The 72,089-nt window shown below is 35.3% G+C and overlaps 2 protein-coding genes and 1 long non-coding RNA gene across 3 annotated transcripts in view; 2 read left to right on the forward strand and 1 right to left on the reverse strand.

Moving 5' to 3' along the window:
* The first annotated feature begins 7,806 nt into the window (after positions 1-7,806).
* LOC101262112 (uncharacterized) lies at positions 7,807-38,499 on the forward strand. The gene is made up of 7 exons (XM_069297959.1): positions 7,807-8,437; positions 18,885-19,123; positions 19,215-19,337; positions 19,533-19,649; positions 19,749-19,931; positions 37,772-37,913; positions 38,166-38,499. Exons 1-7 carry the CDS (start codon positions 8,017-8,019, stop codon positions 38,339-38,341), a joined length of 1,401 nt encoding a protein of 466 aa, XP_069154060.1. The 5' UTR covers positions 7,807-8,016; the 3' UTR covers positions 38,342-38,499.
* A 6,079-nt stretch (positions 38,500-44,578) lies between these two features.
* On the reverse strand, positions 44,579-51,092 carry LOC544309 (anion:sodium symporter). The gene is made up of 12 exons (NM_001247099.2): positions 50,884-51,092; positions 50,729-50,813; positions 50,524-50,641; positions 50,400-50,441; positions 50,147-50,323; positions 49,363-49,490; positions 47,552-47,633; positions 47,147-47,198; positions 46,914-47,011; positions 46,646-46,804; positions 45,086-45,175; positions 44,579-44,970 (listed from the first exon to the last, which is right to left on the reverse strand). Exons 1-12 carry the CDS (start codon positions 50,996-50,998, stop codon positions 44,893-44,895), a joined length of 1,224 nt encoding a protein of 407 aa, NP_001234028.2. The 5' UTR covers positions 50,999-51,092; the 3' UTR covers positions 44,579-44,892.
* A 19,770-nt stretch (positions 51,093-70,862) lies between these two features.
* The window catches only part of LOC138348399 (uncharacterized), a 9,966-nt gene continuing 8,739 nt past the window's right edge, over positions 70,863-72,089 (forward strand). Inside the window, exon 1 of the long non-coding RNA XR_011221001.1 lies at positions 70,863-70,979. This is a non-coding gene — a long non-coding RNA (uncharacterized lncRNA). The remainder of the gene's footprint in view (positions 70,980-72,089) is intronic.

Here is a 72,089-nt window from a genome sequence, read left to right on the forward strand (position 1 = left end):
GTACCTGAATCTGTAAACAGGTGTGGGTATCTTTCTTGCATATCATTCTCTTTCTCCCAAGTGGCTTCTTCAACGGGTCGATTCCTCCATTAAACTTTGATGGATGCAATCTCCCTTGACCTCAACTTGCGAACTTCTCTATCTAAAATAGCAACCGGTTCCTCCTCATAAGACAGATTCTCATCAAGCAAAACTGAATCCCAACGGATAATGTAGTTTCCATCCCCATGGTATCTTTTCAACATAGACACATGAAATACCGGATGCACACCGGACAGCCCTGGAGGCAAGGCTAACTCATAAGTCACCTCCCCTACTCGCTTAAGTACTTCAAAGGGACCAATATACCTTGGGCTTAGTTTACCTCTTTTACCAAACCGCATCACCCCTTTCATGGGCGAAACCTTCAACAAAACTTGCTCACCCTCCATAAACTCCAAGTCCCTAACCTTTCGATCTGCATATTCCTTTTGCCTACTTTGCGCAGCTAACAGCTTTTCTTGAATAGATTTCACTTTCTCTAATGAATCCCTCAAAAGGTCAGTACCCCAAGGTCTAACCTCAAATGCATCAAACCAGCCAATGGGAGACCTACATCTCCTCCCATACAATGCTTCAAATGGGGCCATATCAATACTTGAGTGATAGCTATTGTTGTATGAAAACTCCGCTAAGGGTAAAATGCTATCCCAATGACCACTAAATTCTATCACACATGCACGAAGCATATCCTCCAACACTTGAATCGTTCGCTCAGACTGACCATCGGTCTGAGGGTGAAATGCAGTACTAAGGTCCAACTAGTACCCAATTCAGCATGCAATGTTTTCCAAAACTTAGAAGTAAACTGCGTGCCTCTATCTGATATGATGGAGAGCGGAACTCCATGCAATCGAACGATTTCTGAGATATAGATTTTGGCTAACTTCTCTGCATTGTAAGTCACCTTGACCGGAATGAAATGAGCAGACTTAGTTAACCTATCAACAATCACCCAAATAGAGTCATACTTACCCATTGTCTTTGGAAGACCAACCACGAAATCCATTGCAATTCTCTCCCACTTCCATTCAGGAATGAGCATTCTCTGAAGTGTTCCTCTGGGCCTCTGGTGTTCGTACTTTACTTGTTGACAGTTTGGACATTTGGCAATAAAATCAACAATGTCGCGCTTCATTCTACTCCACCAAAAGTGTTGCTTTAGATCACGATACATCTTGGTTGCACCAGGATGTATAGAATACCTTGAACTATGAGCCTCTGTCAGAATAGTGTTGATCAAATCATCAACGCGGGGTACACATTCCCTTCCCTTGATTCTCAAAACACCGTCCTCATCGATTGTTGCTTTTTTAGCCTCTCCTTGCAGCACTTTATCTCGGACCCGGATCAATTTCTCATCATTAAACTGCTTTCCCTTAATCTTGTCAAGGAAGGAAGATCTTGCCTCCACACAAGCTAAAAATCCTCCCTTCTCATTTACTTCTAACCTCATAAGGTCATTAGCCAGAATCTGAACCTCTCTAGCCAATGGGCGTCTAGAAACTTGTAAGTGAGCTAGACTTCCCATGTTTCCCGCCTTTCTACTTAAAGCATCTGCCACAACATTCGCTTTTCCCGGATGATACAAAATAGTGATGTCGTAGTCCTTCAGTAGTTCCATCCATCTCCTCTGTCTCAAGTTCAAATCTTTCTGAGTAAAGACATACTGAAGGCTACGATGATCCGTGTAGACCTCACACTTAACCCCATATAAATAGTGTCTCCATTGCTTTAATGCAAACACTACCGTAGCCAATTCCAAATCATGGGTCGGATAATTACGTTCATGCACCTTTAATTGCCTCGAAGCATAAGCAATTACATTCTTCTCTTGCATTAGCACTGCACCCAAACCAGAATAGGATGCATCACAATAAACAATGAAGTTCTTACCTTCCACGGGCAAGGTGAGAATTAGTGCAGTAGTCAACAAGGTCTTGAGCTTCTGAAAGCTTTCTTCACACTCGTCCGACCATACAAATGGAACATTCTGCTTAGTCAAGTTCGTCAATTGGGAAGCAATGGAAGAGAATCCCTTGACAAATCGACGGTAATAGCTAGCTAAACCAACAAAGCTTCTTATTTCTGACACATTAGTAGGTCTTACCCAATTCTTCACTGTCTCAATCTTAGAAGGATCCACCATCACTCCATCCTTAGACACCACGTGTCCCAAGAAGGACACTGCATCTAGCCAAAACTCACACTTAGAGAACTTGGCATAAAGCTTTTTCTCCCTCAACATTTCCAATACAATTCTCAAATGCTCCTCATGTTCCTTCTTACTTTTAGAGTATATCAGTATATCATCAATAAATACGATCACAAAGAGATCCAAATATGGCTTAAAAATCTCGTTCATCAAGCTCATGAACGCAGCAGGGGCATTCGTAAGACCAAAAGACATCACTACAAATTCGTAATGCCCATACCTGGTTCAAAAAGCAGTCTTTGGCACATCCGTTGCCCGTATTTGCAATTGATGATAATCGGATCTCAAGTCGATCTTAGAGAAAACACAAGCACCTTGTAACTGATCGAACAAGTCATCAATGCGAGGAAGAGGATACTTGTTCTTAATAGTTACCTTGTTCAACTGCCGGTAGTCTATGCACATCCGAAAACTCCCATCCTTCTTCTTCACAAACAAAACCGGAGCACCCCAAGGAGATGCACTTGGTCTAATGAAGCCTTTGCTCAACAACTCTTGAAGTTGGGCCTTTAACTCTCCTAACTCCGCGGGAGCCATTCTATAAGGGGGTATAGAAATGGGGCGAGTGCCCGGTTCAAGATCAATACAGAAGTCAATATCCCTATCTGGTGGCATACCAGGAAGATCTGCAGGGAACACATCCAAAAACTCACGGACTACCGAAACCGACTCAATCGAAGGTACTTGGGTAGTATCATCCCTGAGGTGTGCCAAGAAAGCTAAACAACCCTTACTAACCATTCTCTTAGCACGAAGAAAGGAGACGATACGAACCGGATTGGAAGTGTAGTCACCCTCCCACACTAACGGATCTGTCCCAGGCTTGGCTAACGTCACAGTTTTAGCATTACAATCCAAAATCACAAAATTTGGAGAAAGCCAAGTCATACCCAGAATTACATCAAAGTCAACCATTTCTAAGATAACCAAATCTACATAAGTGTTTCTCCCCACAAAATTCACCAAACAAGACCTATATACTTTTTCAACTATCACAGACTCACCCACCGGAGTAGAAACACGAATAGGCATGTCAAGTAATTCACAAGGTAAATTTAGACCATTAGCAAATGAAGAAGATACATAAGAAAATGTGGATCCAGGATCAAACAATACAGAAGCCATGCAATCACAAACCAAAAGATTACCTGTGATGACAGCATCAGATGTCTCCGCTTCAGATCTCCCAGGGAAAGCATAACAATGGGCCCTTTCGTTTGTCTGCCCGTTGCCCCTACCATGTTGTGATGTAGTGGCTCCAGTTTGCCCATCACCCCAGCCGTTTTGGTGACCACCATTACCTCGACCACCACGTCCTCCAGAATGACGGCCTCTTCCATAACCACCTCTACCTCTAACATTTGGAGGTCTGTAACTCTGTTTTGGACAATACCTCTTAATGTGTCCAGTCTCCCCACATCCATAACATTCTCTGGATTCAAGCATAGGTCTCTCAGAGAAGTGTTGAACGGTTTGAGGTGGACCCCCAACTACAGTTTGTAGTGAAGACTGAATTGGTCGGACTGAGTAACCTCCGGAACCCTGTCCTCTAGAGTAAGAACCATTAAACTCACCTCCTTTTCGAAACCTTTTTGATGTCGATGCCATGGTGAAGTCATCTGGCTTCACTCCTTCCACTTCTACCACAAAGTCTACCACTTCTTGGAAGGATTTTGCCGTAGCCGCTACCTGTAAGGCTGAAATCCGCAATTCTGATCTCAACCCCTTCACAAAACGGCGAATCCGCTCTTGTGGACTGAAACATAGTTGGGTGGCATACCGGGATAATGCACGAAACTTAGCCTCATAAGCAGTAACCGACATCCTACCTTGCTCTAGGCTCAAGAACTCATCTCTTTTCCTATCCCTCAAAGTCCGGGGGATATACTTCTCCATAAACAAGCTAGAGAATGAGGCCCAAGTCATAGGTGGTGCCTCTGTTGGTTGACACTCAACATGTGACCGCCATCACATTTTGGCGTTCCCTTGAAACTGATAAGTCACAAACTCAACACCAAACCGTTCTACTATACCCATCTTGTGTAGTAGCTCATGACAGTCAACCAGAAAGTCGTAGGCATCCTCAGATTCAGCACCCTTGAAGACTGGAGGTTTCAATTTCAAGAACTTACTGAAAAGTTCATGCTGATCATTTGTCATTATAGGTCCCGTAGTCAACCGAGGAAACGTGCCTATTTCCAATGAGGCATCCATGCGGGGAGCCATAATAGCCGCATGTTGTACCTCCGGAACCTGAGGTGCTGGTGCAGAAAACACTGGAGGTGTCTGGCCCTGATCAGATAACCCGCTAAGATAAGCAAGAACCTGATTGATCATCTCTGGGGTAGGTTGGGGTGGCAATTCCTCATTTTGCACTTGTTCATTCTCCCCTTCCTCACCCTCTCTTACCACTTCTTCAGTCGGTGGAGGAGTCACCGCCCTAGCATCAGATGGGCTAGGTACTTGTCCTCTTCCCCTAGAGGACGTCCTCCCACGGCCTCTCGCCACTACTCCTCTTCGAGCTACAGCCCCAGTGGCTGGCTCAGACGTTTCTTGTCTTGCCGGTGTTGATGTTGGTGCAGTCGTTGCTCTAGTTCTAACCATTTGCGAAATAGAGTGAAGATGGTCAGATACCAATTTGTATCACCTAGATACCAATTGGACCCAAGTAATAGCACGAAAGAAAGAAAGAAAGAATGGAATTTTCCTAAAGTCTTATAGCCTCTCAAAGAAAAGTAAAGGCGTCCCCCTACCGTTCCTTAAGACTCTACTAGACTCGTTCTTGTGTGATGAGACCAACGAACCTAAGGCTCTGATACCAAGTTTGTCACGACCCAAATCGGGCCGCGACTGGCACCCACACTTATCCTCCTATGTGAGCAAACCAACCAATCTAAACCTTAACATTTCAATATAATATCAACAGAAAGTAATGCGGAAGACTTAAAACTTATTAAAAAAATCAATAACTATTATTATCCCCAAAATCTGGAAGTCATCATCACAAGAACATCTACTTCAAATTACTAAACTAAGAGTATTCTAAGAAGCTAAAACAAGTAAAAGCTAGTCCATGCCGGAACTTGAAGGCATCAAGACATGAAGAAGAAGATCCAGTCCAAGCTAGAAGCATTAGCTCACCCTGATATCCGGTGTAGTGAAGACTGGCTAGAATTACGGTTGGGTTGAAGACGATGACACGTTTGCTGCACTCCACAAATAACAAAGAAGAAAACATAAAAGTAGGGGGTCAGTACAAACACAAGTACTGAGTAGGTATCATCGGCCAACTCAAAATAGAAAACAGTATATATCAGATAACATCATAAAATCAACTAATATCCTTAGCATGCAGCATTTACAATTACCATAACCCTTGGTCACAACACCAAGCACATCAATGAGGACTCACGCCTCCTCATCATACTCATTTGGGAATTAGGTTCATTAGATTGAGTATATTAACATCTTTCAAGATTCATTATCTTTATTCCTCTCGTGTCGGTACGTGACACTCCGCTCCTCATATACTATCTTTGTGTCGAACGTGACACTCCGATCCTCATTCTATCCTGGTGTCGGAACGTGACACCCGATCCATATTCTATCCTGGTACCGGAACGTGGCACCCGATCCATATACTATCCTGGTGTCGGAACGTGACACTCCGATCCTCATATACTATCCTGGTATCGGAGCGTGGCACCCGATCCATATACTATCCTGGTGTCGGAACGTGACACTCCGATCCTCATATACTATCCTGGTACCGGAACGTGGCACTCGATCCCCTAATCTCACTACTTTCGTTCATCAAGCCTTCTTTTATACCAAGGCATCATCATTAACAAAGTAGATTAGGGTTTCTTTTCAAGATTTAGGATTCAATAGCTTCATCATGCTTATTATATCACAATTTCATAATCACATTCATGCAAGCATACAATTAAGCATATAGAAGGGTTTTACAATACTACTAATACATATCATTCGCTATTAAGAGTTTACTACGAATAGCATAAAAACCATAACCTACCTCCACCGAAGATTAGTGATCAAGCAAGCAATTTTCTCAAGATTTTGGCTATCTTCTTCGTTTCCCTCTTGTCTCGATCGATCCTCTCTCTCTCTTCTTGTTCTTTCTATTTTCTTTATTCAAACCCTCTTTCTTTTACCCTAATTAGCATATAATTAAGAATAAAAGATGGCAATAATAACCCACTAATTAACTTAAGGTTACCTCTTTTAACCCCCAAGTAATTAGACTTATTAACATTAACCCACTAACTTTATAATTAAAACAGGAATAGTCAAAAACGTCCCTTAAAACATTAAAGAAATCCGACTCAGCCTGGGATTACGCAGCCTGTGACGGCCCGTCGTGCCTGCGACGGTCCGTCCTGCTGCTCCGTCACAGAGTTCAGAGACTGAAATTTAATGAAGAGTCTGTGACAGCCCGTCATGCCTGTGACGGTCCGTCCTGCCACTTCGTCACGAAGTTCAGAGAGTCGATTTCAGTACCCATTTTTCAGAATTTCTAAGTGTTTTGGAACGAGACCCCCTTGACGGTCCGTCGTGGGGTCCATCGTTTCTGCCAGTTTTTCCAGAATCAAAGTCTGCCGCTCAAAAATGACTAAACAGGTCGTTACAGTTTTTCCCAGCAAAAAAATATGAATGGTGGTATCCATTTTTTCCGGCAAAAAAGATGTCAAGATATAATTTTAAATCTGAAAAATTAAAACAATGACAAAAAGAAATATGATAAAACAAACATATTAAGGCTTGAAATGTAAGGAATAAAGTGATGTTTGGATTTATTATTGCCTTGGAATTCTTATGTTAATGGTGGATTGTTATGAAGAAATAGGAGCAGGGGTGGTGCAATTTTGAAAAGGAAGATTTGAAAAGATTGTTATATTTTTTAAAAAAATAATGAGAAAAAAAGTTTGAAAATTTCTGATTAAATGATTCACGCGCTTATTAAGGCGTGAATCTCACTTTTTTGCCACATGTACACAACGTGTTTAAATGGTTCAAATTCAGAACAGTCCAGGTGTTCAATAGGTATAAGTCCTAGTTAAAGTGTTTAATGAAATATGTGGACAACTTTAAGGGGCCGTCTATGACTTAAGCCTTTAATATAAAACCTGGAAACAAAAAAAGTTAACATCACTCTCATTATGTCTTTGGTGAATGAATATTCACAATTGTTTTTTCATTTGGCCCACCATTAGTCATTAATTTTTGTTGTTCACCTGCTCCAAAACTATTGGATTATGCAAGCTCAATAAGCTTTCAGTTCCTCTCAAAAATATTTTTCGCAAATATTTTTCATCTATAATAAGTTAAAATTTTACTTAAAATTAAATTTCTTAAAAATAAAAAAATAATTTCAAATAAAAAAAATAAATTTCACGACTAATATTGTGTTCTTCACCATTGAACGCACTTTACTTTTATCTAATTACGGTTATCTCCACCACACCACATCCAAACTTTTCCACTCCGACTCTTATAGCATATTACGTATATTTTAGTTATTTATGGAACACAAAATAAATATACTGTAAATAACAAATCTATTTATTTTTCGAAAGATCTTTTCAAGAGAAAAGGCATAGCCATACCGAACTCAACACATCCTATGTAAGTGACATTTTTAATTTGTTCACCTATAATTCTTGGTCTTGCTGAATATCTAGAATCATCAAACAAAATAGCTGCAATCACAACCCAACAAGTAGCATGAAGTAAGGGCGTTTATGTCTTTTCATGCCATGAGAATAAGCCGGATCCGGTGGCAAAAGAGCGTGACCGGCGAATTAGCCGGAGCTCAGCCAGCAATGGCGACAGTGTTGCCTTGTACGACGGCGATCGACTGTAGTATAAAATACTCATCTTCCTCTCCACTCAGTTCTGTAGACCTTTCCCGATATTACTCCGTCAAACGACGTCTTCATATAAAAAACTCTTCGTCTTCATTCTCTTGCCATTGCACTCCAACTAGTTCTAATGGTGTTTTGCGATCTATAAAACCAGCTGTTGTTGGTAAAAATGAGGGGCATAGGAAGAAGAATAGGAAACATAGTCTGAAATCGTTGCTAGGAAGACGATCTATGGTACTGTTTGCATCAACGAAGATGAGGAGCATCATTTTGCTCAATGTTACTGCTATGATTTATGGTACGTCTCACAAATTCTACCTTCGTTTTTCTGAATCAAAGCAGCTATTACTGTACTTATTGATGCTGCTGTTTGTGCTTTCTACTGTTAATAATTACTCCTTTCAGTTCAAAAATGCTTTTTGTCTAGGCTATTGTAGAATACAACATTTAACAATAATACTATTGAAAATTTGGTTGCATAAATAAAACATTTAAAAAGATCAAATAGTTTAATGCAATTTGACTTCTTTAAAGTTGTGAAATTGTATAAGAATACAATTCTGTCAACCTTCTAGTGAAGTCTTAAAGTTGAAATAGTGTCTCCAATGGATAGAGAACTAAAATCTCAAGGGATAGCTACTTAAGTGAAATAGCTACTACGACTTCTGCTGTTGATGGTGTTTCTACTGTTATGGGGTGATGCTGGATTGTGCTATATATGGACCTTAAGTTTGAGGGAATCTTATGGATGTGACATGCTAAGAGGCAATTTTATATTGATGTATATGTGGTTATACACATGTGTGGTAGCATTATGTTGCTCTTGCTCCATTCTAGATGTGAACTTGTATGTGATGTTTAAGGCACGGGAGAATATTCAACCTTTAGGCAGTGGAGTTCTGATTTGAAGTTCAGTTTCTTTGTTTAGGGATTGGAATACCTATAACCAGTTGTTGGAAGGGTGATTACTCAACTCTTAGTTTTAGTTTCGTTGCCACATATGTAAATGTCTGAAATAATCAAAACATATTCAAACAAGTGGTCATGAACTTCAAAGTTACCAATTTCAAAAAAAGAAAAAGAATAAAAAGTGGGTCATGAACTTAACTAGTAACTTGATGTTTTATATCCGATGGACCCTCAAATATGCATTTTGATCTATAAATGGCACAAACATATTGAATACGGAAATTATTACGCACAGTTCCAATTCATGAAGTATTTTCCATCAGAATGTTCTACTTTTTCCATTTTATGCATGCATCCTTGTACTCGTGCAAAATTAGAAAACTTGCATCATTTATACTCTATGTTGGGTCAAGCCACAAGGAATTTCCTTATTCATTCTTTTGGTAAAAAAGATGAATAGGAAGTAACATTAGAAATTTAGAAAATTTCCTTCTTCATTGAATTTCCAATCTATACAGTGCATTCTATTTATACAACTGAATGATTAAGATAAATTATAAATAGAAAACTATTTACAATTGACACCACGTGCCCATTCCTAGTTTGGGTATGCTTAGTTAATCTTGTATAAATTTAGAGAACAAAAATGTATACACTACATTTTCTTCTCTACATCCAATTGTTTCTAGAATGTACTGGAGTCCTTAAGTGACTGCCACGTGGTTTCGATTTGTGGAATGGATGGTTTGGATTAACTCATGTTGCTTCGAAATGAAGACATGTTAGAAAGAAAAGACAGAAGAACTTCAAAGCTACAGAGTGTAGCTGTAGAGTTGTAGCTGCAAATTGCTATAGAATTTTCTGACTGGAATGACTTAGGGAAGGTCAAACTCATTGCTTATGTTCCACGTGTGACTTTCACAATTCAATTTGAGGTACAGGTGATATACGAAACAAAGGAGGTGAAAGAGATTGATTGTATGGAGTAGAAGGTGAATAAGATTGATTGTGAGGTATATAGAAAAGTTTGAGTAGAAGGAAGAGATCATAAGAATATTGCTCCTTACTGCGAAATAAGTTTCTTTTAGACCCATTAGATTTTGGATCAGTTGACAATAGAGGGTAGAGGTCACTGGAGTTCCATGCATTATGATTATTGCCTAATACCCTCTATGGATCCCTCTTGGAGTAGAGTACACTTTCAATGATGTTTTTCGAGGGAGAGCTCAAAAGCGAATAGATCACCATATCATGGCACATACTCCATGTTTTAAATTAAGAAGATGTAGCAACAGGTTTAATGATTGCTTTTCGTCAATATCACCAATTTTGTTTTCATGCGATAAGTGCTACAAAAATGGCCCAACAACAGCCTTGATAACCTTTTCCACCAAAGATAGACTTGACAAGTACAATTCCACGTGAGTTGGATGCGTGAAGAAAGTAAGGGTAAGTAGAATCAATGATGGCCACTTGACGCGACGAATGAGCTTCTTTTTTTTTTCCAAAAGAGGGTGCCATTGATGAAAGGTTGAACGGAGAAAGGAAAAAGAAGATGGGTAGGGAGGTAGTAGCTCTATTTTTTTGACTATAATGGAAGGGTTCCCTTGCATTTTAAAGTACGATTTTTCTCGGTTTACTATTTTTCTCTTCTTAATGAATTCAAGTGTGATTTGCAATGGTTGAGTAAGTTAAAATTTCAGTGGAATTGGAACACCCCTTTTTTGGAATGTTAAATTACTATAATACTCCTACTTAAAACACTCAATTTAGTATGTCTTTTATATTTTATATATATTTGTATTTATTTATATTGTATTAAAAGTGACAACTCTAATAATACAACAATAACTAAGCAATGAATTATAGGGAGGGAGGAGAACGTATATTTAAAAGGTGTAATTATGAGATTTTAGGAGTGACTTTTTATCATTACGCATCACAATTAATTTAAAAGGAGAAAAAGTCAAAAAAGGAGAAAAAAAGATAAATGTAGTCGGAGGCTATAGTGAACTGCCACATCTCCTTATCTATTCCTAATCTTTATATGATAAATAAATATGAATGTTTTGGGATGATGATTTCACAACTTTCAGTATGTATACAGTTAGTAATCATAAGAAAATTTACATCCATTATTCATAGATATTTATATTTTTTTTAGAATATAGAAACTTATACTTTATTATTTTATTTAGGCGAAATAGTTTGATGGACCCTTATACTTGTATGCATTTGTATTCTGAATTCGAACAATTGCAACGAAATCAAAGACGAAATTTGAGAATAAAAAATTGTTAGGTTTGCTCACTCTTGAACACTCAAACTTAAGGAATTCTTGCAACCTCTTAATCACTAGACTAAACCTTTCATTTTTATCAAGAGGTGTCAATACTTGTATATATATTTATTCAACCAAAATTTGATCATTATATACAATGTAATTTTCCTGCAAAGATGCGTAGCTTGACACCTTGGCAAGGTGGTTCCGCTCCTGCTCCTACTCAACACTTTGTTAACTAAACCCTTGAAGTCATTAAGATTCAATGTTTTAAACCCTTTTCTTGTTAGATCACTGTGTGTGTAATCCTACGTCTTGCACGTGTAATTCCATGTCCAATGACATGCAATAAATTAAATGTTAAGAAAATAAAGAACAATAAATATTTAACTTTTGTAAATTTTAAAATAGTCATGTTCTTCAATCTTCATATATATGCTCACAATTTGAGCATCAAATTCATGTCGGATAGATGGAATTCTTCTTTTTTTTTTGACTTGAAATTTTAACTACAAGTTCACTAACACAATTCCAAATAGCCCCAATCACAAATTTGAATTAATTTCATAAATTCATAAACCCATTTGTTGTTCTTCAAGCTTTCTCAAGCTCGATGTAGATTTCAACTTTTTCAATACCTAGTAGCCACCATCACCCTTTATGTTAATCCATATCATACCTAACCTCCTTTTTGAATCCAACTGACACAAATAATGGTTTCAACTATTAAAATAAAAAACACTAAGGATTTAAAAAAATGGGGGCTGAAAAAAGAAATTAGGGGCGGGATTTTGATTTTTTGCAATGAAGAGAGTGGGATGAAGAATAATAATAATAATAAGAGAGTGTATGGTGGGTGATATCTAAGAAAAAGAAGAGAATGAGTGTGGTGGGTGATTTTGATGAAGAAAAAGAGAAGAATGTTTAGGGTTAGGTATGAGAAGAGTGACGGAGAAGAAGAGAAATTGGGGTGGGGGACGGGGGTGGGGTGGAGAGGGCTAGTGAAGAAATAATTTTTTTGATTAAAAATTGAGTTTTCTAAAATTATAATGTTTTTGTATATAATATAGTGTATTTATGCCTTGGAAGCGAGTGTATTCACACATTTTTCCAACTAAGTAATATTTATATATTATGCCACATAGGTTTGGTAAATGGCCAGAGGGGTTTCAAATTTTGTGTTTCAATAAGTTTAAGGGTCCAGTTAACTAAGTATAGAGTAAGATGGTTCAAATACAAACTCATACAATTACAAGGGTCCATCGGTCCATGATTATTTACTTAATCTATTGGTTTTATAATATTGACATTATTTTACAAAATAGTGTACTACATGATTTGATGATATATATATATACACATACATACATACATATACATATATATATATATATACATATATATATATATATATATATATTTTTTTTTTTGAAATTGGCAAAATTGTATTCATCAGCATTAAGGATATGCTGGCCACCTCCAAAAGTGAGCAATTACAAGCTTCCTATCAACTCTACATCTTCTATACAAAGTAGTTTAAACCAAAGAAGTAGAGTTCCAATACAATTCCATTTTACTTTATGTATGGAATTGGACCTATCTTTAAAGCATTTCCCATTTCTTTCCTTCCATATTGACCACCATATACATGATGGTATTAATCTCCACCATCTCTTTTGACTTTTACTTCCTCCCCTCATAATCTAGCAACTCAAAAGATCCGATGTGTGCTCTGGCATTGTCCAGCTAGTGATTGTCTTGTTGAGGAAAAGGTTCCATAGCTGAGTGGTGAACTTACAATTTTAAAATAGATGCTTATTGGTTATCCCTGTTCTGTTGCAAAGAAAACACCTGGGAACTAGTTGTCTACCTTTCTTTTGTAAGACATCTTGTGTAAGACGAGCTCTCCTAATCACTCACCAAGTAAAACCTTTCACTTTGGCGGGCATGACACTCTTCCAGAAGTACTTCCAAGGATATTGTGTTCCCCTAGTCATCTCATGTATTCCGTTGTTATATGCACTTTTGACTGAGAAACCCCATCCGTGCTTAGCTTCCACAAGACCCTGTCTGTTGCTGCTGGGGTAATGGAAATTCCACCTAAAGTTCCTAGCAGAGCTACCACCCTCTCTATTTCCCAATCATTAAGCATTCTCCTAAATGATATGTTCCATCCCTGCTCTATCCAACAATCACACACTCTATCTTCAGGATTCTCACAAATGAGGAATAGATCTGGGAAAAGATCCTTGAGAGAGGCTTAATTAACCCATCCACCCTTCCAAAATTTTGTTTTGTTTCCATTCCCCACTTTGAGATATAGGTTTGCTTCCATCTGTGGCCAAAGATTTCTGATTGTTCTCCACACACCCACACCATAAGGTTCAGAAACATTCTCTGTACACCAGGGGTTTATTTCGCCGTACTTCGCTACTATAATCTCCTTCCATAGTGCTCTTTCCTCAGCAGTGTATCTCCACAGTCACTTCATCAATAAAACTCTCATTTTGCAACCTCAAATTTCTGATTCCCAGCCCACCTCTTTCTTTGCTGAGAAGCACAGTCTTCCAGTTTACTAGACAATAAACTTTCCCTTCTATATTTCCATGCCACAGAAAGTTCCTCCTTAGCCTGTCTAACTTTTCCACAACTTTTGCTGGGATTGGAAATAAAGACATCACATGGTGGGTAAGGAATCTAGAACAGAATTTATCAATATATACACACACACAAAATTGCTTCTAGAAATGTTGGAGTCCTTAAGTGAGTACCACTTGTTTCCAATTATTGAATGGAGAAGGCCTGGATGAACCATGTGGCTAATTTACTATTGAAAGTAGCCTTTGCTGATTGAGACTTTGAGATTGAGAGTTCATCTTCAGCATTCATTCTTTCATCTCTTTTCCGGGCAAGGTTCATTCAACTTCTTCAATTTAGGATAACCCTTTCGATTCCAGTGTAGCGCTTTTACACCAAAAAAATTGATTAATGAAAGATGGGAGATACAAAGAAGAATGAACTTCATCATAATCTGCAAAGTGGGATTCGGATCCTGCAATACAATTAATGGATAATTTTTCATTTCATGTGTAAACTTCAGTTGTAGATCATCTGTATTGACAAACTACAATTAATTCATTTTATTGAACTTCGACTCATTTTATTGTTAAATTGAACCTTAACTCTTTTTTTGTTGATAAACTGAACCTCAACTCTTTTATTATCAATTTACACAGTGTATCCACTTTTTTACGTGTGGGACTACTATAAGTAGCAAGTATTAGCTGCGCTAGTGATAGTGAAATTTGAATTGGTTATGTGTTGGCTTGATATCGCAATGAGTTTTAGGCAATTAACTTACCTACTTGCCATTGCCTTATGGCTCATAAGTAAATTAAAAATAAAAACCTCATACCTTTTTCTAGCTTGTGACATAAAGAAGGAAGGGAAAAAGGGAGCTAGTTTTGGTGGAAGAGAAGTAAAAGAGAGATTTATGTTGTACGTCCTGTCTAATCTGTAAGGTCTTAAAATATTTGTATGTGCTGAAGAGTCTCACATCAGCTGAAAAGGGTGGTCTCCTTATATGGTCTTGGGTAATCCTTCTCGCATGATCTCACTTTTGAGGTTGAGCTAGGTCCAAAATTCATTTCTAAACATGATATGAAAACATGACCCATTTTAGTTCTTGTTTACCAATGTTGAGCCTCAATATAAAATTGTCCTCACTCTAAATGTCCAACCTGGCTTGAGGTGGGGGTGTTGGGGAGTCCTTCACCGGATGCAAAAGGGATGAGTGGTCTCTTTATGTGATTTTGGGCAATCCTTCCCTCGTGAGGTAACTTTTGAAGTTGAGTAAGGTCTAAGATTCACTTTTTAACACCATGGAAGTGCGGGCGCATGGTGCATGTCATATTCGGTCAATGCTATTCAGATACTTTGACCAAGGTCCAGAATAAATTTTGGAAAAAGATTGAGAATTCAAAAAACTCAGCCACCTGAGATGGATGAACTTCGACAGCATTTTGATAGAGAGGGAGTAGGAATGAGCTAGGGTTGAGGTTTTGGTGTATTTTGTAGAGGCAGCGGCAGTATGATTAAATTGAGAATATAAAACTTGGGTTTTACAGAGATTTTTCGAAATGTCTTGTTTACCCTTTCTGGGCCTCCATGTTTCAACTAAAATTATTTTAACATCTGGGCCTAACCACTTCTTGTAACATTTTACCTTTCATGGGCCTAATGTTTCTATTTTAACATTTGGTCCTATTGATTCTTTTATGTATCACTTACGAACATGAAAGAATGAATGATTAAATTTGTTACGAAATATCTTCAAATTATAAAATATCTTTATAACTCTATCTTTCTAATGTTGAATGTTTTAGCCGAATCCTCGCATTCGTATATGTTAAAGTGTAACTGTCTAACCATCACATCTAAAAGCTTAAGCTTTTGGAGAGATCACACTTTTATTATATAATGATATTCCCAACGCGCCCCCTCACGTGCATGCATGATTCTTTTTCATGGGTCAAACACGTGAATTCTTTTTAATTTGGGTTGTGGTGAGATTCAATCTCAGAACCTCTGCCTGCTCTGATACCATGTTTAAGTGTGTAACCATCTCATCTAAAAGCTTAAGCTTTTAGAGAGGTCACACTTTTCTTATTTAATGATATTCTCAACCGTATCTATACACACATTATTACTCCTGATTTTTAAAATTTAAATTTTGCTGAATCTAACTCTCGGATTCGCCCGTCTCAGTTCTTAGATACCTACACCCGAGTCTGAGCAACATAGGTTTTTCCTCATCCCTTCCACATATTTTTTGAGAATGATAACTTTTTTTCCTATTTATCTACAGCTATACTACATCAAAGTAGCCCCCTCCAAAAGTATTACATACTAGACTGACTCCATGTGTGCTTTTTGTCACAAATAGTCTATAACATCAAAGTTCTTCTGCCTATACTAAAACCTCTTTCTGTTTACACCAAAAATAATTAAGAGCTATAATTCATCTTAAAATTCTGCAAATTGTTCTTGCCCTCAAAACATCTTTGATTCCTTTCTTTCCACATTGTGCACCATATACAAGCTAGGACAATCCTTTATCTCTCCTCCTTAATTGTAGTATTGCCTATATTGATCCAACATTTTAGGAGTTGTGCTATGTTTCTTGGTTTCACCCAAGTGATCTTCCTAAGGTTGCTGAATATTCTCCATAATTGATCTGTCCATTTGCAATGCAGAAAGAGATGGTTGACTGTCTCTGTCTGTTCCTCACACAAATAGCATCTTGAGCATAGTTGGAACTTCCTCTTCTTTATATTTTCTTGTGTTAGCACTGCTCCCTTTGCTAGTAACCAGGCGAAGCAGTTTACCTTGTATGGGATTTTAGGTTTCCATATCATCTGCCATGGCCAGAGCTCCATCCTGTCATTTGAATTTGAACGATTGAGATCTTTGTAAGCTGAATTGACAGTGAAAGCCCCTTTGCTGCCGATCTTCCACACAACCTTGTCTTCTTCCCTAGTTAGATTACTAAATTGTGCCATTGTATCATGGAAGGCCACTATGTTCCCCATCTTCCAATCATTTAAATTCCTCCTAAGATGTAAGTTCCACCCCGGTCCTGTCCATATTTCAGCCACAGTTGCATTGTGTTGCAAGCAGTGCATATAAGTCTGGGAATAATTGTTTCAGGGTTCTTTGGGCTATCCATCTGTCCTCCCAAAATGACACCTTCATTCCATTACCCACCTAGAATCTGATTCTAGAACGAAACAGAGACCAAAGATTTCTTACTGTTCTCCAGATACCACGTTCATATGGTGTAGTTACCATCTTTGTCATCCACCTATTCTCCATTTCATATTTTGCCCTAATCACCTCTCTCCAAAGCATATTCTCTCCTGTCATAAACTTCCAAAGCCATTTCAGCATTAGGCTTTTGTTTTGTTTCTTCATGTTCCTAATCCCCGTCCCCCCCTCTTTCTTGTTTTTTATGACCTCTTCCCACTTGACTAGATGAAACTTCTTTTTGTCTTCATTTCCCTGCCAAAAGAAATTTCTTCTCAAAGCATCTATCCTCTGTATGACCTTGTCTGGTGCTGGGAACACAGACATCATATAAGCAGGTATTGCATCTAGCACACTATTAACCATGGTTAATCTACCACCCCTAGACAGATATTGGCTCTTCCAGTTGGTTAGCTTCTTTTCTCATTTGTCTATCACTCCATTCCAGATCCCTATTGATTTGCTTTCCCCCCCCCCCCCCCCCCCCCCCCCAATGGCATACAATCCCTTCCGCATTTTCAAAAAGAACATAGTCAATGATAGGAACTTAGAAGTGTTTAAAGAAGTCCCCATATAGAGATCTAGAGATATAGTTTGCTGTAAAGCGAGTTTGATTGTTGAAAGTAACGAGACCACATTAAACCAAAATCATTGATCTCAGACTAGGGAAAAAATGGAAAATAAATCATTTCTGTGAGTTCTCATTGCTTTGTGTAGGCGACCAAGTAGGACAATGAAATGAAGTAGGTCCATTTCCTTTCCTTTCTATTGATTGAGACCTAGTCTCTCTCTTTGGTCTGTAGCCTTGGGTTATACACTTTTCCTTAAGACAGAAGTTTTGCCCACTTCAAAAACATGTATTCCGTCGAAGGCAAAGAGGTTTTCAGTAACCCTAGAGCTAGTTCAACTTGAAGACTGTCCTCTCTATATGGAATCCCCAGCAGTCCACAAAAGAAGGCAGTACCAAAAAACCTAGCATAAGGAAGGGGATAGACGATGTAATTGTAGAAAGAATCAAAATGAAAGTTGAGGATAATTCTTTTTTGACCTATATTCCTGATTACGAATCAAGAAGCCTTTATCACCAAGAGTGAGTTCTTCCTTTCATGAAATTAAGGAAATAAAATGTTTTTCATCTTGTCTTAGGTATGTAATTTGAAATTAAAATATAGATAATGTAGTTTTATATGGTTCTCTATCTCCCGAAAATCCATTTTAGTTAAAAATTTATGTGAGAAACAGTAAGATCTGATAATCAATCTTATCCGATCTTTTATACAGAATTTCAACGTTTGGTGAGTCGAGGGTCTTTCGGAAACGGCCTATCTACCTCCACGAGGTAGTAGTACAATCTGTGTACATTCTACCCTTCCCAACCCATTTAGTGGGATTCATGGGGTATGTTGTTGTTGTTAACAACCTCTGGTGAGATTTATATGCTCAACCTCAGTTTTAGTTAACTTGGGGACTTTAATGAAGGCTTGGGGGACATGCATCAGATATTGGTTATATTGGATTACTGATCTTGCAGAATGGCCATAAGGCCAAAACATTACTGATTTGCAGAACAGCCATCAGGCCAAAACATACTTCCTTCTCTAAGCTTCAGATGTTAGTGACATCTTAGAAGGTGAGGAAATATTGCTGACGTTGCTAAGTTGTAGTATATTGTATGCTAAGTTGTAGCATACTGTCTTCACCTTTTGGAATGACATTTTCATGGTTGCTGACTTGTTTGTCCACATTGCAGCTAGTAATATTTCTGTAGTCAAAGAAATTGAAGGAGTTGTTGATCCTGGCATCTTCAATGTTGTACGCTTTGCTTCTGCAGCAATACCCTTTGTACCTTTTGTACTCCGAACGAATGATTCTCGGACCCGTAATACAGGGATGGAGTTGGGTTTTTGGGTAAGCTTAGGCTACCTTATGCAAGCAATTGGATTGCTCACATCTGATGCTGGACGAGCTTCTTTTCTTTCTATGCTCACAGTAAGAGCATTTTCCTGAATTCATAATTTGATAATAAAGTATCTCCTGTTGCCGATGGTTCCTCCTTGCTGACTCCTGGTAAACTGATCAGATTATTGTGGTTCCTTTGCTTGATGGCATGTTAGGATCCATTATTCCTGCACGCACCTGGTTTGGAGCTCTCATGTCGATGATTGGAGTTGTGATGTTGGAATCTAGTGGCTCACCTCCATGTGTGAGTTCTTGTAAAATTCCCTAGTTGTCAATTCCACATATGCTTGTGATATGATTACCAAATAGTTAAAAAAAATTTGTCAACTATAAATAAATAGTTTTAAGCTTTATTATTCAAAAGTTGTTATTAGGCTGTTTGTTTCCTAACAAACTATGTCCATGTAAAAGTGTTCACCTGTATATATGAACATCTCAGGTTGGAGATTTGTTAAACTTCTTAAGTGCACTCTTTTTTGGGGTTCATATGCTACGAACTGAGCATATATCACGATGTACTAGTAAAGAGAACTTTATACCGCTCCTTGGCTATGAGGTTTGTTAAGGAATCGTGCATAACCTATCTTTCATCTTCTCGTTCGCCACTGTGATTTAAGTCTAAGTTCCCACATAATGTCTATATCTATTTCTTCAGATGTTGGTTGTTGCTCTTGTATCAACTTTGTGGTACTTTATTGGAGGCGCATTTTTCGGTACTCTAGCACTAAATCCGTCAGACTGGACATGGCCAACATTCTGGAGTTCAACATTGTCATTTCCCTGGATACCTGCTCTTTACACTGGCTTATTTTCAACTGGGTTATGTCTATGGATAGAGGTACACTTCTCTGTTTGCCTAAAAAGATATTCTTTAAGGTACTTTAAATAGTTGTAAATGAGAGCTGGCCTAAGGCTTTTCACGTTTGACTTCACCAAGTTTCAAATATTATGGCTTGAGGTCCAATGAAGATGGCGTTATGAACACTGATCCTTGTTGTCTTCTTCTTTTTTGTGTATGATATACTAAGTTGCTCGGACTCTTCACTTTTGGTGCCGCACCCGTGTCGTCACGACATGGGTGTGGGATCCGTGTCCAATTTGGTCAATCAATTTACTTTGACCGAAATCAATGGAGAAAGTCTGGACAATTTTAATGATTTCTATAATCAATACAAAAGCTAAGATGAAATTGAAAAAAATGGAATACCTTTTATATAGAAATTTCTATGTCACTCATTTTCCTTTAATCTCCTTCATCTCCTCAAGTTCTTGACATAATATCTCATAATTTAGGTTTTATAACTCTATTTTTAGATATTTTAATTATATTTAGGTGAATCCCCGCACCATATCCACACATGGATCCATATCCCCAAATCTTAAAAAATAGATCATGAAGGATCCGACCTCTAGATCTGCACCCGTTTTGGACACCCGCACTCGAGTTCGATATATATATATATATATATATATATATATATATATTACTTAAAGCATGAACAAGAAAAAGTTGAAAGTTGAATTACAGTTTTACCCCTTCTATAAATTAAATTGTTATAAAATATTTAAATATTTGATTGTATAAATTTAATTAAAAGGTTAATGACTTTTAGACTTCTAAAGATTAATTTCTAATCAAATATCTAATTAATTAATATTTATCATCTATAATCTATATGTATATAATAATTATATAAAGAAAATTAAAAAAAAGTTTTTACGTAAACTGCTATATTTTTCCTCTTCTTATAACTTTTTCCTTAACCCCTCTCATGAATAATATAATTTATGTGGATAAAGTATTATCCTTTATGATAAATAACGAAATTTAATAATTTAAAGGATGCAAATCTGCAAAATGGAGACACGTTAATAATGTCCTCTCAATTATTATTAAAGAATGACTCTATCTTCACAAATTTAAATTCATTAACGCTTAATTACGTGATAAGAATTTTAGTTTTTCTTTCTACATGGTTTGCTAATTTTAATTTTCTTTTTCATATTCTTCATTTATTTATTATTATTTGTTAATTACTTATTCAACTTTTTTACTCTTATTATTTGTAACTCTCATCTTTTCATATTCATAACCTCCAAATATTTAAACTAAAACTTTAAGATATCTTTTGATATTCCTTCTATTCTATCTATATAAATTCAACTTTTTTAATCTCATGAAACCCCTACCAAGATTATTAGGCTATCATTTTTATTCTATAGTTAAAGTAGATGAAGAAGGTTCTTGACTTTTGATAGGATATGAAAGGAGTCGATAAGAACTCAGAGAGTTATGTTCTAATTTTGTACTTATTATTTCATCTATACATACATTAGTGTTATAAGAATAATGCCTACATTGGATCTTTTCTTAAATCTGTTTCTTTTTGTCTTTTTTTTTCCTCCATCAGACTTCTTAATTTAGTTTTGTTTATGAATGTTTTATTGCATAAGTCTTTATTTTTATTTCGTAATTGTTACATTTTATTATTCATTACAATTTATATATATATTTCCATGAAATTTTTGTCATTGTAACGTATCTATAAAAATTCACATGGAACACACGTGGGAAGCACGTCCTCAGAAACTAGTATATATATATATATATAAAAGTGGCTTCCATGATTCTGGCATTTGTTTTGATGTGAAGGTGGATATGCTGTAACAGTAGTTTGCTCTGGTCAAAATGGTTTATGACACTAAAGTATACATTTCACTATATAAAAGGTGGTAGCTTGCCTACCGAACTGGGCCAAGCATGAGTGGAAGAGACTGAGAGGTCAGATTGCAAAAGCTCCCGTTGGTGTATTCTTACACTATAATGTAGATACTCTAGAAAGATATTTTGGATTTGGTATGGTTAAGAGTCAAGACGGTAACAGAGTTTAAACTTTGTATATCACTAGATATACATTTTCAGATGCTGATTTAAATAGTTGAGTTGAGTAAGCTGGTAGCTTGCATACTTATTGAGCCAACTATCCTTTTCATGAATGGGTAGCAGCTCTAGGTAATGTACATATTTGATACAAGTGTTTGAAGACATAATTAAGTAATTATAAATTAATTCTCTAACAACTTGAACTTTTAGAGGAGATGGTTACACAAACATGTTATCAGAGAAGACAAATGCTCAATTCAAGGCTCATTGCCATCCATTATCAAAAAAGAATTTCCACATTCTTGGCCCAAGAAAATGAGTTAGGCCCGCACATGAAGAGGTTGTTGAGAATGTGATTAACTAATCTCTCTCTTACATTTTAAGCGTTTAAATAGGACAATCTGATAGAAACTAAGATGAAACGATATGAGAATGAAACTTTACTGGATAAATGAAGTGCAAGAATCTTAAACGCTGCATTAACCAATGACTATGTCCATATGGGGTGGACAAATCTCCAGTTACAAAGATAATTATAGTACTTTTCTTCTGCATAATTCTCCCAAATACTTAATTATTTTAAACATAAAAATAACTCCTAATAGACAGAGAGAAGCAGTTACTGCTATAGATAACTGCTGCTTATAATAACTTCTGCTTATAACTACAATAGATAACTGCTGCTTATACATTTTATTCTATTTAAAATATAGAAATTAAGATAGATTATCTAACTGATCTGCAATGAGATCATAGTTCTCTCAACTCTAGCTTCTTCAAGGGAACGGTCAACCCATTGAACTAACAGTCCAAATAAAAAGCACCAGTTTCTTTGACCTGTCGATGCGCAAGAATGTTGGCAGGAGATATGGCGAGTTCCAATCATCAGTAAGAGGAAGAGGGGCTGGTGGTATAAAAGCTTGTTGACCATGAGCTGGATGGAGCAAAGATACATGAAAAATCAGATGGACTTTGGAGGAAGCAGGAAGCTCCAGGTCATATGCTTATAGGTCCAACACGTCATACAATATTATATGGTCCGAAAAATCGAGGTGACAATTTATTGCACAATGAGCCAAAGAACGTCGAGGTAAGCTGAACACGTAGAAAGACAATCTCTAACTTGAAAGGTAACATCTTGACGATGAGAATTAGCTTGTTGTTACATTCGAGTTTGAGCCTTTACAAGGTTATCCTTGAAAATTTTCAGCATGGCATCACGATTCAAAAGTTCTTCATAAACAAAAGGAGAAATGGATGGAGGGTCTCTACCATAAGCAACCTTGAATGGGGTAGTCTGTAGATGAGTAGAAAATTCTGCCCATGGTAAATAATGATTCCATGTATGAGGCTTCTCCATAACAAAGCATCATAAATACGATTCCAAGCATCTATTAACCACCTCTGTGTGTCCATCAGATCGTGGATGGTTAGATGCACCCATTCTTAGCTCCTGCGAGAAGTCACAGAGAAAGACAACATTTTTTTTTTTTGATAATGGTAACTTTACTTCTATATATCCACAGGTATACTACAACCATAGCGTAGTACCCCTTCAAAAGTTTTACAACTTACAACTTGTGATTCAGTTCTGTGCCTTAAAAAAGTTAAAAGCATCAAATATCTTCTGTTTGAATAAGTAGTTTTTGCTCACACCAAAACTAATAAAGGCCTAAACAATTCATTTCAAGATTCTGAATGTTGTTTTGAGTCCCCTCAAAGCACCTTTTGTTCCTCTCAATCCAGATTGACCACCAAATACATGCTGCGACGATCTTCCATTTTTCTTCCTTCTTGCTCACATTACCATCAATATTCCAGCATCTTAGGACGTCTGCAATGCTTCCAGGTTTCACCCAACTAATCCCTTTCCAATTGATGAACATCCTCCAAAGATGATCTGCCCATTTGCAGTGCAAAAAAAGATGGTTGATTGTCTCAGCTTGTTCCCCACATAAAAAACAGTCAGCGGTTAGTTAGTGACCCCTTTTGTTCAGGTTATCATGAGTTAACACTGCTTCGTTGGCCAGAAGCCAGATGAAACAGTTAACTTTGTTGGGAATTTTTGGTTTCCATATCATCTTCCAAGGCCAATCTCTTTCATTCACCACTTCTACATTTAGCTCCCTATATCCAGATTTGACAGAAAAAATTCCCTTACTGTTTCTGTTCCAGTCTAGTCTGTCCAATTCGTCAGTCAGATTATTGAAACTTGCTACTGAGTTATAGAATTCTATTGTCCTCCCAATCTCCCAATCATTCAAATATCTCCTTAGATATAGATTCCATCCTTGTCCAGTCCACATCATGGCAACTGTGGCTTCTTGTTGCTGGCTTAGAATGTATAGTTCCGGATGTTGTTGTTTCATTGTTAAAGCCCTGCCCACCTTGTCATGCCAAAAAGAGGTTTTCTGCCCATTTCCTATCCTCGCCTTAGTTCTGCTCTGCATCTTTGGCAAAGATTCCTAATAGCTCTCCAGACTGAACATCCATAAGGTGTTATGATATTCTTAGTCATCCAATTATCTTCCATACCATACTTTGCAAGAATGGCTTCTTTCCACAACATTCCTTCTTCAGTAGCAAATTTCCACAACCATTTCATCATCAGGCTTTGATTCTTCTTTTTCATAATCCTGATACTTAGACCTCCTGCTTTCTTGTTCACTAACAGCTCCTCCCACTTGACTAGGTGATATTTCTTCTTATCTTCATTCCCCTGCCATACAAAATTCCTTCTCAGGACATCTATTTTCTTGCTGACACTAGCAGGCATTGGGAAAGTGGACATCAAATAGGAAGGCAATGTGTCTAATAACTGTTTACTAGGGTTAGTCTGCCTCCCCTGGAGAGGTGTTGACTCTTCCAATTTGTAAGCCTCTTTGTACATTTTTCCACCACCCCGTTCCAAATTGTTGCGGATTTACTTTTAGCTCCCAAAGGCATTCCAGGATATGTGGTTGGAAGTTCCCCTACTCTTCCTCCTAATTTACTTGCTAGAGTATCTGTCTCACTGACTGTGTTGATAGGATATATAAAACTTTTATATGTAACCCAGATACTGCTGCAAAAATTATGAAGATGACCCTTAGTATCAGAACTTGTTCCTCCTTTGTTTCACAAAATACTAAGGTGTCATCTGCATACTGTAAGTGTGTTACTTCTAAACTGTTTGTTTCGCTCATCTGGAAACCTTTAATCCACATTTTCTGTCTTGCTTTATTCAGTAGATTGCTCATGCCCTCCGTTGCCATTATGAACAAAAATGGAGACAAGGGATCACCCTGTCTCAAACCTCTCTGCGATGAAAAGAATCCATTGGGTTCCCTGTTAATTAGCACTGAGAATTTAACTGTGCTAATGCAACGCTCTATCCACTTGATCCACCCAAATGCAAACCCCATCTTCTCCATTAGCTTCAGGAGAAAATTCCAATTCAACTGGTCATATGCCTTATGAATGTCCAGTTTGCACATAATTCCCGGTTTCTTGCTTCTGTCTAGAATCTGCACACTCATTTGCTATTAAGATTGCATCCATTATTTGTCTCCCTTGATGAAAGCCATTTGTTGTCGGCCTACTAGACCATGGAATATGGATCACTTTCTTTAATCTTTTTGCTAATAACTTTGCTATGATCTTGTACACTCCCCCAATCAAGCTTATGGGTCTGTAATCATTGGCTACTCCGCCCTCACTTTTTTTGGAATCAGCGCCACAAATGTAGCATTCAGGCTTTTTTTTTAAAAAAAAAAGCTTTCTCATGGAAATTCTGCATTGTAGCTACCAGATCCACTTTGATTGTTTCCCAGCATTGTTTGAAGAACTCCATAGAATAACCATCAGGTCCGGGGGGCTTATTTCCAACACATGCTTTGATTCTTTCCTAAACTTCTTGGGACCCAAACAGAGCCATCAATGCTAGATTATCCTCAACACTTATCCTAGGACAGTTCTCCATTTTAAGTTGTGGTCTCCATTCCTCAGATTCTGTGCATAATCTTTCATAATATAAGACTATCTCTTTTTTCACCTCTCTTGGATCCTCCACCATTACCCCCCAGACCCCCAACCCCCAACTTTCAACTTATCTATGGTGTTAAGTCTCCAGTGGATATTTGCAGTTTTGTGGAAAGCTTGTGTTTCTACCCCCCTCTTTTAGCCAAGTTGCCCTAGACCGCTGTCTCCATGCAATCTCTTTTTTTTTTAGCTATATCTTCAAATTCCCCTATGAGTGCTATCCTGGATATTATCTCTTCCTCCTTCAAGACTCTGCATTCCTGAATTCTTTCTATTGCTTCTAGTTGTGATAGAACATGTTGTTTTTGAACCCCCAAGTTTCCCTGCCTTGTCTTACTCCATCCTTCAATTTTACCTTTAGAGCTTTCAGTTTTGCCATTAGGATATAGTCAGGGCTGCCCTCGTACTTAAAAGAATCCCACCACTCCTTTACTCTTTCCTTGAAGCCTTCAGTTTGCAACCACCAGTTCTCGAACTTGAAATAAGACTTTGATGCTTTCCACTCTCCACATTGCAACATAATGGGAGTGTGATCTGAAGTGATTCTCTGTAGAACGTACTGCTTAATGTATCTGAAGCTATCATCCATCTCATTTGAGATGAGTATTCTATCAAATCTTGCTGCACTGTTATGGCTATCTCCTTTCTTCCATGTATACTTCTCTTCTTTCAAATCCAAATCTACAAGTTCCATGTCCTCAATGAACTCTGAGAAGTCAGTCATGGCTTTGTTGATTCTTCTGCAATTCTTCTTTTTTGATGGATGCCTAGTTGTGTTGAAGTTCCCACATAAAATCCAAGGACCTCAAAAAAGAGACCCCTAGCAGCCCCCATTTTCCCCCAAGTTTCCTCTCTTTCTTGTCTATGATTTGGAGCATATATGCCTATTAGGTGCCATTTTAAGTCTTGTGTTTTCCCTACAAGACTACAAGAAACCGAAAAAATTCCCATGCTGCTCAGTTTCCCTTCCCAGTTTCTTTTATCCAACATTATCACAATGCCTCCTCTAGTCCCGCTAGCTTCCAAATGAACATAATCTACCCACTTATTCCCCTAAATATCTCTAACAGCTTCTGTGATGTCCCCGCTCAGTTTGGTCTCTTGCAGACAAACAACATCTGCCTTCCACTTCTTCGTTATTGTCCTTATGAGAGCCCTCTTCTTGCCACAGTTAAAACCCCTCACATTCCATGTCACAACCTTCATCATCATTGATCATTGATTGCTAGATATCCCCCTGTACTTCTAGTTACATGGCTCCAAAAACGACTATCTGGTTCCAACCCTTTTAGTTCATACATCCCCTTCTTCTTTACAGTATCATGTGTCCCCTTGTTTAGTGACTTCTTGTTGTCCACTTTCAAGAATAACTCCTTCGCCTTTTGTTCATGACTTTTAAAGTCTACCCCAAGCTCTGTACTCAGTTGGATTATGTACTGCTGAATCCACTCCTCAGTAGTAACTTCGTGTGCACTACCCCCACCAAACAAAAGATTCTCTGTTGGAATTTACATATTTAGAGGAATTGCATCCTCCTCCACTGTCTCTGTTGTATCAGTCTGATCTTTTATCTGCCTGCCTGCCAAGTCTCCTCCCTTTTGCAATGTCTGGTTTTCCATTACTGGTTGTTCAACCTGGTCCAGAGAAATAGTCGTAACAGCCTTCTTTTTGTGTTGTATCTTTTTGTTTACTGAAAATATTCAATTTAATTGGTCTTAAATGGCCCGTTTGTTCAACTCTTCTAATAGAAGGCATAATACATATATTAGATCCTAAACTTGACTTCAAATTTTAACTTTGACATTCAACTTTCATAATGTACAAATAGACACTTTAACTATCCAGCTTTTAAATAAATAAACAGATGAGTCCTACATATCACAATACACGTAGAACACCATGTAGGACAAAAAATGATAAGTAGGATGACATGTAGGACATTTGCGTTTGTTTGTTCAACTTTATACAAGTTTAAGTGTCTATTTGTGCACACCCAAAGTTGAAGGGCATAAATGTGATTCGAAGCCAAGTTAAAGGGCATATTTATGTATTATGCCCTAATAGAACCCGCCACTGCCCATATTGGGCCCTTTTCTTTCCCCTGCTGCCCACTTGAAATTGAATTTGAAATTAATCCACTTTTTGAAGTTCCCACGTGTCCCCCCCCCCCCTCCCCCTCCCCCCTATATCTGTTGGACTTTTATCAACCCTAATTAGGGTTTCTAACCTCCCATTAACCTCTAGTCCGAAGCTTTATTTCTCTCTCTCCTTCATCACTTTCTCGGATTTGACGGTGACCGGTGACTCCACCCAGATCGGAATTGCGTATACATAACCATCACTAGTCAGTTCTATCTCTCTAGAAACTTTCTTCCCGTCTCCATGGATCTTGATTTGAGCCCAATGAAGATGGTTCTTAAGAGTTGTTTCCTCCTCTGTTTTGATGAAACCGCCGCACCGGTCGCCGATCTGCTTGAACATCTTATTCGACCACATATTTAGTGGTAACCCTAAGATTCTTATCCACACCCAGTCCCTCCTTACCTCTTCTGCCCATCATCCCGTGGTTGGCTTCCACCAACTAAGCTCCAGCTTCATCTTTTTCGAGATCCACTCTCCAGATTGGACATGTTCCACTATTTTCTTTGAGGGGAGTTCAAAGAGGAATTGTCCATCATTCATTGCGAAAACATTAACTCCAAGGGCATTCTTCCAAGTGTTGCAGGCCCACCTCCTCACATCATTTAGAGTTGGCAGTTCCTGTGTTGCCTGAAACTTGCCGACTAAACATCTGCTTAGAAGGTCCTTTTCTCCGGCTGTTGAACCTCCGACGATCCTTATATTATCATGGCTTGTGTGTAGCAATGCCTTCTTTGAAGCATCAGTTCTCCACCTGTTGTTGGAGCATGCCTCTTTGAATGATGAGTTAAACTTGGGCACCATTGATGTCTGAATCTGCTGTACTCTCTGGCTCGTATACGAACTTTGCCACTGTATGTGCTATGTTCCCCCACCCCCCTTTGTCTATGCTCTCTGGTGTAATAATGACTGATTTACTTTGACCTTGAATAGCAATAAAGCTTATGTATCTACCATTCTCATTGTACATAAGTGTGCAAAAGAATTCAGAGAAGTGATCCTTCATTCTCCATTTACTGTATTTCCCTGCACGCCTGAAGCTTTAATAAATACCGCCACCGACCACTTTAAAACTTTAAGGCTGATCGTAACACTCCGCATTAATTTCCTGCTGCGTTCCACCCATTCATACCAAGAATCTGCCCCCGAGCTGCATTTAGTGATATCGAATGACTTGAATCCTGCATTGTAATATATAATGTTGCCCTCCATTACTCAGTGTCCGGCACTATTGCCGGAAAAAGAGCCCAGAAGGCAGCCTAAACTATAGTACAAGCTTTTAACTCCTACGTCTTGTAAAATGTTCCTGAGAGCATTTTTTTAGAGTTCATTTCCAAAAGTACTTTCGGAAAGCACAGAGAAAGATACGATATCAATTAGATAGGACTGAATGAGGATGTCGTGAAGACGCATAACTTCTCCGCAAAAAAAAACATTAGCAACAATTTTGCCAGTATATGGGTGAGAAAGTGGGACGAAATGAGAATACTTGCTGAGACGGTCTATGATAGCCAAAATTGTATCAAAACCACCAGATTTGGGAAGTCCTACAATGAAGACAACTGAGACATCTTTCCAATATTCTATCTGGTATAGGCAACAGTTATAGAAGTCCAGCAGGTCCTACAACTTGGTATTTGGCTTGTTGACAAACCAAACAATTCTGAACAAGGATCTTAACATCATGCTTCATTCTTAGCCCAAAAAAGTTGGAGGAAAGGTGCTTCAAGGTTTTCAAATATCCTCACAAATCTGCATTAATAACCCTGTTAACCCAGGAAATCCACATAACTCCTTCGCATTGATTGGTACCGGCCACTCCAAGACAGCTTGAACTTTATCCTGATCTACACCAACCCCCTTTTTTGAAATCACATGACCCAAAAAAGAAATGTGGATTTGCCCAATAAAGCAATTAGAAGTTTTTGCATTGAAACGATTATCTTTGAGAAGTTGGAGAGCTAGTTGCAAGTGCCTGATATGTTGCTCAAAGGTCTGACTGTATACCAAGATGTTGTCAAAGAATACATGAATGAATTTGTGCAGATGTGGTCTTAACAAATCATTCATAGCACATTGAGACGTAGAAGGAGCATTAGTGAGACCAAAGGGCATAACATTTCCTTTGTAAGGGGAGAGTCTCACTTTTTTTTATGTTTTCCTAGAATTTGTAATGGGAGGAATACTTTCTTCTTAGGTGCTTAGGTTTTAGGTTTGATTTCTTGAATAGGGGGAAGAGTTGGTAACTTCAACAAGTTAACTTAGGGGTAAGAGTTGGTAACTTCAGCAAGTTAACTAACTCATAACCATCATAAGACCGGAGGTAAGGTTTATGTCCCCCTCTTTGCATCTTGCTTACTTCTATTTATGTTAAGGCCTGGGGTTGTTGCTCACCACCTGAACCCCTCAAGGATCGTTATTAAAAAAAGGGCATAACAGTGAATTCATAATGACCAGTGTGCAAACAAAAGCAGTTTTATGAATGTATGTGGAATTGACACGTATCAGGTGGTAACTAGAATGCAAATTAATCTTCAAAAAATAGGTGCTCATGCAACTTATCAAGAAGCTCATCAATATTTGGAATTGAATACTTGTATGTTATAGTGATTTGGTTAGAGACCTCTATAATCAATTCTCATACGCCAAGTATTGTCCTTTTTCTTGACGATAAGGACAGGGCTAAACAGACTGGAACTTTACCTTATAAAACCTTTTTGAAGTTATTCAGAGATTTGTTTTTCAATTTCTGATTTTGTAAGTACGGATAACGGTAGGGGCGGATATTGGGTGGTTATGAGTTAGGAATCAAAGGGATGGAGTGGAGTGTTGATGAAGTGGTGGTAGGGCAGTGGGTTATTCAAAAATTGATTCAAACTTATGAAGCAAGCTTTAAATGTCAATGGGTAGAGACTTACCTGAAGTATTATCAGCTTCCTTGGAGAAATATTGGAAAGCAACTGGTGCATATGATTCTTGTGGAATCCTTGAAGCTTATATCACTTCCCATTTAAATAATAGTCAAAAACATCGCATTCAAGTAACTTTGGATTGTATTTAAAGAATACGCCACTTAATTCAAGCACCAAATTTGCTTCTCCAACAAAGAAAGGATAAAATCTTGATCAATAGTTAATTTAGGGAATTTCACAACATGATATTGTCATAGACGGTTGCAACTTATGATATCACGCCAATCCGAACTCAAAGTAGGGCACAACGTCATCAAGCAACTGTCATTCTTCAACAATTTTTTGAGAAATAAAATTGTGGGATGGCCTACTATCAACCAGAAGCAGCACCTTGCGTGTTGTTAAAGAATGACAAAAGTCCCACATCGGTGGTTAATTAGATGGGTGGACTCCTTATAAGGCTTGAGCAATCCTCCTTCTTTTGAGCTAGCTTTTGGGTGTGAGTTAGACCTATTTAGAGTTATGGGAGATAATAGAGGACTTGGTATTTTGGGAGTTCCAATGTGTGGTGCAGCAAAAGAAATATAACAATTATCAAGAGAAAGTAGTCATTGTAGTCTTTCTACCGGAATTTTACCTTCACTTGGTGCAAGAAGTAATAGAAGAGTCCAACTTAAAAGATTTATTATTTCACCTTATGATCGACAATACAGGTTATGGTAGACATTTCTGGTTGTGCTGGTTGTTTACACTTCCTGGGTGTGTCCTTTTGAGTTTGGCTTTATAGGAAAACCAGTAGAACCACTCGCTAAGAGGGACAAATTAGTCAATGGATTTTTTTTTGCGATTGATATCATTCTTACCTTCTTCGTAGCTTTCTTGGACAGAACCACTTATCTACTAGTCGACGAACACAAAAAGATTGCTTGGAAGTATATGAGTACTTGGTTCTTATTTGATGTCATATCAACAATCCCTTCAGAACTTGCTGTGAAGATTTCCCCAAAACCTTTGTGGATGCGGCCTAAGGCCCGAGATCCGATGACCAACCACCCTGTTCTTGTCGAATGTGGTACTCGACTTGCGAACGTGGAGGCCAAAATCATTGGCCACCATGAATTCAGCTTGAGGCGCGAATGTGAAGAAGACTAGGTGTCTCGCTTGAACTGGTGCAACAATGCACAAAATCCCCGATGGGGTGCTCCAAATTTGTTCAAGGCACTGTGCATGCAAATGAAATATGCTATCTCACCAAATTTGACATTCCATATTCAACTGAAATGTTGAAACTTCCCACGAAGTTTGTCTCAACAAAATGTAGGCCCCACAACCAGATTCTATTTCAAGCCAAAATCCATAAGGTGACTTGATGTGAGCCCAGAAGACTCAGGATGTGTATCAAAGGTCTTTCCATACGAAACTAGACGTTCCTTGAGATAAAACCCAAACGAATGACTAGACGACCAAATCGTCAGTCCTAGCAAGTCATGAATGACCTGGGATCACTATAGAAAATCTCTCAAGAGCGAAAAGAACCATATTACAGAGAAGCAAACTCTTCTGCGGATTCTATAGCCAGCACCACCCTTTCTGGTTTGCAATTGTAAAATGGAGGAAATGACCTAGAGGGTCATTATATTCCGTAATTTAAGTTCCCTTGAAGTTTTATCGTTTTGCTTGTTGTGTTACCTAGAAAGGCATGGAATGAAATTTCAACAAGGTCAGTTGTACTTGCATCCCTATCAAGAATGTCAATTGGCATTTGTTCCACTGATTCACAACTTTCAATGTTGTCATTTGTCTCCATGACAGTGAGAGATGCTGTTTTGCAATGAGACCTGGTCTGTTTCTCTATCTCCCAAGCACGATTTAGAAAAGGACGAGGAGACATCTATGCAAAATTAGGTCTTGTTCGTGATACGAGTTGGTTGCCTACTGATTGGTAAGGAGCTTCACGTGCTAAACCAATTTGGGTTGTGTTGGATCTTGATAGATTTGGCCATGGAGACCTTTATGCCCACAATTGGAACCCACTTTTTGCTCAAATTCAGTGCAAGACTCATGGCTTTATAACCAGTAATAGGCTTATGAGTTATACGTAAGGAACATCCCCAAAATATAATGTTCTGGGCAATTCTTGACTCGGGCAGATCATTTTTCAAATTCCTGGGGATACTCTTCTATTGTTCCTAATTATTGCATGCTACATAAATGTTCATTTGGATTCTTAAATTTTGCAGGACCATAGTTCTCTTGTAAAGCTTTAACAAGGTCCTCCAAATATTGTAGTGTATGCGCACTATTAATCCATGCAAAGAGATCAAGCGCATCATCTTCTAAATACATAGCTGCAACATCTACCTTTAGATCATCAGGAGTTTGATAGTTTTGAAAATATTTTTCAGTGTTCAAATCCAGTCACGAGGATCTCCTCCTTCAAATCGAGGAAATTCCATCTTTTTATGTGGCCTATGAGATGGATTCTTCAACCACCAAACCATATCCACGTGAACATCAATATCCTCGACCCAAGAAAACCTTCTGATGTTATGAGTACCTATATTACGTTCTGGACCCTTTCTTTTAGCAGATGTACCTAATTAGCATCGCGTTGAGTACCACTAGATTGAGCTTTCACGCCTGCATCTAATGCTTCCAAACGTGACGTTATAAACGTTAATTGCTGGACAATTTGATCATTCAGGGGCTCACTAGGATGATTTATGACTGATTGTGTTGCTGGTTAATCAGAAGAACATGTAGATACCACCATCTTGGATCTACTGCTCTGATACAAAAATAATATAAACGAAGATTAAATGTGATGAGAATGAAACTTAACTGGTTAAATGAAGTGCAGGAATCTTAAACACTGATAATCAATAACTACGTCCGTATGGAGTGGAAAAATCTCCAGTTATAAAGATAATAATAATATTTTTCTTCAATAGAATTCTCCAAGATACGCATATTTATATTGAACGTTAAGGTAACTCTTAATAGATAGAGATAGAAATAGTAATTGCTGTCGATAATAACCTCTACCGATATTAACTCTTGGTTATATTTTATCCTATTTAAAATAAAGAAACTAAGATAGATCTTCTTCACATGCTTGTCTAGATTTCTTCTAGAGTAAGTCCGTAAAGGAGCATTCGAATCACAATCACCCAATTCTTCTTAAAGGCTATTGATACCACATTCTAGTCTTGTTGGTTCTACCCATAGTTTGTAACATTTTCTATATTTTTTGTATGTTCATATTTAGCACTTTGTATGTGTCTGTTGGTGATATTGGATTATGTTATGGAGAAGACATAGCATCTAACCCACCTTATAGGAAAGGGGTCCAAATGATCTGCTTCATCGGGAAATAGTTATTTTTATGTGTGAATTTATCCGAAAAATGGAAAAATAATGGATATTTTGGATTAGCTGAACCCGCCTTGCAATAGATGAAGATGTAATGCAGTGGACAAGAGGGTTCAAACTGCGATTATGGTCATGAGTTCAATCCCGTGTAGTAGCGATTAAGAGAACCCAATTTCCCAAAAATCTAAGGGTTCCTCCACAAGGTTCGTAACCATCGATAAATAGTGCTATATATTACTATATTTACAACACTACATTTCCTTTAACGTGAGTGGTAACTACTTGGTTATTTCTTTAATGGCAAGTTATTAGTTTATTGTTTTACAATTATATTCTTTAATTTATTTTATTTCAAGTTGTTAGTTGATTCCCAAATTACCAGTTTTGAAAATAGAAAAATGAAGTTGTTAGTTAATTTCAAACGTTAGGGTATGACATCAATATTTGCATGTTTAATTAACTTTCAATCAACGAGAGCATTGTAAATTTATTGCCCTGAATGCCTTTTCTTTTGTTTTTTTTCTATTTTTCTTTCTCAATCAAATAAAAGTTACTCTAATTAAAGTCTATTTTGTTTTTAAGAAATTTAACTTTTCTACGAAGTGAATTATGGTTCTCTTCATTTATCTTGCTAAACATGAATGTATTCATCAGGGTAATCTACAATTTGTTAAAACTTGTGTTCTATTGATTTTTTTGGTTTAGCTAAGTTTCTTTATTTTTCTTATTAATTTAGTTTAGTTCATAACCCTATTTTCCGTCGTCTCTTATTTGTAACAACTTTGTCAGTAATGCACAAGAAAGCTATTTTAGGTTTCATTACATTTCTTAAAGTTATTAGATATTAGTTTAATAAAGTTTCTATCCAAAATTAACAAGTTACTAATTCGTTGAAGTTGTGAAAGAAGTTCTTTACCTTTTGTTTTGCTAGTAGGCTGGTGCAGACTTCCTTCTTAGACCCCCGGAAGACACCCAGGACTATATCATGTCGTGAAAGAAGCACACTAGACGAGTGTGCTTCAACCATTGTTAAACTATTTAGATTTTAAAAAAATGTCAAAAAGAAAATTCAAATGACTACTATCTTGAGGTCATGTTATGAACATAAGAAACGGAAAAAAAAGAAGTGAGCAAATTTTGATTATTGTGATCAATGCTGCTTATAGCATACTATGGTTTCTGACTGAATCTGCTCGTGTAATATCCTGGGTAAGTCCAACCCTTCACTTCTTCATAATTGCTAAACTGTAAACCAATGATTCAGTGAGGAGTACTGGATTATGATTTTCCTCTATAGGTTAAGTCTTAATAAAGAATGTTGACGAGCCAAGGATGACAGTTGGTTGAAGTGGACTAGTCTTACACTTGTCTAAGGTAGACCATATGAAAACAATATAGAGTTGAGAACACATAATAACTCTTGAACGGAAAAGAGATACAATTTCAGTTCCTTTGGAATCAGTAGTCACTCAAAAACAATTGAAAGATCAATGAATTGATGTTGATTCATTGCTTTTGTGATGATTGGGCGATATCTATCATCATTACAAGATGTATCCCCATATAATACAAGAAGTCATCCATTAACAAGCTCAATCATCCATCTGATGTTAGAGATCTACTGCTAACAATAGGACATTAAAACAGTGCAGTGTGTGATACATTTCTCCTATTGCACATTAGCTAACCATGTTGTAAGATGGTGTTTTGTGAGAGTGGTTAAAGGCTTTAGGCTGAATTATCTGGCTGACTCGATATGTTCCTATATAATAGTTGGCAAGTTCCACGATGCGTCTCGTCGCTAATAAATAAACACAATCGCGTATCCAATCCAATTGAGGACCCAGATCTTGGTGGTAAGAGAAGGATGTCGTCTTTCAGAAAACACTATTTCACATAGGTTTCCTCAATATTTATATGACAATGCTAGCATTCTTCTAAATTGGGCCAGAGCATCTCTGATCCTTTCTAAATAGTAGTTACTACTTTAAATTTGAAACATCATGGAATAGTGTAATTGGTTAATGTACAAGGTTTAAGCACTTAAATTGATAAATTCCTTCTCATCCCATAACCTTGGTAATCATTTGATGCTTTGAATGACTCAGTTCCTAATTCCTTGCTATCTAAATTGATCACATGTCTTGGAAAAGTCTGCTTTGAATATATGGTATGTATATTCTTTATAAGTAACATATTATTATGAAATGCTTTGCTATCTTGTTCTCTTGGATAGGCTCACTCTTAAATGGGTCTGTATCTGGAGGAATTGTGGACTTCATGCTATCATTGAATCATGAAAAACTATCTAATGAACAAACATTTCAACCATATTTACTAATTCTCCCTACAGTTTGAAATATTACATATTGCCTCACTAATTAATAATTGCATATCAAATTTCAAGACAAAACGCATCTAGATACATATATTTCTACCAAATTCAATCTAAAATACAGATACTTAGGGAGAGACACAAGTGAGATAGGAGAGAGGGCGAGTGAGAGAGTTAGCGTATCCTAAATGCATCGAATCACACTAGATACATGTATCTGAGATCCGATATACTTTTCAGATACATTTTGAAATACCCATACATAGGGAGAGAGGAGAGAGGCTAGCGAGAGTGTTAGTGTATTTTATGTACATGGGAATCCACTGGGATATGGTTACTTGGAACAAATTACACCTAATTTTGACTTGGGGACCGAAATCTGACATGAATGGTAATTTTGAAAACTCACGGGTAGGCACGTAATTAGACCCTAAGCTAGTGGGATTTGTGTTGTTTATCCTTGAATTATCAGCCTCATTGATGATGTTAGTGTCCTAAATCCTTTGTTGTAATTTACTACTCAAAATTTTGTTATATTGACAAGTATGGAGAGTATTAACTATTTTCTCAAGTGTATTCATAAAACCTTCTTCAACTCTAGCTGAACTCTCATTTCTTAATTTTTCATTGTCTGTCCTTTCATGGATGCTTGGTAACTAAAAGTTAAAATGTCTGGACGTCCTTGGTAAACCACGGTTTTGTTGCTCCAGTACTTTACTGCAGTGGGACAAAATGGAACTGACCTGTCACCTGTTTGTATGTTAAAATATCTGGTAGCTTTCATCTGATCTCTGGCTTGCGGAAAATAGAACAGGACACTTAGCCTTGTACTAGTTTCTTTTTTTTTCTCCATGGGAATATTTATAACTGAACGCTGATTGACCAGTATTTAGTTCATAAATCTCTTATAGTAGTAATCATATGCTCCTTTGTGGCAATTGGTGTTAGTTTCAAAGGATATCAGAAGGATGAAATGATTGTCTATATTTGGCCCTCATCTCAATTTTAATGTGCAGATGGCTGCCATGAGTAATGTATCAGCAACAGAGACTGCAATAATTTATGGGCTGGAACCAATATGGGGTGCTGGGTTTGCTTGGTTTCTCCTTGGTGAGAGATGGGGCTTAAGTGGATGGATTGGCGCCGCCTTTGTATTAGGTAATACCAGTTCCCACTTTCAGTTTGTAATAGGAAATCATTCAGTGATGTGAATCTTGTAAGACTGTCCCTATCAATTTGACTTGAACTGTGAATAACATGACTACTACTTAAACTTTGGCTCAATTAGGAAAAAACAAGGTTTTGTTTTACTGGATCATGGTTCGGTCTGAGGTTTTATTTACTTGGGAAATATCTGCAAATATTTTCATGATTCCATTCCTATCAACTTCTAATTATATATCCATGTAGGTGGAAGTCTATCAGTGCAGATACTTGGAGCTTCATCTTCATCTTTGTCAGGACAAGTCGAAAAAGTTATTCAGGATGATAAGTTATCAATTTCACATAAAAGGAACAATATTCATGCTTCACCACTTGTTATTAGCTGCAAGGAAGATCCAACAGACTTGTTGCGCAAGTCATGAATGTTGATGTTTCTTTTTTCTTTTTGCTATGTATATATAGGTGGATATTGTAAACTATTGTGACTCCTTTAATCTAGAAATATATTCTCACCAGACCACGTGTGCATGTACATGACAATACAACTTTTACAAATGGATCCTAATTTTCCTCTTCTCAATTTCTAGGAAAATGTTTGGTGAGATTCATAAAAATAAGAGAATTTAACTAATTGTGATTTCATGAACCTTTGTCCTCAAATGTGGTCTAGCTTGGCTGAAAAGAGCAGGGAAAGATGTGCAAGGCAATATAAAATGTTAAACACTGGGAACAGAGGGAGGGAGTGACAACGAACTAAAACATGAAGTTTAAATTGATATCATGAACATGCATGCATATTGAGACATGAAAATATTGAAATACATGGATTTGAAAGAGTATTAAGGAGGAACTATTACCTTATGTTGAAACTGAATTGGAAGAAAGATATGAGGATATGTGGACATCATATCAGTTTTTGTTTTCCAAGTAGCATCCTCAACTAATTGATTCCTCCGAAGACTTTCACGACAGTACTTCTTTATTCCTCAAGTTACGAACTTGACAGTCAAGAATCTCAACTAAGACCTCCTCGTAAGAGAGACTTTCCTTCACACCGATACTTTCTAAAGGCACAACTAAAGTTGGATCACCAATGCATTTCTTTAACAAGGACATATGAAACACTGGACGTAGTGATGCTAACTCAGAATGGAAAATCCAATTCATAAACCACATTACCAAAATGCCTCAAAATTTGATAAATCTACATAATAGGGACTAAACTTTTCTTTCTTATCAAATTTCATCACCGCTTCATGGGTAAAATTTTCCAATAAACCCAATCATTTACAACAAATTCAACCTCTATCGTCCTCACATCAATTTAAGATTTTTGTCTACTCTAGCCCATTCTCAACCTTTCTCTAATAAGTCAGACATTCTCCATGACCTCAAAAATTGACTCGAGCCCTCTCAAATCCACTTCACCAACTTCAAGCCAAACATATAGGAGACCTTCACCTCCTACCATGGAGCACCTCAAATAGATCCATCTAAATACTAGAGTGATAACTATTATTATAAGCAAACTCAACCAAAGTCAAATGATCATCCTGATCACCTTTAAAGTCAAATGATCATCCCAATTACTTTTAAAGTCAATCACACAACTCTCGACATAACATCCAAGGTGTGAATATTTCATTTAGCCTGGCCATCAAAAGTTGTGCTAAGCTTAACCTGAGCACCAAGACCGTTCTGAAATGATCTTCAAAATTGAGAGGTCAACTAAGTACTCCCATATGAGATAATGGACAATGACACACCATGCAATTTAACCAACTCCTAAATGTTAAGTCTAGTATAATCCTCGGCTAAATTGGAAGTCTTAAATAGAAGAAAATGTTATGACTTAGTCACTTGGTCTACAACCACCAAAATTGAGTCGTTTTGATGTGTGTACTAGGCAAACATGTGATGAAGTTCATATTCAAGTCTTTCCACTTCTATTTAGGAATACAAATATCTTGAGTCATACCACTTGGTTTCTGATGCTTAACCTTAACTTGCTGACAATTCACACACAAATTGTGCAATATCCTTCTTCATCCCATTCTACTTAATAGACTTCCTTATAAGTCATGTATATCTTAGTGGTTCTTGGGTGAATAGAATAATAGAAAACTATGAGCTTCCGATAGTATCCGTTGCCTCAACCCATCACCATCTGGATCATATAACCGACCTTGACAATGAAGCACATCATCTCCCCCTTAGGAGAACCTCAATAGTTTTTCAGAGAACTACTTTCTTTAATTCAACCAAAGTTGAATAATCACCTAGTTTTGCCTTAACATCCGACATAAGAGATGATTCTCACACAATTTGAAAAAGAACTCCACTATCCTTTGAATCAACCAAAATAACTCCCAATTGAGCAAGTCTGTGAACATCACTAACCAACTTCTTTTTCTCATCCTCAATATGAGCAACACTATTTAGGGATATCTACTCAAAGCATCTACAACTACATTTGCTTTACTTGAATGGTAAATGACACTCATGTCATAATATTCTAAAAACTTGCATCATCTCCTCTAGCAAAGACTTAAGTCCTTGTGCTTGAACACATACTGAAGACTCTTATGATTGGTGACATATCCATATGAATACCATAAAGATTGTGCCTCCAAATCTTCAAGGCAAACACCATAGCTTCTAACTATTAAATCTGATTCATATAGTTCTTTTCATGAACCTCGAGTTTCCTAGAAACATAAGTTATGACCTTACCAAGCTGCATCAACAAACAAACTAGGCCAATTCTAGAGGCATCAACTACACCACAAAATCATCTCAACCTTCCAGTAAAGTCAAAATTGGGGCTGAAGTAAGTTGAGTCTTCAACTCCTAAAAACTCTTCTATAAGCTTTGAACCACTTGAATTTCACTTTATTTTGAGTCAAACTAATTATCAAAGGAGAAGCGATAGAAGAAAATCCTTCAATAAATTGTATACAATAGCCAACTAAACCCATGAAACTCCTAATATCTGATGGCAGAAAGAGGTCTAAGACAGTTCTTAACTCCTTCGGTCTTTTTAGGATCAAATCAAATTCCCTCTCCCGAAACTATATGGAGAAGGAAGGCTATATACCTCAACCAAAATTCACACTTACTGAATGTATCAAACAACTATTGTCCTTACGAATCTCTAAGACAATCCTCAAATGGCCTGCATACTCATCCTCACTCCGAGAATAGATCAAAATGTCGCATATGAAAATAATGATGAATATATCCAAATACTATTTGAACACCATGTTCATCAAGTTTATGAAAGCTATATAAGCATTCGTTAGTCTAAAAGATATAATCAGAAAATCATAGTGATCATACCAAGTTCTGAAGGTTATCTTTGAAATATCACATTTTCTAACTCTTAGTTGATGATAGCTTGATCAGAGGTCTATCTTTGAAATGAAACTAGCACCCTGAAGCTGGTCGAATAAGTAATAAATCCTAGGAATGTGATACTTATTCTTGATTGTGACCTTGTTTCATTGATGGTAATCAACATCCTAAGAGAATCATCTTTTTTTTTACGTAAAAAGAGAACTAGAGCACCCAATGGAGAGATATAGGGTCTAATGAAAACTGTATCCAGAAGATCCTTTAACTAATCTTTTTACGTCTTAAGCTAAGTTGGAGTCATTCTATAAGGAAGGATGAAGATATGCTATGTATATGGAAAAGGTTATTCCAAAGTTAATCTTTCTTTCAAGAGGGTCTCTTGGAAGATCTTCGGGAAACAGTTATGGGAATTCATTCACTATAGGAACTGACTGAAAAGTTAGGGTTTTGGTACGAGTATCCTTTAACTGAACTAGATGATAGATACAACTTTTAGAAGTCATATTTTTGTCCTTAAGGCATAAGATAAATTAACTTATAAATGATGAGGTACAACCTTTCAATTCAACTGCTGGTTCTTTTGGAGATTGACATTTAACGTATCTAGTTCTACAATTGACTGAGGAATATCAAGCATGTAGCCAGTCCATGACTAGAATGATGTCAAAATTAACCATGTCTAGCTCTACTAGATCAATTGATGTGATTTTAAAATAAATTGAGACAATGTGATTTATGTATACCTATTTAGCTAAAACTGACTCACCAATAAGAGTAAAGACTAAAAGGGTCTTGATTGGATTTGGGGACTGACATCAAATTTCATAGAAACATAAAGAGTCACGGAGAAAAGTATGTATCCTAATCTAACAACGTATAAACATCAAACTGAAAGACTCATAATATATCAGTGACCACATCAGGGGAATCCTACTGAGACTTTTGATTTTGAAGAACATATAACCTGTTTTTACCTTATTTGCCACTCGTGCTAGATGAGGTACCATATCAAGTCAGGCGATTTGCTGGAGAATTAGGTTGAGTTTGCTAATGAACATCTCTACTATTGCCTATAGTCGATGGGCAATCCTTCAACTTGTGACCAGTCTTACCACGTCTAAAACATCTACTAGTACTGCCCATACACTCTCCCGCATGGTTTTCACCACTTATGACATGTGAGAAAAGTATGTCATCTAGAAACACTGCCATATGACTTAGAGCTTGGCCCTATCGTTATTAAACTTAGGCACTGGAGAAATAGTAGAAGATGGGGTCAAGCCCAAATCTTTCAAACAGAGTTGAGAACAACTACCACCTCATGATCTCTAACGAAAGTAGTCCACATTATCTATATGGGCCCTCTTGTTATCTTAACACTTTCTTTAAGTCTTTTCTCCTCAATCTGCATGATTCATAAAATGAGATATTTCCATCTCCTTTATCAACTTCAGTTCTATACTCTTTCTAAACCATCTCATAAACAGTAGAGACAAACTTACTCATATGGTAGAGTTGTCCACCATAGTCAGCGCATACTGGGAGAGTTTAGTAAACTTCAAAGAATACCGCTTCACTATTATGTTAGCCTATTTAAAATTTATGTACTCTTACACCTTAGCGTCTCTCATATCAAGCAGGAAGAACCACACTAGAGAAGCACCCTTGAACTTTTCCCAGTCCAGTGGGCTTGCATCAACAAATATTTCTTCTTCCATTGCTTGTACCAAATATTAGCAACTCCCTTCAAATTGATAAGTAGCCAAATTTGCACTCTCAATGGAGTGACACTTATAATCTCAATGATACTCTGAATACTCTCAACAAAATATTGTGGTTCTTCATCCACTTACGAACCATGAAATTTTGGAGTGTTCAATCGAGTGAAGTCTCAAAGTCTAGTTGCGGTCGTACCCATAATTGAATTCACATGAGCCACAACCACTCAATTGGTTTGAGCAATTATAGCTTGGGCTAGAACTTGGAAAACATCCCTAAACTTAACATAGGTCAATCGAAGTTGGAGGTTCTTGTTGCTCCTCATTCTGATTCCTTTTAACAAAGTTATTCTTGGAGATGTGATTCTTTAAATGTGTAGAGAATAAGTTAGAATGAAACTTTATATATTTGAACTCTGTTGCACGACTTAGTGTATGAAAGAAATGAATTATTTTCAAAAAAAATTGTATCCTCCCATTAATATATGACACGCTTCGCACCCATGAATAAGACTTTATTTAATGAGGCTTTTAGATACCCTAATACACTTGAACCAAACACCTTGATGCCATGTTTATCACACCTCAAGACTACTCCTAGATGTGACATAGGGCTTAGAGATACAAATAACCCAAAGCTAACCTCATGGAATTGCATGAAATTGGATTAGAAAAATCAATAACAAATTGAAATACATACGCGGAAGATAAAACTAAATATCTAGATAAAACCATAATACTGAGATAAATGATATTTGAAAGACAACATAATATGGTAGGATCTAAATGATTGTTTGAAAAGCCTCTAATAACATGAGTTGCTAGGACAAACCCCTAACTTACTTTATCATGTCTGAAGCTGAAAGTCTAATACTAAAAAAATATAAGGTTTGATTGAGGAAATGATGACTCACGAATGCTTCTTCTAGATGATCAGAGATAGTACTGATCACAGACCTTATAATGAGCATCATAACTTATATTATCAAACAATTTAGACAGAAAGTATGTAGTAAGTACTTGGAATGTACTAAGATGAGGAAATGCATAATTAGCATGATATTTGAACATATTGGATCTATTGAATGTGTTGATACAATGACCAAGTAAAATAACATGAAGTTGAGTTATACTGATTTGAAATACATATATACAAGGTCATGTCATATCTAAAAATCCAACTGTAGGGATATTAAAACCAATCTAAATCATGTGAGCTAGTAAAAGGAGTTCAGTGTACTGCTCTCACACTGAAAAGAAAATGTACAGACTTGTCAATGTAAGGACCTAATATCTGAGTAAAAGTGGACCCACTAGTTATTGTCTATATTAGACAATCTTCATCCCAAAAGTCCACACCGTGCTAAGGAAGGGACCTTAGTTCAAGGCAGCATCTATGGTTTGAGCTTCTGACAGACCATGGCCTCTCTCTTCTCTATAATTAGTTATATATTTGTAACTAGTATGCATTTATGGGGTATTTGCTTAGTTAATCCCCCCCCCCCCCCCCCCCACACACACACTTTATGATGCATTATATGAGTTGATCAACATTTGATCCACTTTTAATTGATTGGATAGCCAACCCAATTGTAATGAGGTAATTGGGCGAATAGCCATAAATTACACCCATTTTATCAACCTTGGAGTAAATCTTACCAGCACTAAACTGGCTTACAATGCCATGGGCAGTTCGCTCAATAACAATTCATCTAAAACATTTTGGAAGGCACTGTGCTAATGTTTCTAACACATAAAATTGAATCTAAGGTCCAAAATTTAGGTTTCATTACAGAGGCAGCCAAGAAATGCAAACAACTACCAACCATGCATTTGCATGACTGTGGATCTTTCAACTTCATCTCACAAACTAACGACATGTAAAGAAGCAGCAGCAGAGGTTACTCCTTAAAATCATCCTTGTCATCAACAGGAATTGGTTGATTCCTCCAGTACACAGCTAGAGCACTTCCACCAAGCTGTGAAACATGGTAACGATGAGCGAACATCGAAAAGAATTATGTTTGGAGTATAATAGACAAGATTTGTTGCACATGAACATGTATATGAAAAAAGTAAGGTACAGAGTCTTACTGCCATGCAGACAACACTAACAGCAGAAGGTACAGCAACAAGAGGGTTTGTGAAATGCTTTTGTGCAAGTAGAAATCCGAGTGCCGAACTCTGTGCACACAAAAGACAAGAGTTACATAGTTTTCCCATAGTTCGCATTATCTAGACTTCATCAAACCACTTTCTGTTAAATGTAATAGTAAAGCGATTGGACGACCTGGTAAAAAGATGATGCCCCTTTTTATAGCTGATATCACAATTTATCATGCATAATTATTAATTTAGGGAACAATATTCTCGCCAAAAATAACAACCCACAAAAGATGATAAGCATTATAATTAAAGAGTTCATTCAAGTGTCCTTTTTCTATTCCCCGCTTTGGGAAGGAATGATGGTTCCTAAGAATTAACAGCAGAATCTTATATTGTTAACTATCACAAGTTAATGATACCTCAATAGGATCTGTGTTTTGTACGGTGAAAGGCAAAAAAGGGGTGAGCACATGCTTTTAATAAGTCAGGCACCAATTAATACTAAAAACTATAAAATATTTAATTGCATATATATATATATATAACAATAATAATAATAGCAACAACATATTAGCAAATATTTCAATTAAAAACTAAAAGTCCATAGTAGTTACTGTTAAAGAATGACAAAAGTCTCACATCGATGGCTAATGAGATGGGATGACTCCTTATAAGGTTTGGGCAATCATCCTCCCTTTGAGTTAGCTTTTGGAGTGTGAGTTATGCCTCAGACCTATCAGAGCAGGACCGTCTCACCCGATGTTCGGACCTTGCACCAAATGCTAAGCACTGGGGGTGAGGTAGGATATTAAAGAATGACAAAAGTCCCACATCGGTTAATGAGATGGGTGGACTCCTTATAAGGCTTGGCAATCCTCCTCCCTTTGAGCTAACTTTTGAGGTGAGTTAGGCCTAAGACCTAATTTCACACTAAATTGAAAGAAGAAAAAAATACATATAAGAGGACAAAAAACAAAGGAATGAGAAACTGTGCACAGTCCACTGCCTACTGTTAAGAACCGCGAAAAAGAAGAAGAGAGTCATGGTTTGTGCTGAAGTCTGAACTTTGAAGAAGAGTAATCCCTCATATTTCGTTTTAATATTAATTTGATGTCAGTTTTATAAGAAATAACAAGAAGTATGATGCCTTTTTTCGCTGCGTCACCACTCGATTTTCCTTGCCTTCGCGAGATTGCCGCCTTGCATCACCATTCACCAGTAATAGGTGACAAGGCCTAGCCTCTCGTCAAAGGCGACAAGGCGAGCACATTTCGCATCATTGAAGAGGATAGAAAGAGCGAATTTTCCACCTCTGAAAATAGAAACATATACTAGATAATGTTTTGCATGATTTATAATTTTTACTATCACTCTATTAGGCACCCATCAGATAATTCTTCTTAATATGGTGATGTATGGAGCTCAACTAGAGGAAATGAAGATAGTACGGCTTAGATGAAACCAAAGAGAATAAAAGACAAGACAGGTATTAGGGTGGCTACAGAGATTAGTTCATTGGTAGGCTGAGAAGTATAAAAAGATAACTACCTGCATTCCACATTCTATCGAAATAGTTCTGGATGTTGATTCACCAAATGAAAATTTTGAAATCTGGTAACCCAGAAAAAATGCTGCAGCATGCAAGGCCGCCACAGGGAGAAGTAACTGTGCTCCCTGAGTTTTCAGCACATCTGCGACTTGACCAATCTTCAGAGAAAACATATACAAACTGAGTTAGCGTAGAATATGTGAGAGAAAGAGAGAGACGACTAACATGCCTTCAACTAAAACTAGTCAGTAAATTTTTCAAGCTTACCGGACTAGCACAAAGAAGAGTAGTCAGAATAACTCCAATTAAAGGTGTGATGGTGACGATTTTTGACGTAAACTTAGGAAAAAACTCATTTGATAGAACTGCAAAACAAAGTTAACTTGAGTTTATATAGCCTATCTTATTTAAAGCTATATGAAAGCAAGATCGGCATAAATACAGATTTCCTGTTGTATTTCTCTATCGAAGAAAATGTGAAATATTAAATATCCAGTTACCTCCAATAACTGTTGGCACTAGCACAACTTGAAAGGTGCTGATAGCAAGACCCTGGAATGAAAACAGAAGAACATCGTCTCAAGAAAGTCTTTATCAGCAAACCACAAAACTTAGAATGTTAATCACCGAAGTTAGAGGGCTGTCAGCTTTCTTGGGAAGAATCCAACTTTTAAACAGCCATACTTTGGTGGTGTTAAGTGTTAAACACCAAAATAAGCTTGGTGAAGTTGGTAGGTTATTTATGGCGTGTGTGAAAGGCATAGTGTAGATATTCTCCAGTGTACAACATACATTTATAGGATAAATTCTGATGTGTGACTGATATAGCATACATCAAGCAGTTTACATGAGTACATTCTGATAACTGAAACAAATATTGAACACAAAAGCACAGGTCAACTTACGGCAGCATCAACTGGGACAAGCTGACCAGCTAAAAGCTTAGTTAGCAGGGGTGTCATCACAATAGCTCCAACTGTTGAACACCTGCAATGATGCCATAAAAACACTTATTCCCCAAATTCTCTAAGATTCAGGTCTTTAGCTTACTGTTATCCACAATTCTATGCAAATGCATATTTCTTGTACATGTGAACTTAAGTTCGCACTGAATGATAGCATTGGTTTCTCCTTAACATGCATCACTTCAGAGAGGCTTAAAAAATTATTACATCATTACCCATGAAGCTAAAGCAGAGTGCTTGACAGTTCAAGTGCAGTTGTTCACTTTCCTATGATGAATTTTCTTGAACCACCTTTTACAATCACTGTCTTTCTTATAGTGTGGTTGCAGATCGCTATCCTTAAAAGTAAAGAAAGATCTGGGGAAAAACACTAACTTTTATGATTGGCTAACAATCATCTGGTCAGGGGTTTGCCAGAGGCCACAAAAATACCCTCTCCCCCATGAACATTTATGTCCACAAAGTGCAATATAGAGTTTATTTCAACATGTATCTCTAAAGATGTAACGAGGAAAGGAACTATTCAGGTGCTAACAGAAAAAGAAAGAACCTGGTAGGAGCATGGACCTTTCGCATTGTTTTATCATTTAATTATAACAGCACAAGCTGGATAATGTTTCTCCTAAGAGGTCGTTTGTATTGACTTATTTTAAGAGCTTTTTAAGTATTTTTGTAGAGTTCGGGTAAAATAAAAAAGTACTTTTAAGCACTTGTTTTTAACCCAAAAGGACAAAAATAAGCCAGAAATAATTAGTTAGAATTCCTAACTTGTGCCTTTTGGTAATAAGCTCATCCAAACAGGCTCTAAGTGTTCAAAAAATTGTAACCTAAATCCAGTTTCAAAAAAAAAATTGTAACCTAAATCAATGGCTTCCTGTCATTAGGAAGGAGATACAATTCAAAAACAACAATCAGATATTGGCAGATTGCATTGGCAAATGAATTTCAGATCAACTTTGTTTTACCATGTCCATTGTCTTTCTGGATAAAAAAGTTGCAGATAATATTAAGTTTAGACTAGACTAAACACTTCTGCAAATCGGAAAGGTGGATCCTTTTCTCTTTGTTCTCTTTTTTTTTTTTTTTTTGATAATTGTGACCTTGTGGTGTCCGGACCAACTTTTGCACACCTCGACTAATACCCACCAGCAACAGGTACCAGGAAAATGAGAAGAAATCACCTGGTGTTTTTGTCTCCATTGTTTGAAGCTGAGACCTCATGACTCTCACCGACTTCATAGACTACTGGTCACACCCATGTGTGCAGGTGGATTAGATTTATATACAAAAAAATTAATTTAAATGGAATTATAAATAATAGTCAAAATGTAGGTGCGCTACTTCCGTATTTCTTTCAGTAACTGTATACACCAATCCCAACTAAGTAATCTTTTAAAGCAAAGTAGTGCCACCTACACCTTTTCATCTGATATAAGACAAGGAAATGAACAAATATTATAGGAGTACTTCACATCAAATCAAACAAAAAACTAAGGAAATTGATGTGCAACACAGGATCTAATATCTAATTTATTAGGGTTTAGCATCTGGTTAAGTAATGGATAACCATGACTTTTACTTAACACATAAAATTGCACTCTTTAACTTTTCTGGATTATAAATTAGTTATACTTTACTTTTATCTTGGCAATGAATGTCATCACGTCAATAACAAAGCATGGCTTGCAAGACCACATAGCAAAGCTTATTGAAAGTAAAGAACTTCCCACATAGTAGATTGAACTACTTACGTTGTCATTAGAACAGAGAGGGCTACATTCCCCTTTGAAATATATGTTGCCACATTAGAAGCTTGGCCTCCAGGACAGCATGACACCAAGATCAGACCAGTAGCAAGTGGGGCGGACAACTTTAGAGCCTACAGATCATACCAATTGGAGGAAGAGAACAATTATTATTAGCTAACTTGAGTAATATCAGAAATAGAATCAAGAGCATAGAGCTTGCTAACGAACAATAGAAACAACCAGAGAGACGAATAGCATTGACATGCTTAAATAGTTAGGTCAAACTTGCATACAACAACAACAACTACTACGTCTCGGTTCCAAACAAGTTGAGGTCCGCTATATGAATCCTCACTTCTACAATTAAAAACTCAACTCAAAGGTCAACTTGCATACTAAATCAAAATATGTTTCTAGAGGATAAATAAGTTCTCTTTGGCTACAAAAGAGGGAGAAGAAATCATAAACAGTAGAACCTAGTTAGATGCTAATATAAACTAACTTTAACAGAAATATAACAAAAAACAATAAAGCAAACAATGATAGAAAAATATATCTAACAGGCCACTCTACCTTTCTAATGCCTTTCCTTTTTTATCTCACATAAGATAATTATGGGTGTAATCAAGTTGATCTTCATTCACTATCCTCGTGTGAAGATTTTCTAGGAGTCTGACTAAGTTAGAATGTAAGTGTACACAAGATTCAACTCAAACTTACAATACAAATATGCTTTAAATGATGCATAGATAAAAAGAATAACGCAATGAGGTAAGAGAAGAAATACCATTGCTATGGTGAAGCCTAAGAGTGGTTTAATGAAGTACTGAGCGAGAAATCCAACACCTACAGTCCATGGGTTCCTTAAACATCTTCGGAAGTCGTCAAATGTTAGTGTCAAACCCATTGAAAGCATTAGAAATCCCAAACCCAGAGTGAAGAGATCTGTTTCCAACCAAGTGACCTGTACAATTCTCATGTTCTATCAGTTAGAAGTTATAGTAAACGGAAAAATTGCAAAGAACAACTATTGAATTTACCGCAGAAGGTTTATATATGCCAATGATTGTACCCAATATAACCTGGAAAAGAAATTAATCTTTGAATGAGGGTAGGTAGGTATAAAACAAAGTATTAAAAGAGGAAAATGATTCTGAAATATACCCATAGAGGAAAAAGGGTGGTCAAAGTCTCAATTATTTTCTCATATTGGGTCATTCCAGTGGAAGAGCTTTCCCCAGACACATTTGATGCTGCCTCGCAACATACTATTTTGCGATTGCTTAACATAGTAGTGGCAACCAAAATAAGAAATACAACAACAATAAAAGAGACAGACAATATAATTCCATCTCAAACAAACACTTACCACGGGGATTGAACTAGGGAAGTCTTACTTTGATTTTGATTGATGAACAAATTATATCTTCCAATCTCATCTCCATTTCTCATACCTTAAATACAATATAGTTAGCTCAATTTTTACTCAATAATCAAAAGAGTCGAGAAAAATGAGGTACATACCCATACTCAAATGGGTCGGACTCCTTCTAACACAAAACCCATAACTTGGTCTCTGAAGTGTGTCTGAACACTGCAATTTACATTGTTTCCCAATAAATCTGGACAGAGAAGCCATTGTTGACTAGAAGAGTTTAGGGCAGGGTTCGTTCAACTTACGTTAGTTACCGTGTGGTTTTCGAGCTGGAAAACTGAGATCAGATGGGTCCAACATAGCAGATTTTCTATAACTCGTGGAAACCAATGAACCACACAAGATGATATGAGGTTTATCCAAATCTCACACCCCAAAAATATATAATGTTTTCTATTTTATTAATATTAAAATAAGAAAATATCTAAATTAGAAATTGCATCACCTAGAATAAAACTAACTAAAATCTAACAATATTTTTCTAATGACTAGTGGCAAATTCCTACCCTTTTTTGTCCAATCTTCATTTCTGCATTGCTGTGTTCCTTCTTTTCAAATTTCATGATCATTTGATTTGTTTTATTCTCATCATTACTCATATTTATCAAAGTTCAACAGTTTTTATTTTTGTACAAGTAATTATGTGAAGGTATACAAAACATCTCTTTCATTGCTATCAGAAGCCTCATTATCAAGGAAGTCATTTAAAGCATTTCTTTCCTGGAAAATATGGTTCATGTGGAGAGTTTTTGGCCTGCTACAACAATGATAAAAAAAAAATCCCTGATTTAATTCAAAATTTGCAATATTTATCCTTGTGTTAATTTTGTAAAGAAACCTAAGAGTTTGTTTGCTTATTTAGCTGTTTGGCAATACTCAAAAAAACTTATTTTAAGTTAAAAAAAAAATTTATTTTAAGTCAAAAGTTAAAAGCTGGGGTAGGGGTGTTTTTTTTTCCAGCTTATAACCTGTTTTAAGTTGACCACATTTTTACCTTTTTGCCCTTAATATTTTTATACAATCTCCAAATTACCCACATAACCCTAACATCTCTTTCTTTTATTTTTCCCTTTTCACGTGTGGATGATAGACAATTACTATTACTAATGAATGAAAATAAAATAAATCTTAAATCTTTCACGTGATCTATTCAAATTATATATTATTAAAATGTAAAATAAGTTGCACATATAACTTAAATAAAAATTTATATTCCTCTTATAAATAATTTGTGATAATAAAGAAATATGTGAATGATAGACAATTATTATTACCTATGGATGAAACTAAAATAAAATCTTAAATGGTTCTTTAATGTATTCAAATTATATATCTTTAAAATCTATAATAAGTTTATATTCCTCTTATAAATAATTTGTGATGACAAAGAAATATGTGAATGATAGCAAAATATAATTATTTATGGCTGTAAAATATAAATTAATTAACTTTTATTATGTTAACAGCTTTAAAGGATATTTCAGACATTTTGATTTAAAAAACTGTTTATCAGCACTTATTTGCCAAACACATCAACAATTTTTTTTTAACTTCAGCACTTTTATCCAAACGCATAACTGCTTATTTTAAAAATAAGTTTCAGCACTTTCAAAAGTACTTTTTTAAAGCTACTTTTATTAAGCCCATCCAAACGGACCCTAAATCACGTGTACAAGAATTTGGTTCTTGTTGGATTACTAGAAGCTCAAGGAGGATTTTACCAAACTTCAAACAGACACTTTCGGATTACAACTCTATAATTAAAGACACTAACTCTAGTACCCTACCTCAATAGTTCACTCAAGTTATTCAACGGTTAACTATAATTGAATATTCTGCTCCCCAAGAAGTCAAACTCGCTTCTTGTTACAATTCTCTTTAACTAGTGTAGCCGTTTCTTTATTCTCCAGGAAATCAAACTCATTTCTTGCTACAATTCTCACAAATTCTCTTTCACACTCGGAATAGTTATCCCTAAACAGTAATTCTAAGATGAAACAAAATTCTCTTTCACACTCGAAATAATTATGAAACAAAATTCTCTTTCACACTCGAAATAATTATCCCTAAACAGTAATTCTAAGATGAAACAATGTAAACTAAGTATAAGAAAGAAAAGCTAACTCTAGTTCTTCTTTCTTCTATTGTCTTGTTGTATTTAGCCCGCACGAGCTCTTGTCGCAAAATATTCTCGATTTATGATTGTGCAAAAGACTGTAATTCTCTTTGTCAACAACCCTTATAAGGTTGGATTAAACCCTAGTTGAATCCTACAAAGAAATTAATATTTTTTTTCTGGAAAAACTTTTCTTTTCATATAAGGAGTTGTCTACACTTTTTTTTCTTTACTAGTATCTGGGCAGGAGCAAAGCATGTGTATTTCATGTTAATCTATTCAAACTTTTTCATTGAGATGGAGGGAGTATATTATAGTTAAATACATATTGGTTCTAAAAACAAAAGTTATTCTTACTAAAATAAAGAAATTAATACACATATCAATGCTCTCTGTACGTATGAAGTAGAAACAATTGCTAAAAATACAAGAAGAATATTTGAATGCTAAAGATAAAATATTACATGTCGGAATAATAATATATTTGTTTAAACTTTCATATACAATGATACATAAACATTGTGCATTACTATACATTTGTGTTGAACTTTGTTTATAAAGTTGATGTTACTAGGTAATCGGACTTTAGACACCAACAACTCTAAGTACTTCCTATCCTCTCAAATTGTTGATTTCTCTTCAAGAACAAAAAAGAAGATGGAATTAATTAATAAATTAAAATTATGCAAGAGCCTATAAAAATGGTGAATAAGAATTCAAGAATCTTTTCTCGCCTTTTTATAGCTATTTTTCAATTTGCATTCCTTGAAACTTCTCTTTTATTAGTCTACATTTAGTTATACAATGCAACTCTTCCCCTTCTACAAATTATTTATTTCTCCTAACTAATTAGTCTACATTTAATTGTTCAATGCAACTCTTCCTATTCTCCAAACTATTTAGCAATGAATAACACACACTTAGATTTGATTAATGGGTAATTTATTAAGTGCTACATTTAATTTGGACTTTTGAATAACTGCATATTCACAAATCTCGTGTAAATTTAAATACAATTACTACTATTTCATTAGATTAGGTTTTTTAGTGTAATTAAATATAAGAGAAAATTGTAATTTAACTTTAGATACTCGTTTTATTTCTCTCCGTTTTTATTCATGTGGATACATTCACCTCAAACTATTGTTCTACTTTGAACAGAAACAACACAAAACAATATATGCAAAGATACATATTTCAAGCCATAATAAATGTCATTATTTTTTATCACGGATATTTCACCTCAGTTCTCACCGCATGAATTTCCGTAACATTTCATTAAAAATAAATGAAAATATAACATTATTTAAGAATTCAAAACAAAAAATTTAACATAATACTCTTATAACAAATTTTAACATAGCATGCATAAATATGATTTATTTTTATTTTTTCTTAAAAAAAGAAAAGTAAGTCTATAACCTTACTTAACAATAAATTCTATTTTAATTTAAAAATTAGAATACTAATATAATTATGCTAATGAGAAAATAAGTATGACATTAAAAATATATATAATACAAAGAAATTGCATAGAATCAGGTAACTAAGGTTGAGAACAAGAAATAATAGTATAAAAAAACTTTTACAAATTTTTAGAATAATAAAAATAAAAAAGGAACTTAAAAATAATATAAGTAAAAAAATTATAACAAAAAAATAAAATAGAAATAAAAATAAAAAAATAAAAAGTAATTACACCATGTAATTACCAACAATGCACAACCTCTACATGTGAATTGTAGAGTGTAATTATCCCATACCAATTACACCAGTTACATGCTGACCAAGTAATTACCTGTCCAACTAAATATGACAGACGATGTAATTACACTCAATTACACCAAATCAAATTGTCAAGGTGTCCTTCCAAACATGTTCTATTTTGACCGAAAACATAACAAGTACCATTATCCTTTAGTTGGAATATGAATGTCAAAGAGTGCCCTCTCTTTTTGTTGTGTGGATAATTTAGTAATTTTACAATTATGTATATTTTGAAGAGATAATACATTTTTATTAATACATTTTTATTATTATTTAATTAGATTAGATGTTGAATTTATTAAATGTTGATAAAGTATAAGGTTAAAGTTGTAATCTAACTTTGAAGATAGGTGGTTTTCACTTTTAGTAATATATGATATGATATAATGATTTAGGAGTCTTTGCCTTATGAGGAGTCTTTTGCACTTTTTTCCTTATTTAGGAGTCTTTGCTTTTTAAGGATTCATTTGTAATTCTTTTTCTTATTTAGGAGACTTTGCCTTTTAATAAAAGGTTCCTTAGTTCCCACGTTGATTCCTCTATTGGATTGTGGACCTGGTTCACTTTATGCAATTTCTCAGTTCACTTCCCACATTGGTTCTGATAATGGATTGTGAACCTGGTTCACTGTGTCCGATTCACTTTGTCATTATCATAACTTAATCAAAAAGTTTTCATGTTATCGTTTTCTCTCTTTTTGATGATTCTAAACTATGCTTCCTTCATGACCCCTATAACCTGCATTGTATAATCCTACACAACAGAACCATAAACGTATTCCCCCTTTTGACATCTCAAATACATAGGTAGAGTTAGATGTAAGCAGGCATACACATAATTAGACGCATACCACAATGGGAGACACCACACATTCGTAGATTCCAACAGATTTCCTAATCTAATGATATTAGTCATCCATACAAGTAACGACAGGAAGCATTCACACACGAGAAAGATGAAAAACAAAATCACAAGACACGTCATTTAAGCCCACATTAAAAACCAACATAATATTTGCAAAAGCACAATTGAGCATCCCACAATATCATAACTTTTTTATTTAAAAAAATAAAAGAAGTATCGGTTCCACGATGGATAGGCTAAGACAAATGGATAGACGGAGGGTTGGAAAGTAAGAAGTTGGAGCAATGTATCTATTTTAGCATTGTTTTATTGCTATTGACAAAGCATTTTATTCCTTAAATGTATCAATATCGATCTAAAGCCCATCATTCTGCATCCAAGCAACATTCATATCATCAATCAGTTGTGCCATAAGACCAACAATGCAAGGACAAGGTGCAAGAGATGGGTTGTCTACTAGCAAGCAATCACACTTTGCAAAAATGGTCTGATTACTCATATCCTTCTCTGTCACTTGACTTCCATCACCTAAGGTTACATAATAAGCATTAGGCACAATAGTGAGCAAATTACCATAAGCCAGTTGATGAGGACTAGGTACATGGTCTGTGACTCTGACCATGTGTTTAATCATGAGAGTACCAGTTAATGAGTTCCTCTTGGTCAATCACGTTGGTTGATTCCATGGACATGAATGGCACCTTTTCTCCCCTAAAAACTGCACCATTATGGACAATCTAAGGCCATTATGGTTTGTTCCCCCTAAAAAGAAGCATGTGGTAATTGAGTTAGGGTTAGTTCCCCTTAGATGATGCATCGATATCCTCATTGTATTAATTGACCAGGACATATGATGGTGGAATATTGGTTGTAAGAGCTGAGGTAGTGGTGATGGTGGTGAGTTCATGATTGTCAATTTTGGTGAAGGTTCTTGTGAAAATGGGGATGAGAGAAAGGGTTTGAGGTAAAGGTAGGAGAGTAATGGAAGTGATTAATGTTATTGAAATGACAATGATGAGGATTGATTAGGGATGACGGGTGGGATTACAAGATATGATATAGATGTTTGAGGTATCAGGAGAGATGATTTGATTTTCCTATGAAAAAGATAAATTTAAACAATATGAAAAAGGGGTAAATCGGGTTCTTTTGTTTTAGATCATGCAATTGACATCCAAAATGCTCTATTGTATTTAAAGACAGAAAGGAGAGTGCAAACCTGATATGTCGAGAACCTAATACCTATGTGCAACCACTCCGGCACTACGATATTATAGGAAACTAAGGGTAATATCATTAGACCTGAGCTTCGGAGTTCCCTGCAATGGAAAATATTTAATCGTACAGTACAAGAGTGAGTTAGTGGTTATTAAACACATAACACCTATCCAATCCCACTTTCCTGATTTGTCAGAGAGAATATACTAATAAGTGAGAGCCAATTTTTCTGAAAATATTCTTGACCCAAGGTTTTGGTGAATATGTCTGCCACCTGGTCCTCAGTTTTGCGAAATGTAATCACAATATAACCCTTTTCAACATTGTTTTTTAATGAAGTGATGATGCATCTGAGTTCTATTTCCTTGTAGCCCACTACACCAAGCAAGGTCATAGAAAATGAGTCATTGTAGATGTGGTTATTTTTTGTCCACCAAAATAACCAACATAATCTACATCTGCAAATCTAACCAGTTCAATTAAGTCACATATTGGTACCAGTTGAGGACCAGGTTCAAAGTTCATTTCAGATATCGTAGAATCCTTTTGATAACCCTCAAGTGGGATTCCTTCTGATATGACTAAAGACGTGCACAAAGTCCAATATATTGTCAAGGGTAAGATATAGAAGAGATCATTCCTCTATGCCTTGTGTCATTGACAAGGAACCAAGTTCATCCTTATTGAGCTTAGTAGTAGTTGCAATCAGGGTCTCATTTGTTTTAGCTTTATTCATGTCAAACTTCTTTAATAGCTCCTTGTTATACTTCTATTGATGAATTGATGTTCTAGATTATGATTGTTCAATTTGAACCCTCCAAAAATGATATCATCAACATAAACCTAAACTATGATCACATTGGATCCCATGCTCGTGGAGTCTAATTCAATCCATACAAGACTCTTATAAAAGAAAATATTTACGAATGCACTCTTGACATCCATCTGATAGAGTTTGAATTCCATATGAGTTGCAAAGGCTATTATCATTTGTATGACTTTCTTCTGGCTACAGGGGAAAATGTCTCAGCATAGTTTATCACTTCTTTTTAATTGTATTCATGAACCACTAATCTAGCTTTATTCCTTCTTATTTTGACAAAGTTAATCACTTGATTGAAAAATATGTGCAAGTTAATTTAAATGAGATAGGTATGACGAATCAATAAAGAGATGACATTGATGGGATCCAACTAGAGGAATCTGATCCTCAAACTGAGCATGCACAAGTAATATAACTAACTTTTACCTTCTCACCTTTAAACTCTCATAAGTTCGCATAGATCGGTGTGGAGTTAGTTCAAGGGGCTTTGGTGTGCTCACCATCCCATTTAGGTTTGAAAGTGATCTTGCATATTTGCCTCATGCACGTGCTCCATAGACTTGATCATCTTTAAACCTTTGAGTTGGCAACCCTATGACCAGGTCCTTGGATATCAGTTTGTTCATCAGTGAGAAGATTGCATGTCCCAATATTTTGTGACATAGTAGGTGAGTTATCAGTGATTGCACTTGAGCATTGGAGTGATTGTTTTTTGGGACCCAAAATGTCAACTTTGTACATGTTTTCTTAGCTCTTACTCAGGAGGACTTGTTTCTCGGATCTTGCACTAATCACTCACCACTTGATTAAGGTTAATAGTACATCATTTCTTTGTCACATATTTAGGACATATTCAAAAGATTGTGTTGCAATCCTTCACCATAATATACATTATCTATTTCTTGAAAGGGCATGAGTCTCACTCTGCCAATTCCTAGAATTTCTCATTTCTTTTCATTTCCAAAGGCAATACTTCTGCCTTGGAAATTTTTCAGTGAGACAAAGTTCTCCTTGTTTTCGGGGATGTTTTTGGAGCATGCACTATCTAGATACCACTAGTTTAGTTTCCCTCTCATTAGTTCCTTCACATTCATTAAAGGTTATATTTGCATACTCAAATCCACTTGGAACCTGTTTTTGAGTGAAATGATAAATCAAGTTTTTTTTTATCCTTTTGGGTAAGGGTTTATGGTTGGGAACTATTTTATAGTCCCTTCACCATTCCTTCCTTTCATAAAGATGAGATTATTTTTAATGGATCGATTTTCCGTTTTGCACATGTGGTTCTGATTACCAGGTTGACTACAATGAATGCCGAACATGAAATAGTTACTTTCGTCAGATTTTACATAATTCCTATTGAATCATATTCCATGTCTAGTTGAGGATTGATTCTTTTGGAGATTATTTAGCATTATAGAGAATTTTGTCCATTGTGTATTGTGCGCTAATTCTATCTTAGTTATTTGAAGTTCCTTACCAAGTGTCACGAATCAAAGTACATCCTAAACGTGACATGACATATAAGACCCGGTAAGGACCTACATAAGACACTTGGTATAAATTTAGAAAAACATAATAGACAAAAGTAAAGAATCTCATGTAAAAGGGAAAGTTTGACAGTCATAGTGAAAGTCTAACATATTCTTAACAAGCTATCTATTAAATCAAAAGTAGTGGTTGAGACGTAACTTGTACACCATATACAACATCCAAAACATAAAGACATATGAAAGGAATAAAAGCAACATTGTCCTCGGAGTATGAGGACTCACCAAGTTTTCAACTCTCTAAATGATCAACTAGCACGAATGGAGAGATAAGAGTTGTCAAGCCCTACATTAATGAAACAATGTGGATACAAGTATACATTAGTACATGGATTGTGTTAACTATGAAAAAATGCACAAATATGAAAACATGATCCTAAGAGGACATAATTGAAAACATGATATGCATGACCAAGCTAAATATAGTATAAACAATTAAGAAGAATCGTAAGTCATAAGTATGGTCAGTGCATATTAAATCATGAGTGAAAGCTTCATAAATTCTTGAAGGACAATGTAGTTCGTTTGGTTGGATATTAGCTTTAACCGATAATAGACCATGCGAGCTATAACATGGAGTCCGATGTAACTCGCACATCGAGAAGAGAGAGTCAAATTTCCGAGGTAGAACTTCATATCATATGATGTGCTATATGTGGATCTACTATCTAGGCCATTTAAGGGAAACCTACAGCGGCACGTAGTTTGAAGCTAGAGGTTGCTACTAGAAACTACCCTATTTGAGCTTCCGCATCAAATTTCTCTTGGTTCTAAGTTAAATCCCAACATAATGGTCATTTTCATAAAGTTATCATCATATGTGGAAAGCATAATTCAAATACGACTTCAAGCTTAAACATCATAGAGTAACTTATTAAATATCAAATCAAGTCTAAGTGAGAAAACCTTTCACAAGGCCATGATCCCTTAATATGTGAGAAAATCCTTTTAAAATTTCATTGATGCTCATTTTCAAAGAAAATTAGATAAAAAAAACCTTTCTTTTTAATAAATTATGCATAACTTCATAAATTCATCATTCATAGATTCAAGTTTCTTCATAAATTCATCTAAATTAAAGATCATTGTCAAAAGCATGATCGATGCATGGGTTCATGTAAAAATAATTGGAAAGCACATAATTGAGTCTAAACAATCATAATAAGATCAAATTGAACAACTGAAATTGAAAAAATTGAACCCATGAAGAATTGAATTGATATTTGACTTGGAGAATTGAGAAACCTTGGCGCTCAATGGGTGAATAAAACCGATTGACGAGGCCCTACATACCTTGAGAATCAATACCTAGAATCACTGGTGAAAAAGGAGACTTAACTTGGAAATCGTAGCTTCTTCTTCCTTGATCTAGAGAGAGGATTTTGAAGAAAACCTTGGCGAGAAATGGGAGATTTGATTAAATGAGAGAGTTGGGAAAACTTTTGGGGTATCAGGGTAGTTATAAGACTTAGAAATAGGGATAAAACAACGTATTATAAGTATTAGATGCATTGAAAAGTACCCAAATACCCTTTTAAAATAACCGTTGGACAACCCTACGGTTGTGACATATAGTCTGTAGAAATTTCTACTTCCTAGAAGACCTTTCAATGATCATTTTAACTTTCTAAGGTCCGTAGACCTCATCCTTAGAACCATGTTTCACTCCAAAATTTCACTAAGTCTAGAGCCTTTTTGCATATCCCATTCTACGACCCGTAGAACAAACAACGACCCATAAAATACTCTAGTAGAACTGAGGTCTTAAGCCAAATATCTGAAATCAACATATGAGTACCCTCCACGGCTAGTGCAAATTCCTACAGTTCGTTATGTCAAGTCGTTGGTTCAATCTTTAGAAAATTAATTTTCCAAAACTCAACCTTGGTCCTATGATTCACTTTCTATAGCCTGTAGGACTTCCTACATTCCGTAGGTTGGACTCGTAGACTACTGCTTCAGAGGAATTTCTACATTTTTCTTTTCTTTTTAACTTTCCAACTTTTAAGGTGTTACAATATCACCCCCTTGGGAACATTCATCATCGAATGAGACTCAAACTAGAATGAGAAGAGTAGGAAATGAACTAATAACCCATCATAAATGTAATTTTTTTTGTAAAAATGCACATAAATATGGAGAACAACATAAAAATCAAGTTTTTATGAAAATAGTTCATATGGAAACTTAAGAATGACTAAAACCATGAGGAGCTAATACCTCAAGCTTGAGTATGAGTGGAGGGAAATAGATGATTATATCGGGACATTATATAGGCTTCGGTGTTCCAAGTGGCACCCTTGATTAGTTGATTCCTCCAAAGAACCTTTATAGAAGCAACTTTTTTGTTTCTTAACTTCCAAACTTGCCGGTCTAAAATCTTAACTGGGACATCTTCATAAGAAAGGTTCTCCTGAATTTCCAAACCTTCCAAAGGAACAATTCTTAATTATATGTATTTCATACGAAGGATTATCTAAAATCCCAATCAAGAAAGTAGAACGAAGCCTACCTCGAAGACAATCACGATCTAAATCCACTTGAAAAGAGTTATTCTCTTCATAAATGCCTCCAAATACCACAACACTATAAAATTATCGATCACAATGATAATATGGATATGTAGACACAAATTCTTTATAATTGGAAACGAACCTAACCTCGAGTGAAAATAGTAATGTGTAACCCACATTGGGAATCCCATATTTGACTCTGCCAAAAGGTCGTTATCGCCTAACCGAGATTGTGCCTCGTTCAATTCCTAGAACAGTCGAATGAACAACATACATCAAAACTCACTATTAATGAGACAAGGCAACCCCTTCGGAGTTAGAATTACCTAAAGTCGATGCTTTCTAAAGATATACGAACATTCAAAAGCATATCCATGATCATAAAAAATGTGTGTCATTTAATATCTCCCAATTTGATCTCCCTAGTTGCTAAAATCATCAAAAGAAACAATGAATTTAAGCTAGTCGTTGATTGGTCTTTAATTAAAAATACCAACCGACAGGTTATCGTCAAAACAAATAATGAAGTTAAGCTAGTCGTCGATTGGTCTTTAATTAAAAATACCAACCAACAGGCCTTCGCGAATGCGGAAAAACAGCTTAAGAATGCGGTGGGTCAGCCCCAATGGTCTTTGTGAATGCAGAACCTAGCATATGAATGCGGGAGGCAGCCGACGGTGGGCTCCACGAATGTGGAAGATCATCCGCGATTGTAATGCCCAAAGCCTCAATTCTCCACAAAAATGACACACAGAACGCGAACGCATTAGGAAAATACATTGGCATTAAAACACATAACCATATGCATGCTAACTTGAAGCGAATAAGGGCAACACTAGTTGATGCATATCAATTCGTTTGCTCAACTTGAAAACTCCGACAGGGAGCCCAGAATTCATTCGGAATCCCATACATACAAATAGATTATGCTAACCCATAAAATTTGGCAATCCATACTCAAAAGAACCATAAAAACATTCATCTGAGGTCATCTCTATGAAAAGTGAATCTCATATTCAAGCTTCAATTTTTTCCAAAATTCGTAATGGGGCTTAGAATGAGACCGAAATCCTTAAGAGCCGCATGAAAGGTTTTTCTATACCAAACTCGATGTTCCGTAGCTAACACTGCTGATGGAATTCTCATCCAATCATATTTACCAAGAATATTAATTGAAGTCAAACCTTTGTCAAAGCTTTCAAGTTAAAATGCCTAACGACACAAACTTGCATCGAAAGTCTCACGGCCTACATCAATCATTCCAAGGTTGATGAAATTGTCATAATTGTATTATGAAGTCATCTTCTTGAACTTTTGATTGAGGTCAACCTTTCATGTTTCAATGGATCCAAAAGGCACAAACTTGCACAAAACTCAAATGAACGACCGTGCGACTGAACAGTAGTCCCAACAAGTCATAAATGACTTGAAATCACTACACGAAGTCTTTAAACACTGAAAGATCAGAAAGTAGAGAAAATGATCTAGAGGCTTACTACAGATTCCCACTCAGTCGGTTCAAAGCATTGTTTCATTTAATTGAAACCTGTTTGCATTCGTCTACTAGCCTTCATTTTGAGATGAATAATAGCAACTTTCAATCAGTCACATATGTCCAAGATAGTTATTGTTTATTAAATTTTCATTTACATAGTGAAAATTATTGGTAGGGGTGGCTCAATTCTAAAGCCACAAAAGCAATGACATTTGGCCCCGAAAAATAAGACCTCAAAATTATTCAATGGTAATATATCACATCTATTCACTCCTTATAAAATCGTGAACTTTCAAACTTGAATATTAAATTACTATTACATTCCCAATTAAAAATACTCAATTTTTACTTATTTATTTAATTAATTGTATATTAAGAGTATATACCTTTTCACATTGACGGGTTGTGACTTTTCTAATGAGTAGTGACTTTTCGGATGAGTTGTGGGATTGTGAATTTTTCAAAGAGTTGTGAATTTTTCAAAAGGTTGTGCCTTTTTCGATGAGTTTTGACTTTTTCAAAGGGTTGTAAATTTTCCAATGAACAATGACATTTTTAAAGGGTTGTGACTTTTCTAATAAGGCACAATTAGCACCTATTCATACTAACATTTGTTAGCTATGAATAGAGGAGTTCTCCTATCACTTTTATACTACATTCTTTTTTTAGGTTTCTACTCTTCTTTTTTTAAAAAAAATCTCAAGTGTTATTTGCAACAACTGATTAAGATCTAAACTCAACAAAATCTGAGGTACCACATAAGAAAGAGTTGGTGAACAATTATAGTAAATTATTGATCAATTCACACTTGTATTTTCCTCTTACAATTTTCATCATATAAATACTTCAATATTATTTGTATAATTTTATAGAATCAATACCCCCTTAATTAAGCTACATATTTTATTTATTAAAAAGACTAGTTTCTTACGAATATTCACAACAATTTCAACTTTCATGTTTCTTCAGTCATAAATCACATCTATTCACTCCTTATAAATTCTTGGGGATCTGTTTGCCATGACATTTTGAAATCATTTTAGAATTTTCATAAATGATTCATCTCCAAACCATTGATATGTTTCGCGACGTTCTTAGCATTGAAATTTAGATAATAATTTTCTACTAAATAAGAAACGAAGAGAACAAAGAAATATGCAATTAACTGTGAACTTTTCTTCACATAGAAAACTTCTATATATAGCGTGCATGAATTTTCATTTCTTTTTCTTGTTTTGTATCTTTAATTAATTTATTTTGTGTTTTGATTCGAGAGAGAATTTAACAATTCGTGTTCGAATAATAAGTGAACGGTGACGAATACACATATTGTGTATTATTTTTTCTAATAAAATAAATAGATCAAGTTGTGGGAGAGAAAATAATAATAAACAAATACAAAAAAACACATGATTGGGGGTAACTAGGTATTTTTAATGAACATGGAATGACATTATTGGTCAACATAAATTCTTTTGTTGGACTGTAGTATATTTTTGTTGAATGTTATGACTAAATTACCCATCATTTCTAAAATAGTTTTTTCCATGCCCTCCTACTTTTACCTTTTTTATTCTTTCACTAACACATGTTGCTCTAAGAATTTTCTTGAAAAAGGAAATAATATTTCTATTGGATGGTTACATGAAAAATTATTATAAATTATAATAATTACTCTTAAAATTATATCAATACTACATAAATTAGGTTAAAGGGAATAACGTATATTATTTAAAATATCATGAAAATAGTATATATCAAAACAATAAAAATCTTACAAATAACTGATCTTAGGCATATTTATATGCCTAACAACCATTTTATCTAATATATATAGCCGAGTTGAGGATATTTTCGATGTCGGAGTCAAGTTTTGAGATCTTTTAATTCTGCATCTTCAAACCAATATGATTAGATTTTTCAGGTCTAAAATCATTGGAAAATTAGCTAAATTTGGGCAACAGAACAAAGGTCGGAATGTAGAAGAAGAAATGGCGGAAAAGAAGCGTCAAGAAGCTGGAAATTACACTACAAAGGAGCGACTCCGCGTGCGGAGTCAATCATCCATGCAGAGAAGAAATTCCCCATAACAAGGGGGTTCACGATAGAGGCGCATCGTGGAGTCATTCCGCCCATGAGAAGATTTGTGCGAGGAAACAAGTCTGCGTCGCAGCATGAACACAAAAGTTAGCCCACATGTTTATTTTAGACTATAAATAGTTTAAGTGTCCTCTTATTGCACATGGAACTTTCCAAAAAGACGGGAGCTAAAATAAAAGATGATTTTGTGCCATATTCTAGGTTTTTCCTTTCTCATTCTTCATCTTGGTAAAGAATTGTATGATTCTAATACATTCCATCTTGCTATTTTGTGTTATGAGTAGATAAAATCCCCTGTCCTAGGGTTGTAGATATGATTGATGGTTTAATGTGAACTTTTTCCTTGTGTGATAAAGGCTATTATATATCGTGTGCTTGCATCCTTATTTCACTATTTTAATGCTTGATCAACATTAGAATGAATTTAGTGTCCACTCTTGATCTCGGAAGACGAATAGAAGGATAGACCGAAGAATGTAAGAGGTGTGTTATTCTAGGGTGAGTTCTAGATTGTTTTGTGTGTAGGATAGCATTATACCTATACACCATATTTGGTTGAAATGCAAGATGAATGGTTAGTGCTCCTTTGTTGGTTCATACCTAACCCCGCTCAACGAAGTAGTTAGGTTGTCAATGATGCTAGACGATTAGAGGTTGGAAGATCGTCATCGTAAAATGAACTTTGTCAACTCGCAGTGAGTTAACCCTTTGAACATTGGGATAAAATCACATTGAACCGGAAATAAATTTATGCTACAACCCTGGGATATCTCTCCAAATTGTGTATTATTTTAGGTAAAATCATTTACTTAGAGTAACTAAGTCTTGCTAGTGTTAAATTAGTAGTTTAAAAAATTCTCAATATAATTGATGCTTGAGTGAATTTAGGTAGTCATTAAAAATTGTTTTTCGTTGATTTGAAGTCCCTTGGGTACGAACATTAGGCTCGAAAGAGTCTCTTTACTACTTGAGTGACCACACGCATTTACGTGCGCTTTTGGACACAACAATAACATGTAGGATGTGATAATTCCCAAACAACTTAAAATATTTGATTGACCCTAAGAAATTCTCTTATATAATAAGAAACAGTTTAAGTAATCAACCAGTTAGGAGGTCAATATGTTTGCCTGACAGCTTGGAGGGTAACTTGATATTTTTAATTAACATGAAATGACATTATTGGTAAGCAGAAATTCTATTGTTGGACTGTAGTATGTTTTTGTTGAATGTTATGAATAAATTACCCGTTATTTCTCAAATAGTTTTTGACAACACCTCTGGTTTTACCTTTTTTATTCTTTCACTAACACGTGTTACTCTAAGAATTTTCTTAAAAAAGAAATTATATTTTTGTTGGATGGTTACATAAAAAATATTATAAATTATAATAATTACTCTTAAATTTATATCAATGCTACATAAATTAAGTTAAAGGGAATAACATATATTATTTAAAATGTCATGAAAATAGTACATATCACAACAATAAATATATTAAAAATTTAAAAGATATATGCAAATTTTAAGTGATTTTCAAAATTCTATCACTGCAACATAAATTGAAATAGATGCTGGAGTAATATACATCACTAAAAAATAACATATATGATATGATAAATCCCAAACAACTTAAAATACTTGGACCCTAAAAATTTTATCAATATCATATAAATTGAGACAAAATAAATAAAATATATGATTTGAAAATGACATAAAATTATTATAAATTATAATAATTAACTACTCTAAAATTTAAAAGTCATATAAAAATTTAAGTCGACTCATGAATTGTGTCAGTGTAATATAAATTGAGGCATAGACAATAACATATATTATTTAAAAGTTGCTTAGAAAGTACAACTCCCTCTATTTCAATTTATGTGACACTCTTTTTGTTTTTTGAAAGTCAAACAATTTAAGTTTGATTGACAATTTGCTCATGGAATCTTCATGTTTTTTGGAATGAAATTTATATATTTGTAAACTACGTTAATAGTAATATAAGTTACAATAATTGATTATTCAATATGTTTAAAAGATCTATGAAAAACTTATCATAGAAATATATTTGTTTGAATTTCAAAATTTGAAAAGTGTCACATAAAATAGGACGAAGATAATATAAAATACAATAATTAACAACATAAAATATCTAAAAATTATATCAAAAATTTGAAAGATCTTAAAAATTTATTTATATTACATAATTAAAATAAAGAAATAATATGTGTTGGGCTTGTGCTAGCACGGGTGCATATTGTCTAGTATTTTGGACAAAAATTCTTTAAATGATGCACATTTTTTTTATTTTAAAAACCATTTACATGTGGCTTATTTAAACATATGATTGAACTTCTCTTCTTACATTTTTTTTAAAAAAAAACGTATAAGTTATCCCCAAAAATATCAACTTCAATCTATGTTTTGAAGGTATAATTTTTTTGTTAAAAACACGTGTTTAATATTGTTGTTGTTCTTTCTAAAGGTAATCTATTTCACATATTTTTCATTCAACTTAATTATTATCCACGTGATATTCGAGTGAGGATTTATAGAAATGGAGTTTTATTGGTTATATAACTGCATTTTTTTAAACTTCAAAATGAAAAAATAGTTGTTTTTCCGTACTATTGTTGAATACGTCACAATAGATGAAATTTCATTAAACTTACATCAATTTCATTTTGTTTACTTGATTATAAGTGTTTTCATATAAATATTACATATGTAAATATCTAAACACAAGTCCAATTAAATTTAAAATACATAATTCAAGGGAGTTAGCCGAGCACCTTTACAATAAGTTTTTGCAACTCATTATATATTTTATCATGTAGTTAGAGTATTATTGAAGAAAAAAATATAAGCAACATACTTGTTATCTTTTTAAAAACCACATTTTCCCCAAAAAAACCATTAATTGACAGAACCACAAGAAAAAATTGTGTTTTTTTTCATTGTTTCTTATTATATAGGAGAAACAGTTTAAGCAGTCAACCAGGCAGGAGGTCAACATGCCTGCCTGAAAGCTTGGAGGGTAACTGGATATTTTCAATTAACATGGAATGATATTATTGGTCAGCAGAAATTCTATTGTTGGACTGTACTATGTTTTTGTTGGTTGATATGACTAAATTACCCATCATTTCTCAAATAGTTTTTGACATCACCTCCTTTTTTATCTTTTTATTCTTTGACTAACACGTGTTACTCTAAGAATTTTCTTGAAAAAGAAAATTATATTTTTGTTGGATGGTTAGACAAAAAAATATTAAATAAATTATAATAATTACTTATAAATTGATATATATGCTACATAAATTAAGTTAAAGGGAATACCATATATTATTTGAAATGTCATGAATATAGTACATATCACAATAATAAATATCTTAAAAATTTAAAAGATATATGCAAATTTTAAGTGATTCTCAAAATTCTATTACTGCAACATAAATTGAAATAGATGATGCAGTAATATACATTACTAAAAAATAACATATATGATATGATAAATCCCAAACAACTGAAAATACTTGGATCCTAAAAAATTTATCAATATCATATAAATTGAGATAAAATAAATAACATATATAATTTGAAAATAACATAAAAGTATTATAAATTATTATAATTAACTACTCTAAAATTTAAAAGTCATATAAAAATTTAAGTTGACTCCTGAATTGTGTCAGTGTAATATAAATTGAGGCATAGACAATAACATATATTATTTAAAAGTTGCGTAGAAAGTATAACTCCCTCTATTTCAATTTATGTGACACTTTTTGTTTTTTGAAAGTCAAACAATTTAAGTTTGATTGACAATTTGCTCATGGTATCTTCAAGTTTTTTGGAATGAAATTTATATATTTGTAAACAACGTTAAAAGTAATATAAGTTACAATAATTGATAATTCAATATGTTTAAAAGATCTATGAAAAACTTATCATAGAAATAGATTTGTTTGAATTTCAAAATCTGAAAAGTAACACATAAAATAGGACGAAGATAATATAAAATACAATAATTAACAATATAAAATATCTAAAAATTATATTAAAAATTTAAAAAATCTTAAATTTTATTTATATCACATAATTAAAATAAAGAAATAATATGTATTGGGCTTGTGCTAGCACGGGTGCATATTGTCTAGTATTTTGGACAAAAATTCTTTAAATGATGCACATATTTTTTATTTTAAAAACCATTTTACATGTGGCTTATTCAAACATATGATTGAACTTCTCTTCTAACATTTTCCAAAAAAAGTTATCGTATAAGTTATCCCCAAAAATATCAACTTCAATCTATGTTTTGAAGGTATAATTTTTTTGTTAAAAAAACACGTGTTTAATATTGTTGTTGTTCTTTCTAAAGGTAATCTATTTCACGAATTTTGCATTCAACTTAATTATTATCCACGTGATATTCGAGTGAGGATTTATAGAGATAGAGTTTTATTAGTTATATAACTGCATTTAATTTTTTTTAACTTCAAAATGAAAAAATTGTTGTTTTTCGTACTATTGTTGAATACGTCACAATAGATGAAATTGCATTAAACTTATATCAAAATCATTTTGTTTACTTGATTATAAGTGTTTTCATATGAATATTACGTATATAAATATCTAAGCACAAGTCCAATTAAATTTAAAATTACATAATTCAAGGGAGTTAGCCTAGCACCTTTACAATAAGTTTTTGCAACTCATTATATATTTTATCAAGTAGTTAGAGTATTATTGAAGATCAAACTATAAGCAACATACTTGTTATCTTTTTAATAATCACATTTTCCCCAAAAAAATCATTAATTGACATATCCACAAGAAAAACTTGTGTTTCGTTTTTTCATTGTCTTATTATATAGAATTCATATTAGTGTTCACTCGAGGCCCAATATCTCTATTGGCTTGCACGTTCTATTACAGCCCTTCAAATTAACTAGGATGATATAGAGCCTCGCATGTGTTTTAAGTGTTATTAACATGTTAATAAAGTGTGTCACGACTTGTAGTAGTCGTTTTAAATAGTTTGAAAGTCAAAAGTCAAAAAACGACCAAGACGTTTGGAAACTAGTCATATGTGTGCTAGTGTGTGTTTGCATGTCTTACGTGTTATTTGGTGTCTAAAATGTTAGGAGAGGACCCTAACATCTATATGGTTGTATTAGAGTCGAAATGTTTGGGCACGACTCCCCAAGGACCACCCTAAGGGCCCTTGAGGAGGAACAAAGGTGGGCAAAAAGTTGCCAAAAACAGTGTCAAACCACGCCCATGGCCGTCGCTCAGTTGTTTGATTGATGCCCCGTCAAATGGGGGCGTGTCTCCACACTTAGTTGTGGGACCTTAGACCCAAAATGAGGGGCCTCAATCACAAACCACGGCAGTGCAGGACGGCTCGTCAACCAGAAGATGCCCCATCGTTTGCAATCGTCAAATGGACTTGCAACTTACTATCTAGATATGGCCAAGTGACGGGTGAATAGGGAAATTCACCCGACATTCCAATTAAAGCATGGACGGTATTTTTGCGTATTTTGGGGCATTATAAGTCAGTTAAAAACATAAAAACCCAATTTAGAATTTATTCTTCAAATCAAACCTTTCCCTCTCAAACAAAATTTTCTCTAGAACCTCCATTGAAGACCAAACTCAAGATCAAGCTAGAGGATGGACTCCAAGTGATTTCTTCTCCAAACTTTCGTGGGTTTTTCTTATATTAAGGTATGGTAACCCTTGATCCTTGGATAACCTTTCATCTAAGGAGTTATATCAAAGATTTTCCAATGCAATTCTATGATCAAAATTCCTAATTTTCAATCTAATCATGGGTTCATTGTCAAAAGGTTTTCAAAGACATTCTAATGATGAGTTGATGTTTAATCAATGGTTTTAAGGTGATTTTCAATGTAATTCCTTAAAGAACCCATGATATCTTTAATATCTCAATTTAACCTATAATGTGGGTCTTGTGATCTTGATTAGATGTTGATAAAATTGTGATATATTGATTATTTATATTGCTATATAATCAATTGATTATGAATTGTTGAGGATTGATCTATGATGATCATGGCTTGGAGAATTTGTAAGTTGACTAATTTCTAGCCTATAGTATTGGGATTGATATTGTATGGTTTGGTCCATTATGGTTTGGTCCACTTATGGTGGCGGTGTTTACATTCTTCTTTGTCTATACATGTTGTGATTATGGCCTTGAGCGCAATAGATGTAATGTGAATTGTGGTTATGATGATCATAAGCATGAAGGTCTTGTGTAGTCTTCAATACTAGTATCATGATTAGGCTATATTGATAATGTGAAGTATGATGTGAATGATGATGTTAGGGTAAGGTATGGTCTACATGTTTGATAGTGATGAATACTATTGTAGAATGACCCCTACCTATGTAACCCTATATGAATGTGTGATCTTATGCATGTTAGGAGTCTTCTATTCAAATGTTGAAGGTGTTTTGGTCTCCTATGATGTAATATGAGTGTGTGTGGTCTATAGTCCCTAATACTCTATATTGGTTGTTCATGACTTGAGGAATATTGTACATGTGTTGTAATATGTGGAGGGTGGTTTCCTCAATATCATGTTATTGCCATTATGTGATCATGTTGACAAATGTGCACACACATCTTATGCATGAGTATGAGTATGATATATTTAAGGTGTCAAATTAAAGGATAATTCTCATATGCACCTTTATGTCTTATTATGCATGTAAAGTATATGATTAATGAAGTATGAAAATGTGTTGTCTAAAATGTGTTTATATGAAAGGCTTTCTCATATATGTACACATAGACACACATGAATGTAT

This window comes from Solanum lycopersicum, chromosome 5, assembly GCF_036512215.1.
Source record: "Solanum lycopersicum chromosome 5, SLM_r2.1".
Classification (NCBI taxonomy): Eukaryota; Viridiplantae; Streptophyta; class Magnoliopsida; order Solanales; family Solanaceae; genus Solanum; species Solanum lycopersicum.

Bases quoted from the DNA above. Each gene is read 5' to 3' on its own strand.
- LOC101262112 (XM_069297959.1), top strand. From the start codon at position 8,017: ATGTCTTTTCATGCCATGAGAATAAGCCGGATCCGGTGGCAAAAGAGC. The intron at 19,124-19,214 runs GTAAGAGCATTT...TAAACTGATCAG, and splicing joins CTTTTCTTTCTATGCTCACA to ATTATTGTGGTTCCTTTGCT. The intron at 19,338-19,532 runs GTGAGTTCTTGT...TGAACATCTCAG, and splicing joins CTAGTGGCTCACCTCCATGT to GTTGGAGATTTGTTAAACTT.
- LOC544309 (NM_001247099.2), bottom strand. From the start codon at position 50,998: ATGGCTTCTCTGTCCAGATTTATTGGGAAACAATGTAAATTGCAGTGT. The intron at 50,324-50,399 runs GTAAATTCAATA...AGAATTGTACAG, and splicing joins GCATATATAAACCTTCTGCG to GTCACTTGGTTGGAAACAGA. The intron at 46,805-46,913 runs GTAAGCTTGAAA...TTTTCTCTGAAG, and splicing joins CTCTTCTTTGTGCTAGTCCG to ATTGGTCAAGTCGCAGATGT.